Source organism: Lytechinus pictus, chromosome 3 (genome assembly GCF_037042905.1).
Source record: "Lytechinus pictus isolate F3 Inbred chromosome 3, Lp3.0, whole genome shotgun sequence".
Lineage (NCBI taxonomy): Eukaryota > Metazoa > Echinodermata > Echinoidea > Temnopleuroida > Toxopneustidae > Lytechinus > Lytechinus pictus.
The window spans coordinates 19,141,030-19,213,118 of NC_087247.1; the positions used below are offsets into that span (position 1 = coordinate 19,141,030).

Genomic DNA, 72,089 nt, shown 5'->3' on the forward strand with positions numbered 1-72,089 from the left:
AATAAAATATGATGCTGCTATCATATAGCAATCTCTTGTCACGTAATAGAGTGATAATGACGTAAACACAATGTTATGATGACGTTTAAATGTTGCATTGAGCGGCGTCGTCAGTATACCGCTTGGGACTTCCTAATCAGTCTGCAATATAGAGGGAGCAAACGTTTTTACATGATTATAAGGTTCGCGTAATCTCTAAACCTCAGGATCGTTTTGGATTAGCAGGGTTTTGATAAGTTATAATACTATCAAGATTTTGATGTGTTATAACACTAATGGAAAGAGGACAGAATGTGACACAGCGTGAACACAATCTCACTATGCATGAAAATTATCCAATTTAACACTGTCACTGTTAAATTGGAGCTTCTTCACAAAGTGATGTGTTCACACAGTCATCATTATGTTCTTCCGAGTAGAGAAGAAAGAAAGAAGGTGGGGAAGGGAGACAGGGTGCTCTTTGGGAAGTGAGTGGAAAAAGTAATAAAGGATAGGCAGGGCGATGGTACCAGACGATGCGATGGCAACGAGGGATATCGGTGATATAAAATATGAAAAGAAAAGACTCGAATCAAATTCATAATAAAAAAAATGTTCAGAAAGGATTATTCAACAATGCTATGCAGGAAATCTTAGAAAAGCTTAAAGGATTTAACACTTCAGGAACCTCAAAATCACCGAATTGAATTTTCGCTCACGCCTCGGGAACTTTATCTTGAAGTTGATTTAGGTTAGATAAGACAAACCGATTGTGGCGCTCCATTCGTTTGTCGAACTGTGCTTTCTTCGAATGTTTCAAGAACAACAATGTGATTTGGAGGGACTACGTGAGAAAATGAATAAAACATCGGAGTTATATTCAGGAATAAGGGAAGAAATTTCACAATAGTACTTTTGGCAAACTTAAAGCAATCAAATGATTCAATTTGTGGATTTTTTTGTTCATTGACGGTAAAGTGTAACTTTCTTTCATACTTAAAGGGGAATGAAACCTTTGGTCAAGTAGGCTTGTGTTAAAACAGAAAAATCAAAGAATAAGACAAAATGAAGTTTGAGAAAAATCGGACAAATAATGAGAAAGTTATGAGCATTTGAATATTGCAATCACTAATGCTATGGAGATCCTCACATTGGCAATGCGACAAAGATGTGTGATGTCACATGTGAACAACTTTCCCTTTCATGGACTATAAAATACCCCCAAAATGTCTCTTTTTGCTTTTTCTTATGGTGATACAAACTCTTTATCCATGATGTATTCGTTAAAAATCTGTATTACATGCCCTCCTATAGAAAGAACACATGATCTACTGATAGATATGATAAAAAAAGCAGTTTAAGTGAAATATATACTAAAGTAATGGGGAGAGTTGTTCACAAGTGACATCACACATTTTTGTCGCATTGCCAATATGAGGATCTCCATAGCATTAGTGATCGCAATATTCAAATGCTCATAACTTTCTCATCATTTGTACGATTTTTCTCAAACTTTCGTTGATCTGTTTCTTTGATTTTCCGTTTTCACACAAGCTATCTTGTTCCAAAGGTTTCATTCTCCTTTAAGAGTATATTTCTTACACGATTTTTCTATAATTTCAGTAGTAAAGAAAACGAATGTGTTTTCAATAAAGTCCTAAACCGTCGTACAGTGAGAATGATAAAGTCATAGTTTCAACCTTAGCTACTGCATGGCCAGTGCATCGTCTTTTTATCGAGGAAATTACAAATGAATGAGTGAATACATAGATACATGGATACAAACATAAATAGATATATAATAAGCATGCACTATAGCATGAAATCGAGGTAATTTTAATTGGTACGATTTGAATTTACTCTTATAAAGAAGTAATCAATTTTACGATATACTTCTATATTCTGAACCTTATAACCCCTTCTTTCTCACCCCTTAACACCAGGGTTGGGGGAGCACCCATCCCCCCCAAAAAAAATAGTATGATACTTTTGTGTTGTCCTTATCACAATCATAAATAGGGAACAGAAGTATTAGACTGGGCATAGCAATTAATTGATTTGGTCGAAGTGAAAATGTTATTTCTGGAAATATTTTCCCGTCAAAAATATTGTTTTAATTATGACAAGCGAAAAAAGGGAGTCGGCATATTTTTTTCAGAGGGATGAGGCATGTGAGGGGAAATCTCCAAACCTGGTACGCTCGTGCCTGGTTGCAAACGGATGAATCATCTGACGGAGAGTCGCCTCAATTACATAACAGGTAAGGGTGCATGAAATAAAAGGCAAATGGGGAGAAACGCAATCACAAAATAGACGGATAAAGTCATCGTCGTAGCCTACCCCTGCGAAAAACAGTTATGATATCTAGCCGTGTGCTGCCAAAGGCACGACATTCCCATTAATAAAAAAATATATAATTAATGCTGTATCGATAAGTAAAAAAAAAGAATTAACTAAATTAACCATAATAAATTATTCACAATGATCATTTAAGGCGCTTTATAGACAAACATTAAGATGGGACGTGGTCGGTGGAGGGGGGGGGGGGGGCAAACGATGGTTTAACAAAAATGTATTCAGTTGCTTTCGGTTGCAAACATGTCAGGAAGCGATGCAACTGAAGCAGTTCCGGAAAATATCTAATATCCATCATTATATATTGCATTGCGGAATCTCCAGGCGTGAATGTCTAGACCTAATGACAGGTTCGAAGCCCTGGACAATTAAATTTTACCCTATTTGTAACGAGAATCCCACCTCCACGAAGGTTCTATTTCCCTCCATCCTGTCACCCCCTATTGAATCGCGGAGATTGCATTGAAGTCTAATAACTTCCCACTATTGCATTTCAAATGCATTTAGAGGGCCGAGATACTCCAAATATAGAAAACAAGGGGAGAAAAACACCACGTGAATAAGGACGTGTTGTGGTGGTTATGTTTCCACCATTTCCTCATCGTGTCACAAAATATATAGTTCTTTCTCCAAACTTACAGAGACCACACAATAACCCACCCGTTATGTCCATAATGTTATTTACTTTAAGTCAATTGTTGATGCACATGCCATGAAGGAAGTGCTGTTTGGAGAGTGTAGTATCCATACAACATGCTTATTTAAAGTATAAAAGAGGGTTACCAGGTCAAAAGACATCGAAATTTTGAAACAATTGACACGGTCACTTTAATATTCCTCAAACTCAGTGACTTGAAGTACCACACTCAAGGAATATTCATAGCGTTTAAACGCATGGTAGATGGCACCTATCGTCTGTATTTTGTGTGCCTGTATTATATTGGGAAATCGAATATATTGAAGGCATGAGTAAAAGTAAAAATAACAAGCTCTCAAGCATGTCAGTGTGGGGAAATGGCGACGACACCCTTATATTAATTGCCAAAGCCTACTTACCCCTACCTTGGAGGTAACAAGAATGGAGTGACAACGATATGCAAATAGCTTCCAATTTCTAAAGAAGTACAACAGAAATACATAGGTGCAATGTAGCTTTTGGTGGCGACCTGGGATGCCGTCGGTTTCATGGGAAAACTGAAAATGATTTGTAGTGAAAAAAGATGACTGGGATATTTTTATTTGAGCACAAACATAGATATTGAACACATAACGAAATATAACACCAAAGGCGTATTATGCCCTGATATTGGGCAATTTTTTTTTTTTTAATTAACATGTTAAAAAATCGCACGCACTTCCACACTATAAAAATATTATGATTAGTTTGTTTGAATGTATCAATTTGTGGTGCTATGTGTCAGAACCGCGGCCAAATGCGGCCAGTCGTGTAATTTCAAATCATATTTTAAGAAATATTGCAACATTTATTTTTGCTGTCCCCTGTCAAAGCAAGGAGGTTTCAAATGGGATGGAGTAACAACAAATAAAATCACTTTGAACAAGGTTAAAAACCGCCAGCAGAAAGTATGTCAGGCATGCACTTTGCTCAACATCTCTTGCAATTGTGTAGACAAATGATTCCCGCATTACTCTGCAGCTATAGGTCATATATAAATGGAAATATGATATTGTGATGATAATTACCTTTTCGCCGCATCTGGTCTGGTTATATGTGTAGTACATAATTCGGAGGCATGCGAAAATAAACTATGCAATATGTCCTGAAATATGACTCAAATTTACTCAACTGGGCATGTGCGGGCACTCATCTGGCATATAAAATAATGAATAGCAATATTCTACCGACCACATTTGAAAATTTCATTGGCCGCAAACGATCGGAAAAGTGTGAAAATCTAATTTCAGTAAAAGGTCAAATTCTTACTTTTTTCACTAATTAAAGGTAAATTGATATAATCTGGGCAAATATCTCAGTGTAATCCTGTGCTTTGTTATTGATGTCTTGTCATGCGTTCAAATTTCAGTTTGTTTATTAATATAAAAGATGGAAAATTGATACAAATGGATATTTGTAAAATTTCACTGCTCGGTTTTCTTCCCTGAAACTGGTGGCTTCGAAGGCGGACATCAAAAAGGTCTTTACTGCCGTTCTTTCTTTTGTGCTTCTTTAGAAATGAACAGCTGCTTGAAAAAAGTGTTGCCTGATGGAACTCCAGTCATAGAATATTCTTGGTCAAAGTGAGCAATGTGTCTGCTCATATTATCCGACCAGAAGCAGCGTAAAGTAATTATCATTACTAAAGCATGTTTCATTTTGTAATTCTCCTGTAAGTCTGTAGTTAGGAAGGAATCTTTTGTCTATAATCTGCAAGAGAATATGCAATGAAACACATGTCTAACATATTTTATCATCGCAGCATCAAAGTGGCTATAAAGGGAAAGTGTTAGATGGTTCTCCATGCCTTTAATCCCCTTGCCCCTACTTCTTGTGCTAATAGGAGTAAAATATCGGGGTGGCTATTATTAATTTGATGTAAAGGGTACCATCGTCGAAGTGATGTAGTCGAACCATATCCACGTGAAAGGGCATAATTATCTATATTGAGAATTAATGAATAGATTCATGTTGACTGTTAACATTTTATTCACATACATGTAACTCAGAGAAGCTGAAATGCTTAATTTTATTCAAAAAACTAATGCCTCATGACTGTCCGAGATCGGGAACGAATATGCCTACTTGCAACCATGGACCTATCAATGGACTCTCATCAATAGACACTCGTCAATACTTAATGAATTCACTAATATGTGACCGTCATTGTGCTATGAATAACATTTACTTCATATTTCTTTTCCAATCCTATACCGTGTTCCGCCGTCAATTAAGCAATAAGTTGAGGGAAGCAGATCGTGATTAGACATTAATTGATTTTGCACAAACTGTATGCGCAGAAGATGATGAATCACTTAAATCTTTGAAAATCTGTGTACAGTTCTGGTTTGTCTTTGGCAATCTTAGTTCAATGTGTTTTATTTGGGAAAAGGTATGCATATTTTAAGATAGAGGCAATATTGTGATTGTCTATTATTTATAATACAATTTTTTCCCATTTTCCTCCTATTATTCCAGAGATACATTGCTCATATCGTGTAGAGAACGTTGATCTCTTAATGTTATTGAGGTCATTATGTGCGTGCGGAAGTGTGCGGATCAAAATAATAACATATTTTATGGCACATAAGATACTCTGCCTCTTAATTTTGCTGCTTCAAATCTAAAGCATGTTGATTGAAAAGCATTTTATAAAACAGGGCATCCGCCGACAAAACCAAAACCAGGAAAGCTGTGCATTTAGCCCCTTTCACAATGACGTACGACCAGTTTACGACCGCCTGCAACAGTTTTGTCTTGATGTTGCACGATCGATCTCTTGGTGTCTTGCGAACACTCGCAGTCGTTGTAGACGATCGCACGAATTCGAGGTGCTCGTGACTGGTCGCGATAATATATAGGCCATAAGACTGTTGCAAGACTGATCGCAACACGGCTTACAACATTGCACAACCGTTACATTCGCATGTATGCGACCGTTCATCGGTGTTAAAAAAGGGGGGTTAAGAATAGATAAAAGAGAGGGCAGAAAATATAAGAAAAAATGTAATATAAACTGCACGAAATTAAAGGGCAAGATAAGTTTATATTTTGTCTTTTAAAACACAAATCAAACTTTTCCGAAATACAACCTAGATAAAAATAGGGTAAAGGGCGTTCCTCCCTCAAGAAATAGGCCCGTATACTGAATTCGGGCTTAAATTAAACTCTTGTAAGGTTGTGGTTTAATTATGGATAGCTAATTGTAACATAAATCTGTAATTGTGCAGGTTTAATTTATTAGCTCATTCGGATATGTACATACGCGCACCTAGCTCATCACATGCGAACACTAGCACTGATTTCATTCAAACGTATGAGCAATCGCATTGTCTCACGTCGACTCTCACGACTATGCAATACATCGTGCAACTATTGAGACTGATATGAAACCACTCGCAATCCCTCGTGCAACACTCGCTTGTGATCGCACGACCACTCACACGAGCACAATACGAGCATGTGCGACTTACTCGTGCACGGGGTTTACTGGTTGCTTTTGTAGTACGACAGCTGTTGCAACTGTGAAAGCCTCTGTGCGATCTTATGAGATAAATAGCGATTGATGCCTGTTGCAGCCTGTTGCGCGACCAAAATGTCGCAAATGGTCGTACGTCAATTGTGAAAGGGGCTTTAGTAAAACCAGATACGCCTTGGCAGTCGCTATTGTCAAAACACCTGTACGTTCTCATTAAGATGCACATAATCACTAGGCGGCGGAACTCGTTCGATCAAAGAAAAGTAGCGTTGAATGTCCATCTCTAACCGCTCTTTCACACGGTAAAAAAAATCGTAATTTGAATGATGATTCCGGTGAAAAACAAAGATAATGACGAATATTTAGTACGCGTGAAACCAAACTAGAACATGATTACAATCACGAACGCTAATCACAATTACGAATTCAAATTCTACTCCGGAGGTGAATTCCAGTTAAGTATCACTCAAATTATGGTACGAATTTTGCGTGTGTATTGCTCGACCTCCAAAACATATTTCTGGGGCGGAACTCACGTGAACTTTCCAGCATTTCCGTAGATAATACAATTGTCATGCACTCATCATAGTTCGTATTTGGGATGCAGTGCTTTGATTGACAAGTCACCAAGGACATATACCGCCTTTGCTCGGGAATTCGAATTCAAATCACAGTTTTCGAGTGAGCGTGTGAAGGGTCCGATGATTCTAAAGACGAATTGCAATCATTATTACAATGATGATTCAAGACTCACGTGTGAAAAGGCCCTTTTAGGTCCATATTGCATCCAAATATCCTTTGAGACTTTGGGACAAATATAACACAAAATCTTCCCCTAGAAAGAAGGGAAAGTTACGAATTGATGGAGAGGTTCGAGATTCGAGCCCTGGTCACGTTTTTCGGGGGGATGGTGTCGTTAAAGATCGGTCTCCTACGTATTTCATAATATCTGCTCCATACAGGTCTGTTTCTCAATGCCACAGAACGCAATGTTTTAATTTGAGCTCTTCTATTTTCATTATTTGTGAAATCTGGATTGTATAAACACCCAAGACTTGTATAACGGGAAGAGGTAACAAAATAACAAGTTGAAGTGGAGAAAGACGGTTCGGGGGGGGGGGTACGTTGTTGTTAAAGTGTTCAATATCATACCAGCACATTCTAATCAGCAGAATAATAAAGCGCAAGTAGAAAATTAAAGTCAAATTACAATAACATGTCAATTAATATACCTCCATAAAGGACTACCCAGCCACTCTCGATTACATTTCTGGTTGTATATAACGGCACTCTTTACATTGCAAATTTTAATTGTGCCTCTCAAAGGGGGGGGGGGGGGGCACGGTCCGGCTGTGACCCCCTCCCCCTAGATCTGCCAGTGCTTATGAATTGAATTGAATTGAATTTATTTATTACCAAATATCACTGTCAGGTACAATTACAAGGAATAGTACATCACATATAAACAAAACATTTGGTAATTGGAGCTAACATAATATCTTAAGTATTTACAAAATCTTTATATAGAATTATTTGTTTTCAGGCAGTATTTTACCATACCAAAGTAATTATAATCTCCCAGTAGCATTAATTTTAACGATTTGCTAAATATCTTGCGACTGTGGGTGTTTCTAATATTACTTGGCAGATGATTCCATAAAGTAGGACCAGAAAATGAAATTGATTGTTTTCCCAAATTGGTATTATTTTTGTCAAAATTAACATTTCGCTTTTCTCTATTTCTTGTATTGTAAGGATGGTCTATAAATGAAAAAATAATCAATAAAACTATGCGGCAACCGATTATTAATTAAATCGTGCATAAATACTCCTATCAAATATTGGTATTGTTTGAAAATATCGAGAATATTTAGATCATAAAATAAAGGAGCAGAGTGATAAGTATGATGGTTGAACGTCATTATTCTAGCTATTCTTTTTTAAAGTAATAATATAGGGTTCAGGGTTGTTTTGCACGTCCCACCCCAAACTTCCAGACCATACGTTATATGTGGTAAAATAAATGGGCTGTATAACATAACTAAAATTCTCTTTGTTACATAATTCCTCAATCTATAAAGTATTCCAATTTTTTTGCTAAGCACATTGCATACAATGTCAACCTGTTTCTTCCATGTAAGGTTTTTGTCGATACATATACCAAGAAATAATGTTGATTCCACACACTCTAATAAAGTTCCTTTCAGTGACAATTGTCCTGATATTAAAATATTTTTTCGTTTATTTTTAAACAACATATATTTAGTTTTCGTAACATTGATTGTCAATTTGTTGGCATTGCACCATGCTATTATATTGTTTAAATTGAGACTAATTTCTGATAAATCAATATGTTGTTCATCACCATTGAAAGTATGAAATACATTTGAGTCATCCGCAAAAAGACGGAAATTGAAATAATTTGATAAGTTTGCCAGATCGTTTATATACAACAAGAACAAAGTTGGACCCTAAACTGATCCTTGTGGAATATCGCATGAAATCGACCTGTATTCGGAATTTACACCATCATAATTAACAAATTGCTTTCTGTTTCGTAAATAATCATTAACCATTCTACTGCCTTACCACGAATGCCATAGTGTTCTAGTTTCTTAATGAGAATAGAATGATTAATCGTACCAAAAGCTTTAGCAAAATCTATGAATACTCCTATACTGTCACCTTTCCTTCATCAGTATATCTTGTAATTTGATTGATCAGATTTATCAGTGAAAGTTTCGTACTGTATCCATTTCTAAAACCATAATGGTGTTTAAATACAATATTTCATTCTTTTCTATGAATTTCATCAATCGTGCATTCACTAGTTTTTCAAATATTTTGCAAATGGCGGGTAAAATCGATATTGGTCTATAATTTCCAGGTAACTCTTTATCTCCCTTTTTGAAAACTGAGAAATGACTCAGCGTTTTAAAGTAATAATGTGAAGATGATCGTGAATGAAAAATCGGTAAAACACACCTGGGTATAGATATGTGAAGAGATATGAATACTCCTTACTAACCATGCTAACTCTTGTTTTAATATAATTATTGCTGGTCTGTCCGTCATGTGTTGTAGCTTTATACAATACAATGTTACTTATGTATATGTTATATCGTACATGGTACTTTATATGATTAATATGATTTGAACTGAATTAATTTAATAAGTATTATTAGAAAATAGTTTTAAAACAAACCGGATCGGTAGCCTATTCAATTTTAACTTTGTGCGTACCGTAGTCCTGTATAGATTGGATAAAATCGATGACCATTGATTGAACTAAGATCATCATAAGGGGGCAAAACAAGGCATATAGTCTATTCTTCTTTGTGTGTGCTAAGTGGATACTAAAATAGTAAATGAATACCCATACAGATATCAGTAAGGAGATAGCCAATAGGAAGGAAATTATTATTAGAAAGGCAGTATGACAGAGGGTAGTGAACTCATCTCAGGGTATGAGGAGATCAGTTAGTGTCGTACTTTCTGTTTTCAAAATGTATCATTACATCATAAGTCGATGTTTATGAAAATTGATCATGATTATACTAATAGGCCATTGCGTATATAAACGTAGTTGTGAGCTCGTGATTCGCGCTACATAAGCGGGCCCAAAAAATGAAACTGTCAAGTTTGATTGACGAAAGTTAAATTATTAAACGTCTTATCGAGAATGGCAGTTTGCTTTGGAATAATATTCTTCCAACCGTTCAGCGTATGATCAACTCGCAATCAGGGCAAGGAGATATGATCAGGATGAACGAAGAGAAACCATTTCGCTTCGGTGCTCCAGCAACCAAGTTTCCCAAATTGCACATCCACCCCCTTTACTTTCCAAATTGATTTTAGTAAACGTTTTATTCAAGATTCAGATATGCGATGGGGAATCCATTGGGAAGAGTATGAAGGTGTGTGGGTGTAAGTCTGTACTCTGAACTTATACATACTTAATAAGAGGTCAGTCTCCTTTTAGCATATATGAACAACGTGCATGCTGGTACATTAAAATCTGATTAGGTTTTAGCTTGATGTGACAAAGTGATTTCGCAATATATTGAGTATACACAGATTCACCCTATGGCTGTTATTGAAGCATTATTTCGATTAGCTAATGGACAGTATGGATGTTGGAATAACTTGTTTTGTCAGCTAATTTGAACGATAAATCACTGACAACTAATATCATGTCTGTTACGGGAAAATTTCCCACATTTTTTCTTTATAGATATGTTTTCCTCCCTTTTTGTGTTGAATTCATATCCCCAATATATTTAAATCCATCAACTCATATATCAAGCTTCTAATTACGACTGCATGACACTTATCTGCATTACAGCAAAACTCGGAAAATTAAAAAGGCACAAAACTATCCTAAAATAATAGGAGGGACAGCGAGGTCAATCAATACGGTCTTGGTATAGTTTTGAATTAATTTATGCCCTGTTATTTCGTGTTTCACGTTCTCCTAATTTTGTTCATGATTGTGATCATCCTTTGCAAAAAACGCATTCATTTTTCTTGTTTTTCATGTTTAAAATTTGAATAACATTCATGATATATTTTTCTTAATTCATCTTTAGTTTCTAAGGCCATATTATGTTTGTTACTTCTGAAGACAAAAACAAATTCACATCATATAGGCCAGTGGATACGATTGGTAGCATTTATTGAATCGCAATTCTACACATGCACCCTTCAATTTTTCTAAGGAGAATTGTTGTGTCATTTATAGAGGGAAAAAATATGTCAGATGATAAAACTTAGCGGTTTAGCAAGCTGGACATGTCTTGACCGCCATGCATCGGTAACAAACACTGTGAGCAACAGGGCAAGTTGAAACGAAAGTAACTAGACATGTAATGCTAGACCTCTCCGCTTGTTATTAAGAGATGGATCCGATGCAAGAAATTATCTATAAAGACACGGACACTGAAAAAAATAATAGGGGGGGGGGGCCTAATAATCACAAGGCATGGGGGTGATTTGTATCAAATTAGTACAGCAAATTAGATAAGATCTAATGGGGTTACCAGAAGACTGTGTCAGAGTGAGAAATTATGGAGATGTATTTTAATAAGGAACACCAAGGGCAAGCATGACGATAATTTGCACTTCGGCAATCATAGAGTTGGCATGCTGGGTGCACAGTTAACGTAATGTTTTAAGTTGATTCACATCTATATATTGTATTCCAATATCAAACATGCATTTATTTTAGTCCCCGTGAGCACTGTTTTTACTCGGACATCATACTCGTAAATGAACTTTTAAAATGGACCCAATTTGTCATCCTTAATCATCCGTAAACAAGTATTTTGACACATTTTCCCTGACCTTGATAATGCATCAAATATATATTTCCCTGATAGGGCTAAACATTTCTCTCCTGATTTTGGCAATTTCGATACCCTTAAGATAACGTTCCGTTGTGGGGTGTCCACAATTTTAATGTCATGTTTGCCCAGGCCTTCTAACGAATTCAGTTTTAATATTTATTCGAATTCTTAAATTTTGATATTGTGTACAGTGGCATGAATCTGGTCCGAACAATAGGGGGTACCGAACATGTACAATAGGCCCCATTAATATATTGGGTTAAAATTTCATAGTTCTGAAATTTTGAAACACTCATAATCAAGCGCAATTCAACAAAGATGTACCTTCCTTCATATTAATTAAGTATCATACTACGATCTCTCATTATTTGATGACAATTTAGATACATGTGTTTCTTGATTGATCTTTTGCTGTGGCAGTATATAATGACGCTTCAAATTTTACAATGGGGTTCGATGACACAATCTTAGGAAAGACAGTCAGAGCAAATTTTGAGTAGATTTCTGATTGCCCGGTGTCTAATCGGTGTCTTTTCAAAGGAGGTAAATATGAGACATTGAAAAAAAAACCAGTATTACTGCGAGGGAGTAAGAAGTTGCATTCCGTCGTTGAAAATTAGACCGGGGTAAAAATGTCCAAAAAAATGAACAGGGACAATTATACAGAACATAGATGATACTTGAATACTTCACCTTTGATGTTAATGAACAAGACTACAAAATAATATACAACAACGAAATTGCTGCGTTCCTATGTACCCCATTTTATGTTAGGCTTTACAAATTACTGTCAATAACCATGATACAATATAATAACTTACCTATTTTCCTCACACGAATCAGAAGTTAGCGATATAAGTTCATTTATGCGTATTTAGCGTCAACGTTTTGAATATGTAGAACAGAATGATAAAATAACAGCGTCTAATTTCATTTTGCTTTTGCAGTGACCATGATTGCAACAATTTGTCATTGAAATCGAGAATTGAGAAACATCACTCTTTAACTTACTACTTTACAGTTGGAGTGTAGGACGGCAAGGTCGACGGTGAAAACGATGATTCCTATCACAAAATCTAGGTAAGTCATCACTGATGATCGAAGCTCTGTAAACCAATGCTTTGTGATGTCTCCTTGATGTTAAACGCCGTTAGGAATACCATCCAAGAGGGTCGTATCACTTTCTAACGAAATTGTCAATATGAGGGTCTAACCAGATCTGCCACCTGCACCAGGTGTAAGGTTGTCCATCCAAACCAAAATATAGATTCATATCAGTTCTAGATTTCAAGATTGCGAAAGGGCTTGGCCTATATTGTTGTTCACCAGTTCGTGCATTTTCGGCTTTGATTTCATGGCAAAAAATTGTTTAAATCGGCGATAACACAATGATTAGGAAAATAATCGAACTGAGAAGGAACAAGGTTCTAGACGCATTTGTAGTTGCAAAGAGTCTAGCCTTTCATGTTACAGTTTTCAATTAGCGTGTTACGGCGTAAGCGTCGTGTAAGTAAACAGTGCCTGAAGCTGTGAAGGTATATTTTGCATACTGGCAAGAGGCCTTTGTCGTCTTATTTCAACCTCTCTACCCCACCCCCTCTAGTTTCTTCTCCTCTTTTTCTTATCCCCACACATTTATCTCTTCTATTTTAAAGGACAGTGAGATGTGTGCAGAGATTTGGGTCATGCAGGCTCGCTTGGCCTGGGTCTAGTTTTGTTTTTGAATCAAAGCGACAGCCCCGGCAGCAAGTTCCTGATGAGAAGGCTCGAATGACAGGTAGGCGTGAAGTATGCCACTGCTCAGGTTATGACCTATATGCATACAGGTTTGTCAGACATTTCCAAAAGGCTGAATGGTTTAAAAATTGCATGTCAATTTCCAGGGGGTGATCCTAGGCCAGGTTATAATAAAAAGAAGATCAATTAATAATGTTAACATAGTAAATTGCCGATTTCGAATAAAAAAGTGGGACATTTTTTTTTATTGATGAAACCAGTACATTCCCTGTAAATCTTAAGAAATAATTAAATGTCAACTTTCTTGATAACGACCCGGCGGTTTAGACAGGTCATTCTCATTCTTTCTTGTTTAGATCCATAATTTGCAAGAATAACAACAACAAACAACATCAACCAAATCACCAAATCCACTAAATCACATCATCCACCAAATCGGCCTATACGATAAAATTCTTTAAAGATATCATGCGTTCAATCTGAGTAGTACCATGGACCTACAACATGTACTGGCCGTGTTTTGCTATTCCTGCATCGTGATCTCAGCCTACATAACAACGAGAATTACTGGCCTCTAAATTTTTAAAACTGTTTAAAGGACAAGTCCACCCCAACAATAAGTTGGTTTGAATAAAAAAGGAAAAATCAAACAAGCATAACACTGAAAAATCATCAGAATTGGATGTCAAATAAGAAAGTTATAACGTTTTAAAGTTTTGCTTAATTTCACATAATAGTTATATTTACATCCTGGTCGGTATGCAAATGAGGGGACTGGTGACATCATCCGCTCACTATTTCTTTTGTATTTTCATTACGTGGAATGTGAAATATTGTAATTTTCTCCTCGTACTCATGTAAAAAAGAGTTTTATTTCTCCCTGAACATGTGTAATTATCATTGTTTTTTGTTTCATTTTTTTTCATTTTGTGGTTTTAACAAGAGGGTCCTATATTGTCAAATCAGTAAAAAAAGTAATATTGTATAATTCAAACAATAACAAACAAAATAAATAGTGAGTGAGGGACATCAGCGACTCTCTTATCTGCATGTCACCGAATTATGCATATCAACTGTTTTGTGAAAAATAAGCGAAATCTTAAATTGTCATAACTTTCTTACTTTACATCCGATTTTGAAGAAATTTTCAGTGTTATGTTTTTTTTTCCTCTCTTTTTCTTCTAATCAACTTTCTTCTGGGATGTATTTGACCTTTAAGTATATTATTTCCATTTTTACATGATTATGATCCGTACATCAGGGATTTCTCCTTTTGCATTTTATCTGTCGTTCACGAATTCTCAGAAGTCGGAACGTATACAGGTAAGAGACACCGAAAAGCAAGACAAATATTGTGCTTCACTAGCTTACATTCGAGACTCAACTCCACGTCAAAAAAAATAATGAATACATTGTCGGACAAGCCGAACATGCCAAAAATAATTTCAAAATGTGATTGAATTTTCCCCCATGCATGTAAATCGTAAGTGCAGGGCAAAAAACATGGTTGCCTGTGGCTCTAGAATGATCGAGATTGACATTGTTTGCTTTCCAGATGCCACAGACCTGTCTAACTCCACGATAGATTAAGTTTGTTGTAATGAGGAAGCAATACATCTGCAGAGGGGCTGACGTGACGAGGTTTTCACCATCGGGGGGGGGGGTACACTCTTTGTTGCATTAGTTGATCAAGAAGATAAAGTAACGTCCACTGGACGCGATAAAAGCAGCTATATATTTACTAATCATCATTAGCTACAGTTTACTGTAACAGTATTGATAACCATGGTTTCAGTGACGTACTAGTTGTGATTTTGGGGCCGGATCCCACTGGCCGACGGATACCAAACGTATTCATGAACGACACAGCGGATGAGCAAAATTTCGGGGTGGCTCCATCCGTTTACATCCACTCCAGAAATTGACAAAATTAGCGAAAAAATTGCGAAAACATAACGGAAAAGAACGAACGTGGGTAGTTTTAGCGCGGATGTTAAAAGGGTGTTCATCGGAAATCTAGCACATGAAAACGAATGAAAGTGGATGACAGCTCCGAAGTGGTTACCGGGGGTTTAAATACTTTATGCATACGCTTACATCCTTTCTATTTCCGTGCTACTAACAATGTATAGACGTTCCATGTACCTTATCTTTCCTCCCTCTTTCCGTGTTCAGCTTCAGTGATGGTGAGTTGCGAGGAAGCAGAGAGGATACAGCGGACGTTTAACAGAGGATAACGGACATGGAACGTTTGTTGCTCGTATATGTTGCGGCTTTAAATCGTATATCGGTGGAAAATTAATCCGTTCTTAACGTTTTGTGCAGCTCAAAACTGTATTGCGGATGAAATCACAGAGCACGAATGATCGATGGATAGAGCATAAAAGCGCGTATGCAATGAGTACACAACGGATGCATAGCGTTTTCCAACGGATGGCACGATTCCCCCCCCCCCCCCCCCCCCGTTTTACATCCTATTTGCATCCGTAAGTGCATTGGGACCGGGCATTTAACTGTTTAAGGCCTGGTCCCACATCCCGATGGACACAAAACGTATGAATAAAGGATACAGCCGATTAGCAAAATTTCGAAGGTGGCTCTTTCCATTTTCATCCGCTCCAGAAATAGACAAAAGTGGCGAAAATTTGCGAAAACACAACGGAAAAACCTAACGTGGGTAGTAATAGCGGAGATGTTAAATATGTTTATCGGAAGCCTAGAGAATGAAAGCGGATAGAAGTGGGGTTACCGGGGGGTTTAGTAGACTTGTTAAGAGGTTGAACGCTGCATTTTTTAGTACAAATGTCCAACTTGGCACAAATGTTCCTTGAGTCAAAAGAAAAAGATTCATCCAAAGAGACACGCTGTATCTATGCAAATAAGCAAGTAATTTGCATAAATTTGCATATTATGTCGATATAGTAAAAACAAGTATTTCAGAATAAATATTTAACCAGAACTGCCCTAAAATTGGAAATAAAGACTTAGGGTAAAAAAGGGAAGAAAATTGTCATAAAATAATTGGGATATCCTTGTTTATTATTACCTAATTTACATAAATTATGCAAATTATAATTTAAAACAGAGCCTAGCTTAGCCGGGTAATATAGGAGCGCCTTGAGCACCTAACAAGGTGGATATGTGCGCAATATAAATACCCTATATTATTATTATTATTATTATTATTATTTTTTCATGAATCCTGAACTGCTCTTAAAAAACAGCAACTAATACACAATGTCAACATTCTACATGAAAGAGAATATATTAGCGAAAACATCGATATGCTTCATGACAGTATTAGTGTCTTAATTTGCTTAGAAAGAGGGCAAATATGTCAAAATGTATGACGTGATATTGCGCTTAAACGAGACCAAAACAATCTCTATGTCACAGTCACACTCACGAATAGGACAATAAAGCGACCAATGGTATGTCATTCGAGATAACACAATCTCAACACAATAGCTTCCATCGGCTTCTCGTATCGCTTTTGTTGGTGTGTCTGCCACACCGTAATCTATGATACATACGGACAAAATGCATTTCGGTATCGGTAAAACACTATTAATTTTGTTTTATTTGTTTCTAATTTACAGGAGACATTGCTTTGCAGGTTACTGCTTTAATGAAACTCTGGCACATGAATCATGACGAATGTATACTACCTCAATCCATATTTTAACTTTATTAAAATATATATCTTTTTGGAGACCCCGAGGTGGCAAAACTGCATCCCCCTGCATTCCCGCCACAAAACCAGTTTGACTTGTATAATCGACTTGGAAAAGACAGATGTATGAGACATCAGTCAACATGTTTCCTGAAGAAAGTTTTTTTTGTTTATTTAAGCCTACGCCCACGGGAGCCCTCCGAATTTACCCCATCCCCTCTCCGTATTTCGACTTTAAATAAAAGAATATCGTGTTTTAAAACCATCGGCGTTGCGTTTGCGTTTTTTGGTATAATAAAGCAACTTTTATATCTGTATTTTTATATTCTTTGCATTCTCCTCTTGAAAAAAAAAAAACATAGAAGGCATTGTTTTATATCTCATAAAATAAGTTCGTGTCGAAGTTGCCCAACCGTTTATTTTGTTTCGACAATATATATTTAGAATATCGTCTAAATGAAACCCTCATCTGGAAAAGGGCACTTATTAAAGGCAGCATCTACATTATATAGAGGAGGCCCTGGCACTGGGAAGAGGGGGCTGAAGCTTGTTAAATTTCTTCGGACCAAAATTTTACATTGAAACTTTTTTGCTTTTCAAATTAACATTAAGAAATTTAACAAGCAAATAAACAAAATGGATTGCACTACAAAATGAAGGTTTTTTTTTGGTAACGTTTCTTTTTTTCGTTTTGTCACATCTGCCGGAATTCCAGGGGGTGCTGTCTATGGAGAATAACACACGCAGCCCCCCCCCCCCTTCAGAAAAATCTTGCGGGTGCTTCAGCCCCCGCTTCCAAGTATCAGGGCCTCCTCTATATAATGTAGATGCTGCCTTTAATAAGTGCCCTTTTCCACGAACTTATTTTATGCGATATAAAACAATGCCTTCTATGTTTTTTTTTTCAAGAGGAGAAAGTAAAGAGGCTTTACTGTGTGTAGTAGAAATGTATCTTTCTTCCGAATGGACTCTAAAAATATTTAAATTTAACATAGAGTGGAATCAATAAAGGGGTATTTTAGAGCTTATACGTGTGGCTTTTCTTCAATGTACCACAGCTCTTCTACATGTCAATTGTAGAGTATTTTCACCTCAATCTATTCCAAGATATGAGTTCTAAAGACAATAAACTATTTTTGAATACATAAAACCAAAATGGAAAGGGTATCCTAGTCATGCTCCTGTTGGGTTATAGCCTTTACTGTGCTAGAGCATTATTACAAACTGCAAAACAACAACAACAATAATAATAATAACAATAATAATAATAATAATATTAATGATAACAATAATATTAATATAGATAAATATGAAATATAGATATAAAAGTTGATTTATTATACCAAAAACGCAATTTGCCTTGCCGGTGGCTTTAAAACACGATATTTTTTTTTATTTAGTGTCGAAATACAGAGAGGGGATGGGGTAAATTCGGAGGGCTCCCATGGACGTAGGCTTAAATAAAAAAAAAACTATCTTCTGGAAACATGTTAACTGATGTCTCATACATCTGTCTTTTCCAAGTCGATAATACAAGTCAAACTGGTTTTGTAAAGTAGCGGGAATGCCGCGGGGAATGCAGTTTTGCCACTTTGGGGTCTCCAAAAGATATATATTTTAACAAAGTTAAAATATGGATTGAGGTGGGGTACATTCGTCATGATTCATGTGCCAGAGCTTCATTAAAGCAGTAACCTGCAAAGCAATGTCTCCTGTAAATTTTCCAAGAGAAACAAATTAGAAACAAATAAAACAAAATTAATAGTGTTTTACCGATACCGAAATGCATTTTGCCCGTATATACCATAGATTACGGTGTGGCAGACACACCAACAAAAGCGATACGAGAAGCCGATGGAAGCTATTGTGTTGAGATTGTGTTATCTCGAATGTCATACTATTGATCGCTTTATTGTCCGATTCGTGAGTGTGACTGTGACATAGAGGTTGTTTTGGTCTCGTTTTAGCGCAATATCACGTCATACATTTTGACATATTTGCCCTCTTTCTAAGCAAATTAAGACACTAATACTGTCATGAAGCATATCGATGTTTTCGCTAATATATTCTCTTTCATGTAGAATGTTGACATTGTGTATTAACTGCTGTTATTTATAAAACAGTTCAGGATTCATGAAAAAATACTTTGTTTTAAATTATAATTTGCATAATTTATGTAAATTAGGTAATAATAAACAAGGATATCCCAATTATTTTATGACAATTTTCTTCTCTTTCTTACCCTAAGTCTTTATTTCCAATTTTAGGGCAGTTCTGGTTTAAAATATATTCTGAAATACTTGTTTTTACTATATCGACATAATATGCAAATTTATGCAAATTACTTTCTTATTTGCATAGATACAGCGTGTCTCTTTGGATGAATCCTTTTCTTTTGACTCAAGGAACATTTGTGCCAAGTGGGACATTTGTACTAAAAAATGCAGCGTTCACCTCTTTTTTTGCAGTTAACAAGTCTACTAGTTGAATACTTTATATACGAGATGCATACGCTTTCATCCTTTCTATTTCCGTGCTAAAAACGTTCCATGTACCTTATCTTTCTTCCCTCTTTTCGTTTTCAGCTGCAGTGGATGTGAGTTGCGAGGGTGGGATAATAAAATATGTCTAGAGGAAACAAAGAAGATAAAGCGGACGTTTAACTGATGATAACGGACATAGAACGTTTGTTGCTCGTATGTCGCGGATTTACAACGTACATGGCGGAAAGATCATCCTTCATGTCCTTTCTGAAAGTTTTGTGCAGCTGAAAACATATAGTGGGCGGATGCTCGATGGACAGAGCATTATGAAAGACGTATGCAATGAGTATACACAACGGATGGATAGCGTTTTCCAACGGATGGCAAGATTTTGTTACGTTTTACATCCTCTTTGCATCCGTAAGTGCAGTGGGACCGGGCCTTTATTGAAATTTATCGAATCTTTCCCTATTGATTTTTATACTTTCCTTTTTTTCTTAAAAAAGTTATCATTTCAAAATGCATTCGCGTATAGGTCCATGATGTAATCAGACACTTTAACATTAGGAGTCATCAGACCAACCTCGGGAAAGGGGGCGATTAACATGATTAATACGCGCTTGTTTCGATTAAAGGTTTACAATGGCACATGCTTCTCCATACATGGAAAAATAAATCTTAGTAAGATTTACACAATATTACATGTCACCGGATGCCTAACTAACTCGTAGAAGGAATTATTTGCAGTATAATGAATCGGGGGGGGGGGGGTGGGTTCGTCGTAATATCACAAACCGCATGTAGTTAAAATGCTCTAAAGAGCACAATGTCATATATACACAGCAAAAAGTAGAGGTGGTGGTTATTTGTACAGAGAGGACCAATCATTATTAATTTCCGGTGTTAAATCATTTGGTGTAAGTTATAAACACCTATTATTACAATACATTTGGATGTTACTTCTACAATTTTTTGTTCTGTGTTCAATCTGTAGCTTGTAGGGTGTAGATCTGTCGGGATATCAACTGGTGTTAGTATCATCCGTGTAAAAAAAAATTAAATGATGAAAGGGAAAGAAGGTTACAACGCAGTAATAATATTTTCCTAATTTTAGGTAATAAGACTTAAGTATGAATATTGTATTAAGAAATTACCCACTTTAATCGTCACAAGATGCTTATTTCAGTTTAGCACTTTGCAACTCAGATCCAGACGGAACACAGAAGAAGAAAAATAAAGAATGTTGGGGTTGTTTCATATTCTGCTGCTGATGGCGCTCTATAGACTTCATTTTCCTTTCACATTCAGTTAATTTTTTATAAGAAATGTTCTCAACTGTTTCACGTTCTAAAATCCGATACCAGAAGGGAATCTGGGAGAGACATATATAGACTGAGGGAGGGAGAGAGAGAGTGAGTGGAGGCAGGGAAAATTAGACGGGGGCTGCGCGGGCGACTAGAGCCCCCCCCCCCCTGAATTCCTAAAATGAGCCCTGGAAATAAAAAAATAAGTCCTTGGAAATTCTCTCCATCGAATGTTGCAGATCATTATTATCATTATCATCATCATCATCATCACCACCATCATCATTATTATTATCATCATCATTATTACCATTATCTACGCAAGGTACTAAATTAAATCCAGTTCTCGACGTTTGGGTATTGACATTAATCCTATCAACGTTTGGGTATGCAGAATTTGATCACTCACACAAGCATGCGAGGTTAGCTATATACAAATTTTGATAGTCAATCTATAATATTTGTTACATTAAGGAATCGGGCTCGTGTTATTGGGTGAAATTATTATGGGGATACATATTCGACCAAGAGATATCGCAGGAAATTACGACTTTTAGGACAAATTCACAGAGTGAAGACGCATAGGAGTTGAGTCCCAACCCCCCCCCCCATCCGTCCCACCCTATTCCACGGTAGTAGGGATCATGACAAATTTACTTGAATGGGGGACTCTGCATGAGATAGAAAGATGATACTTTTAAGGGTCCATTTGGATAATCCATCTCCGTGCATGATGTCTACCAGGGGAACGTTTCATCAATATTTTCATCCGACAAGTTGTCAGATCTGACATCTTTCCATGATTTTGATTGGCTGAGAGGCACTGTTCCTATGGCGACTGTCGGATAAAATTGGACTTGTCGGATAAAACGTCCGACAAGTCCTTTCATGAAACGCCCCCCTGGTAAAGACACTGCCCCACCCCTAATATACCCCCCCCCCCCCCGATCTTAATGCCAGAGCCCCCAAATTTTAACTCGAGGGCATGTGTCGTCTGCTAGTGTATAATGTTTGCTGGCTGGAACGCCGCTGCTGTCGCCCTTCGCTGGCGCTGGCGATCCCGATCACCGGAGCGTCGCGGGGCGGGGCTTCTTGCATTCTCTGGCAATGCTGGCAGGAGTCCTCTTTCGAAATGGCGAGCACGGGGCCCATCGTTTTAAGTTATCACAACTGCCTTCTTCGACGTAGTGATCTAGCGTTACTTGAAAAGCCAAGATGGCTAAACGACCAAGTGATTTCCTTTGCATTTGAGTAAGTTTTCTGTAACGTTAGATGGTAGATCGTAGATTTGCCTGTATCTGTTATTCAAGCTGTGTTGGATTTTGCGGCTCAACATTTACCTCGGTCCCATATATAGCGAATTTTATTTGTAGGATTTAGTGGAAGAAGAGATTTTTTAACCACTCACACATTTCCACTTGCTCACTGCAACCATCCTGCCTGTGGTGTGGGGACACGTATGTTCACGGCCTCAACTCAGTGGAGCGCGCCATTGAAAGGCCTTTTCGCCTAGCAATATTGTTAGCGACGTTTGTTAGCATCACTTTGCTCACTCTCCAAAATGTCTGCGACATTAAAATTCTAAAAACAATGGATTTGTTCAATTTTAGTGAGGCTATGAATGTTTATCATTTACATTGACTATCATATCAGTGTACCAACATATACCGAATTTACAAGCAAGTGTGGGTAAGACTTTGAATTATCAGTCATTTCGATGCAATCCCAAAATTGATGAAAATATAACAGAAATTTGATATAGCATTGCAAAATCCTTATTTTCATATCCCCTTAATTTTTAATCATTTGCAAAAGCATCTTAGTACGTTTCCTAGAATTTTTCACAACTGATAACGGTGGTGGCTTATTGATTCTAGTTTTTTTTAAGAAATGGCAGGCATTTGAAATCAGGTAAATTGTTGTTATATTTTTAAAAGAAAATCGTTAGATTCGAACAACTTACTAATAGTTCTCCAAAAGAAGGGTTATATTCAATTATCTGTGTGTAAATGATACATGACGACAAATTTTTTACGAGTATATCATTGCATGTTGGATAACCTTTTCCACGATGAGTTTCGTAATTGAGAGAAAAATCAAGTTCATTCCTAGCACGCGAGCCGCAGAATGATAAATTTTAGCGTGCGCACACGGGCTGATCGCCGTGTCTGCGGGGACGGATATCTAGTCCCATACTGGTGTAAGGTGGTATTTTCCACGTACCTTTTCCCCTTGTAATGACCACTTCGCACTTTAATACTTAATTTTGACACTTAATCTGTGAAATTAATGGTTTAACGATTTTGGAAAATGTTCGGAATATACCTAACACATAAATGATTTCATTTTCTAGAATTATTATTTCTTTCCTGAATTACCAAAAGGCAAATTTAGGTCAAGATTGCATATACTCACATTGACTGTTTAGCATAGCGCATATCTATTACAATTTCTATTATGTTTGTCTATATTAGATAAATTGTCCTGATGTAAATATATGTTATAGAATCATATTGGATACAAAAATCATGACGGGTGTCATGGTCTGAGTTTTCTTTGTGTATAACAAACAAAATACTGCATGATTCCAATTTTATTTGAACATGTCATCGTATGCAACGGCAATTTCAATCAGTTTATAATTTTCTTTTGCTTAGTCAGCGTTTATTTTTCAATGTGCAGAATTGGTTCGCAAGCGGTTTTTACACCAAAGAGCTTGCCAAAGAGCTCATTCCTGGCACTTCGACTAAAGATGGATACGATTATTTTGTTTCTCATGGTTATCCATTTTTAAAAACAATATTTATTTACTGCAGCCAACGAGTTCCTGACACAATTTATTTTTTGACTAAAAACTACATTATGAATGTCCCCCGAGCGGTCTTAAAATAAAAAAGAAATACCCTTTTTCGCAAATGAATCATAGTTGTAGCTGTAAAATTACTTTGTCTTAATTCCTTTCCTCTTAATTTAATATTTTAGTATTTCATTTACATAACCTAAATGAAGGAGGATTCGGAACGATTATTGTTTGATGATTATGGGTGTGAAAGGACCCCTCCCCAAAAATAATAATGAGTAAGAATAAATAAATAAATAAATGAATAAATAAATTAAATTAAATTAAAATAAAAGTCAGTAATCTTTAACAGGATAGTTCGAAAGCTTATTTTCAGTGGGGTCCTCAACACGTATAGAATTGTAATTATAAAAGGTAAAATCTGTTTACACTATAAATATGAATATGAACTACTATTAAAAATAAATAAGATCTTGAGATGGTATGTACAAGAAATATATAAAAAAGAGAACGAAGAAGAAAGTTGAAGGTACTAATGTACCCTTTTTACACACGCTAAAATTTCCTTAACCCCGTACTATAGGTGGGGCTAAATGGCAATTTAGCCCCACCTATAGTACGGGGTTAAGCTTAGCCCACTTTCTTTTTACACAGCATTTTTGCAAAGTGGGCTAACCCCACCTTTAGTACGGGATTATTTGGCCCTGCAAAAAAGCAGGGTTATCCCAGCAATTGCGGTGCTAAGAGCGATAGTACGGGGTTAAGATCGCTAGTGTAAAACGAAAGTGGGCTAAGCTTAACCCCGTACTATAGGTGGGGCTAAATGGCAATTTGGCCCCACCTATAGTACGGGGTTAAGGAAATTGTAGCGTGTGTAAAAAGGTACGAGTGAAGTACTTGTACTACGAATGATCGACAAAAACCACTAGTCCGGGGTTAGCGAGTTTCGTGTGTGAAAAGCAAGGATTCCTTATCCGGGGTTAGCAATAACAATTTGGCATGTGTAAAAAGGAAAAAAAATAGTACGGGGTTAAGGATAGTACGGGGTTAGCGATAGTCCGGGGCTAAGAAAATCCTGTGTAAAAAGGGTAATGTTGTCTCAAGCGGATCGGGAGAAGGGGGTGCTCCTTTCCCTCTCTTTTCCAATACACCGGGTGAGTTATGTATATATCAATATTGATTTTATAACAAACTACTTAAAATCCCCATTTCATGACAGATTAAAATAAAAAAATTCGGCTTACGATTTGTGCTCGCATTGATTGTTGAAAATATATTAAATCGTGCATCATAATTACAAAAGTGCTTTAAATGTCAATTTTTCAAGCCATAATATTAACAGATTACGCGCTCTCATTAGGCTTATTAGACTAATAAATAAGATATTAATTTAGTAATCACTATGTCCTTGTTTTCAGAATGGAATATCGACAAGTTCTATTTCGTGCTTAGGAAGAGAAATAGGAAGACAGTCATCATTTTCATTTGATGACATAATGTTCTTAGGATGTCCCGGTCCTAGGTCAAAACTCAAAGGAATAATATTGAAACATATCGGATTTTTTAAAACTGTGATCCAAATCCACCTCACAATTGTCCTACAAAGTGCTTGCAATACAGAGATTAAATTGTCCCTTTTTCAGATCGGAATATCTATTACTTTAAGCTCGCGCTTTTTGCGCTCGCTTTATTGATTTTCATGATGTAAAATGTATTTAGAATGCCCAGATTCTAGGTCGCGCATGTTTATTCAGATACGCAGCTTGTTCACTATTTAAATCATCCAAATATAAAACATTTTGTGCTCGCATTATAAGAGTGGACGACTGAGTGTCCCATTTTTGGGTGTAAATCTCGATTTTTTTTCCGCACGCGCTTCGCGCTCGCAACAATTGTTTAGTCATTTACTTATTATTATCACGATTACAAAAAGTGCTTAGAATTTCCGTACTTCGTCTAGAAATGTCAAAATTTTCAGCCTATGCTTTTCGCTCGCATTATTTGATTGTTGAAAAATGTAAGGTAGTTGCGGTGGATACACATCTGTCTTAGGATCACAAACATTGCCCAGAATATTTAGATTTTAGGACAAAATACTTTGCACTCGCACTAATCAAATAAGGCTTATGAGATTATTATATATTTATGTTGATTTATAAGAATAAAGCTTAGACTATTATAATAAAAGACTACCCCTTCAAAGATACAAACAAAAATCAACTTCGAGTGGCCGATCGGGAAAATGTGGCTAAAAAAATTCGGCTCCCCCCCCCATATTGGCAAAGGCTGGATCCGCCCCTGTCTACTGATAGCTCTTGAAGGGGGGGGGGGGATGAGTTACCCTTGAATATTATTGTTGAATATTCAGCTCAATATATTGCTTTGACCCCCCATCCCTTCACACACGTTTTGTATATCCCCGTCTACTAACAGCTCTGGGGGGGGGGGGACCATTTTTTTTTTAACTCAACATAATTATTGCTCTCACATCCCCCCCCCCGATCAGATGAATTACGCCACTTGACGTGCGTGATTTCAATTGCAATATAGCCCCAAGATCCACTGACTATTTATTTAGCTTACACATTAAAAAAAACTGGAGAGTTGTCAAACTCAACACAAATATACAATAAAATAACAACAAAATAACATACTATAGAAAGAAAGTATTAAAAAAATTGAAAACTTAGTACAATAAAGATAATAACATGTTGAAATTTTTTACCCCCGTCTCCCACACTCGATCTATTACGTATTAGACAATAATATGAAATTATGCTGATCTGCCTTTATTTGCGCACGATATTCTTAACTAAAGTCATGATATGACCATTGATATAATGGATTATAAATTTTCATAGTTTGATCACACCATATCCACTTTAAATCCCTGGAAATTCCAGCAACAATACATGTTGTCATGGTACGACACACATTTTCTTTATTGAAAAGTATCACGACACCAACGTTGAAACTGTGCAAAGGCCTTTAATGGCGAACTCCACTGGGTTGATACATAGCCTATGGGTGATGAACATACGTGGGGAATCTACAGGTAGGACTATGGTATGCCAATGCTGTACATAGTCATAGCACACACTTTTAAAAATCATTAAAATATCACTTATGTGACCAAAATTACTAATTTCCATACAGTTGCAATTTATTTTTCATTAGTAACTTGGGAATAATTTTTGTATTCACCAGGGGCCCGTTTCTCAACACCTTGACAAGTTAGTCATATATTTATCCACCAACCACGGAGTTAGTTCCAATCTTACTAAACCTGTTTCACGAAAGGCTTCCTCACTAGAATACCTTGATATCGAAACTATCGGTAAAAAGAGCAGACGAGACGTAGCCTTAGTCACAAAATAGCATAATTTTCAAAATGAAAAATTATGACAAAATTGCAAATATTGTGATGAATTGGGAAATACATCTTTTCAAAATAATAGCACAGGTGAACTATGCATCATACACACTTAGTCCATGAAGACTGGAGCATTTAATTGCTGAGAAAATTAAATTATGAATAGTTCTTTTCATGACTAAAAAATCACTTGTGGACGTTGAGATGGGTACCCCCGGGATATCCAATTTTAATAGTTTATGAAAGTAAACTATATAACAGTTTTCTTTGTAAAATGATGATAATTATACGGTCTTTTACGATTCCAAACGTCATCAAAATGTAGTTTAACGAAACATTTTTAAGTCTCTGATACAGAAACATACGATATTTGACAAATTATATGCATAAATTAGAGATAGAATTTATCCAACTGTTAATAGGGGTCTGAAAACAACAAATACGAGTCCAGTTATAGATGGCCTGACGTGGTAGAATCTTTATCGATTAAATTATTTTACTATTTCAAAATAAATGGTTTTGTGGCGTTTTACCAAGAGTTTTTGTAGTTTCTATGTATCACAATTATCATTGAATGCATTATTCCACTTGTTTTTGTGATGTAATTTCAACCTCTATGATTGATTACGTAAGATTATAATTTTAAAATTTCTAGGCACTTTTACATGTCATAGTCTACCCACGTGATGCCACTACGTCATTAAGAAAGAAGTTATGACAGGTTCGGAGGTGTCATAAATATTTAGTGAGGTTGTTGTACCCGAGAGGGTTTCGTGAAACGGTTAGCGGACAAGTAGCTCACTATCTCGGATTTAGTAAAGAAGTTAGACTTATGATGGTGTTGAGAAACCGTCCCCTGAGCGCTCAAAAACTTGAATTTTGGGCATATTTTTGTGTACGCCCTCTATTGGTGGAAAGTAATATGGCAAGAACATTTTCATTTTCAATCACTATTTTTAATTAAGAAAAAATAATTTAAAGAATCGAATTTACATAAGAGCCAAGTTGTATGATGAATAACTGTAATGGAAACTGACAGTGTAAGAAAATTAAGTATTTGTCTTATAGTAAAAGATAAATTAAGCCAAACACTGCCACCCTTATTTTGCCACACATGGAGATGTAACCGAGAACAAGGTTATATCATAACCTTGTTCATTAAATGAGTGCACATTTCAAGGTTAGTAAGCTACTGTATACTAACCTTGTACAACACATGTCGTTTGACAATGGATTTTGATGTTTTCCTTCATCCCACAAATCATTAAGGGGGAATAAAATGCACCAAAACTTTTTACTATTATTATTAAAGTGCGTATAAGATATTTGATAACTTTATGAAAATATAATAAAATCTAATTGTCTTTGAAAATGATTTTTTTTTACGCTTACCTCAAAATCTCGGTCAAGAACCAGTCAAACAATCGAAATGTGAATTTTTCTGATCTAACTGTCTCGATTCATGTCGTTGGCGCATAATAGGAAATAATGCAAATAAATCAACTGGTTACATTGCATCTCATGTAAAACTATTATAGGCAAAGTATGCCATCTTTTGACAGTGGAAAAAAAAAGAGGAAAAAAAATGCTGAGCGCCTAGAATGCAACCAGCAATACAAGCTTCCGATGTAAAAAAGCAACATATTTATCGCGCGCCCTCTCACAGCTCTCTATAATATAAAATCTGGATGTGTTTTTCAACCTTCTTCGGCATCAACAATCAAATATAGTACTGGTACTATTTTTATAGAAAGACAAACAAGAGGAAAAGTGTGGCTTCATATCGTTTAGTAAGGGTTATAGCAAAAAATGATTTCACTAGGAATATCAAATCTAATGTCGAGATAATAATAAATGCCATGGAACTTTTGCGGGTGTTGTGCCTTGCACTTTCCTGTGCACGACGCCCGAGTTGGAACCTTGAGTGTTTTTTACGGCACATCAATTCATGACTCATTGATTATATTTAATAAACTTGAATATTATGTAGAAATGTAGGACAAAGATGGATTTTTGTAACAAAAATGTCAACATTTTTGCCTGCTCATTTCGTTTGATTGCATCTTTTTATAAATTTTGCCAGAATATTTGTGCCCCCCTCAAAATATTTTGCCCATTGCATCACTGCTCTTAAGGATTGTTCTCAGTTGCTGTGACACTAGATATACTAACACAAATGTAACATTTTTTTATAGACTTAATATACATTCTATGCCAAAAGATAATAGGATATTTAATCCTTTATTTTGAACTTATTTATGCTTTTGGGCTCCTTTTCTCAACGTGATAAAAAATTGTATCATTATCATTCAAGGCAGATTTATTATCAGCTTTTGTAAATTCCTGATGATTGTGTATACATGGATGTGCCCTGTTAATTGAGAGGGGGATGTATTTAACTCTTGATGTTGAATTTATATAGGTACTATGAATATGACCTCTTCAAGGATTTTTCAGATGATGTCGCTTTCATTGGTCCTGATATAGCACAGTTTATCAAGTTATCTCAAGGTATGAAATTAAAAGCATTTAAATATTTAGAATATAGCTTCTGGGGTGGTATTCTGAGACCCATTTCATCTCAGATAAAATGAAATATTTTACATGCATATAACTGATAAAATTGAATATTTATCTCAATTAAAATCAATGAGATAAAACACCCTTAAAATCTCTCCAAATTGGTATTCTGAGAACCATTTTATCTCTGTAAGACACACCTATTTTTCAAGCAATATCCAATGAGAAATGCGCTTTTATAGCTCTCTCATCTCACTCAACCAATGGAAATCCATTCCGGCAGGAGGTGTGGCAAAGGAGTGAGATTGCCAGATTGGGTCAATTTATTGACTTCAAATACGCTTGCACTACATGCTAGCGCATGTTTATAGGGATTTTTTTAAATGACAAATTGACAATACTCTTATCTTTTTTTTTATGTCTATAATCATTTCAAGCATCGTTTCAAAGACAATATTAGTCAAGAAAATTCATATGAAATTATTTGATTGTACAGGAATAACGTTAAGGTGATATTCTTCATTTTCATGTCAACAATTGGATTTAGTTCACCTAGAAACAACGATGAAATCAACGTCGTGGAGATAAAATAGCCCCGACCCTCTTTTAAGTTAATTTTATTTTTTTTCTAAGTAACATGGACGCAAGCACATGATCCCCGTTGCAATGGTAAGATACGCAATTGGTATGTCTACGCAGGCACTGCTCTGTCGCGTATCATCTATAGATACACAAGATAATATTTATGCAAAAGATGAAATTTTAAATTTTATCTAAGAGATAAAATGTCATCTCAGAATACCAATCTCATTTTAAGAGATAAAATATTTTAAAGATAAAAAGTGACCTTGAAATACTGCCCCTGGGCTTTATTGATTATATAGATTTTAATCTCCCAGCTTATTTTGGTCACATGCATGTAACTGAAAATGGAATTATTTCAGTTGGTCGAGCTTGTGATATGTAAAATGCAATTTTGTATGTCAGAGAGAAGAATGCAGGAGAAGTAGCTACCCTTGGGGGATATCATGCTGTGTTGTACGGGACACTTTGACAACATTCTAAATCATTTTGATGAGAAAATAAAAGAGAATTTTTTTGATTGATAAAATTGAAAGAAAATATTTTATTGTATGTTATCAAGGATTTATATACAAGAAAGTTTTTATTTTTTTAATCCTTTCACTGTTATAGGTGCAGAGGTTGGGATGTTCCTAGAATCTCTTAATCTAGCCTACAAGCAGCTTGTATTTTTAGCCATAAATGACAGTGAATCTGACACATCTGTTGGTGGTTCGCATTGGTGAGTAGATGTTTCATTCCTTTGCCAAGTTGAGCTTTTTACATTGGGTATCTTTGCTTGCATGTAGTTGGCAGCAGGAGTAAACTAATGAATTCAGACTTCATGAATTATTCTAAGAATTTATTTCTTCTGTATTCTTGCCAAAATTTATCTTCAAGATTTTGTTCCATTGGCATTGTAATGTAGGCCTATTTTTGTAACTTTAACCGTTTTATGCAATTTTGTATTCTTCTGCCCACCATTCATGTAGGCGGTTGCTGAAGGCATTATGCTCTGGGGTCATCAGTCTATCCTTTCTTCCTGTTTTTTTTCACTATAACTGATATTAACTTCAAGCATCAATCATGATGCATATACTTTTTTAGGGTATAAATGTCAAAGATCCTTGAGACATGCAGGTCTGAAGATATCCTGTTTTCATGATAATTGAAAATCATAAGCTTTGAAGGTTTAGGGTACTCCTGGTATAGGACTGTTTTGTTAATCTTTTGGTAAAAGTCCTAGGAAGAACTGTGTTCTCGCACATTTCAGAGCAATGTAAACTGTTCTTCATCAGTTCATTCTTTTCAGGATAATCATATCTACATATTGCATCTACAATCCTCTTCACCTAATTGTAGATTACTTTAAGTTTAAGGTATCAACTTCAAACATTGATTTGATTAGATTTAGGGGTAATGTGTCAAATTATCTTTTATGGATCATGAAAGTTAATTGTCTTCTAGCTTGTGATAAATGGAGAGATGTTTTATGGACCAATTTCAAACCTGGCTCATGTTTGCATGCATATAATGAGATTGAGAATGATGATGATCATATTAGATTTTTAATGAAAGTTTTGAATATTCATAATTCAAGTGTGTTATATATTTTCAGATCTGGCTATAGTGGAGGCATAGCTTTGAATACACGCAGTTGAGAATCCATCTAGATTATGATTGTTTTTCAGTGATCAGACATGATGAAACAAATAGCCTTATTTATTAATGATAATATCTCATATTTATCAAGGGTAGCCAGTAGCCACTTATTCAGGACAAAGATTCAATTGCAACAAAATCATAGTGTGTGCACCAAACTACAGCGCGCTGCAACTGCGGCCTGCAGTAGGATCGCAGTCAAAATCTCAGACACTTGACCTGTCTCAATCTTTTTGCAATTTTCAGCTATTTTGCGAATTTCAGCCAGTCAGATTTGTCTTAGACGATGACGTCTGCGTTGCTGCAGAGCTGTTGCAATGTGTGCGCTGGCATGCAATGCGATTGCACTGATTGGCAATCGGCAACTTTGTTCCAGTCGGATCCTGTGCAATTGCATTACATTGTGAAATCACCTGTAGGATATATCTCTACTCTAGACAAGTCCCTTTAGGCATAGATACAGCTTATCTAAACTCCATTCTCTATGACCATTACAGGAGCTTGCTGGTGTGTTGTAGACGAGACAGTACCTTCAGACACTATGACTCCGCAAGTTCCTATAATGAGCATGCAGCAAGGCAGATAGCAGAGAAAATGCAGCCTCATGTTGGTCTGGAGAAGTCCCATGTCATGTTTGTACAAGAACAGTGTACTCAGCAGGAAAATGGTAATTTACTGTTGTTGGATTTATTATTATTAAAGAACTAAACAGAATGCAGAGCTGCCAACTGTTAGCAAAAAGTAATATCTAGTATAAAAGTATTACATACAGGAATACAGAAGTATGAAAGAGCAAAAAAAGGAAAATGAATGAATAAAATGAATAGAAATAGGGTCGATTGAAAAGATACTAGTTTTGCTGGAACAATACAAATTCTGGACGTACAGACTACTAATTTGCTTTTCTACAAGTTTGGCAGCTCTGAAAATGTAGGAAAATTGTAAATGTATCAACTCTCTTGGGACATATTCCGGACCTTTTGCAGTCCTCGGGGACACGACATTAGGGTCCCGTAACACAAAGGTTAACGATTAATCATTCACTTGATTTTACAATTGATTGTACATTATATTTGATGTATTCAATCGTAGAAAACTGTTCTACAATCATTGCTAAGCTTTGTGTTACGGGCTCTAGATCTGCGTTTCGTGTGCAAAATTCTTTCATGCAACACCATGCATACCAAAGTCAGAGTAGCCATCCATGATTCATGTTTTCCAGTGTTTCCTCACTTTCTCAGAGAGGCAGGGACATGGCATTTTTATCACTCCAGTTATAAGATTTCTGCCCTTTTAGAATGCTCATGGATCTCTAAATAGCCACGCTAAGGCACCTTGTAAAAATTCGGAGTCTAATGTTTCCCACAAGAATCCTGCAAGCAGCTTCTTATTACCGATCCCCAGACAAAGTGATGGGATATATGGAAAGGCCACAATGATTAGTCACAAAGAGCCTGTATAGCGGGATTCCCACTAAAAAAAGTGGCTCAGACTTTTGAGAAGTTGCCATAAACTGTACCATTGAAAGTTGTCTTTGTTTTCCATGAGTAAGCATTTACATCGAATTTTGCCTTGCGATGACAGGCTATGACTGTGGCCTGTTTGTGATCTGCAACGCTGAACATATCTGCAAAGATCACTTTCAAGGGACTGCTGGTGCTGTCACCCAGGCTGGTGTAACCAAGAAGAGAGATGATCTGAAGAATCTAATCCTCCAGCTTGCTGCAGCTCAAGATGGTGTCAAATGAATCCAACCCCTCAGCAGATAATGAAGGGGGAAACAATGCTGATGCAAGGTAAGCTTATAAAACAAATAGGGATTGTTACTGACTATTTTGAGGGTTCGTGACATCGGCTCCTGCGACAATTGCTCCAAAAGAATATTTGCCCATTAAGCCAAACGTAAAATCTAACCTCACAAATTAAATAAACAACCCTAATCCTTTTCTTTGCATTATTCTGAGCCAAAAACTCTGTTACAATCCTTACTCTAACCTTATGGCCACTTTAATTTTGTTAAGACTGGAGCAAATGTTGTGTCACCATTGTTAGAATCCTTTGATCTGATTGGTAGATTAGTCAGCGATAATCACTATTGGTTTCATCAATCACTCCTTAAGTTCTTGTTTAGCACTTGTTACTACAATGGCATGTGCAATATTTTTTTTCCTTACTGAATAAAACTCTTCAAAATTATTACATCTACCTCACTCCACCCTGATACGTTTCTGAAAAATCTCAGGAGTAAATTGCTTCCCTCATTCAGCAGAACTGTATTTTCAAAACCTTTGGAGAGGCTTGCAAGAAATAGCAAAACAAGTATAATGTATGGAAACTGGATTCCAAGCATTGTAGTTTCTATATTACCAACAGGATAAAGGAATACCATGTTACAAGGTTCCTGGGTTAGAAACATCCATTAATTTGAATTTAGTAAACAGGCTGACTGAATTTCCATGGCTGTCCTGTGGGCATACAATATCTCTGAGGTACAATTTAAAGGACAAGTCCACCTCAACAAAAAGTTGATTTGAAAAAGAGGAGAAAAATCCAACAAGCAAAACACTGAAAATTTCATCAAAATCGGATGTAAAATAAGAAAGTTATGACATTTTAAAGTTTTGCTTAATTTCACAAAACTGTTATATGCACATCCTGGTCGGTATGCAAATTGGCAGACTGATGACGTTACCCACTCACTATTTCTTTTGTATTTTATTATATGAAATATTCTAATTTTCTCCTCCTTTTCAAGTGAAACAAAGTTTTATTTCTCCCTGAACATGTGGAATTACCATTATTTCAACACTCTATGGTTAAGTTAAGTTGGTGCTTATTGTCAAATCTGTAAAAATTGAACAATTGTATTATTCCAACAATAAAAAACAAAAGAAATAGTGAGTGATGGACATCATCGACTCTCTCATTCGCATATCGCTGAGTTGTGCATTTAACTGTTTTGTGAAAAATAAGCGAAACTTAAAAAATGTCATAACTTTCCTATTTTACATCTGATTTCGATGATATTTGCAGCGTTATGTTTGTTTGATTTTTCTCTATCGATTCAAATCAACAATTTTCTTGGGTAGACTTGACCTTTAAGAAAGGCAATGGCGGCTGGCAATTTTATACCATCCAATTGTAGTGATATTGCTGACTGGAAGATGTGCATTTTTTTTCAAAGTTTATAGCCACTTCACCTACAGCATGTCTTATGAAAATGAAAGTGTTCGCTGCATGGGATCTGTTATCTTTTTTAATTGATTATTTGATATTTGCTACATAAGTTTATAAGTGCAATGGACAGAATACTGCATGAGGTGAAATATGAAATGATCCATTCACCTTGGCGTAGCAGAGTTGAATGGATCATTCATTTTATCTTTCACCGAATGAAGTATTCTGTCCATTGCACAAATGAAAAGAACATTCATTATTTGTTTTATATTATATTAAATTAATCCTTGTGATCTGAATAAAAATGCATTCAGTCTGAACGCGGTCTGTTGATTGTTGCATACATTCAACACGCGCACTGCAAACACACCTATAGCGCAGGTCACTGGTGTCGATCTGTGACATCATACATTTAAGTGGGGGGATGAAACAATAGATCATCCCCCTTAAACAATAGATTCACAACACAACTCGACACCCATGGCGCAGGTGGTCTAGGCGTGCGTGCAATGGTCAAATTGTATGGATTCAAAATTGCACGATGAATGGATCAAAAACTGCACTGATGATGACGTTATTGTAAAATGGGCTGAATGATTGACCTCAAACAATCAATCAAATGACAAGGATCTATCTTGGTGTCATATAATTTGTAATTACATCTATATTCTTTATAAAGAAGCACAGAGAAATCAAGCCATGAGGCAAATGCATTGTGGGTATGATGTTTTTTCCAAGTCTAGACATCAATAAAAAGTATATTAAGGTAGACTTTTGAATGTATAAGAGCTGACTTTATATATTTTTTTCAAACCCTATTTATTTTTGTTACCTTTACTTTATTTTGTATTTCCTTTCCTATTGTTTCATTTTTCCTTCTTTTAGTGTTCCAGATTATCCTATTGATGGGAGAAGTGTTGAAGGGTACATGTATTTCATCAAACTTTGAGACAATTGAGGTATGTTTTACACCCACTTGTCTTTTTGCAGGAAACTGATACCATCAGAGGTTTACAGGATTATTCTTATCGTGTCTTCCAAGCTGCTGTCGTAATATTTCTGTAATTGATATATCTTGATACTTTAAGTGAATACTAATACTTTTTTCATCTAATTGGTTGTTTTCCAGTAAGTTCTCAAGCCATACTTCAAACTATTGTTGAATGAATTTTGTTCAATTAATAGCACATAAACATTTAAAAGTTATATAATATGATGATTAAAATTACCTTAAAATCCAATCAGATACATGAAAATTATTTCAGTTCACAGTTCGCAAACATCTGTGGACATCAATGTGCTCATTGCTTCTCTGTATGGCATGTTTTTAAGTCCATTTAGGGGCATTCATTTAACCCACTAATGTTAATCTTGCCAAAATTTGACTATAAGATAAAGCAATTTTCTAAATAGAGATGAGTTAGCCCCTAGCTATGATTGGTGCATGGGGCGTTGTCTCAGGGAGTATTCCATGAAGCATTCTGTGTTAGTAGTTTTACTTTTAGCCAATCAGATGCAAACTTTTCAGAAGCTTATAACACCTGTCTCTGAAAATTCTTTAGAAATCACTTTGAGAAATTGTCACTCAAATTTTTCTGGTCCTTTTGGCTTGTGTGATAATTAATATGTGACCAGATAGGGTGAACGTCGTTTAAATTATGATCAGCATCATTTTCAAAAAGAATTTGATATCTACAGTGCGTGTTTGTTCATAAACAGTTAAAAACAAAGGTTTTATCACTAATAGATATAATGCAGTACTTCTTCTTGCCTTATAATTATGGTAAAAACATTTCCCTATCCATGGTTCAAATTTGCGAAATGCAGCAACGGAATGCATAGCCCCATATATTATGAAGGTGTTATTACTGGGGTTCCTTTTGCTTTTCATTGAGTCTGATGCCATAAAATCTTATTATATTTCTCATGAAAGATCAAAACAGACTGACTTTAAATGGTATGCGCTGCAAGAACATGATACAGTGATACAATTTATCATAGTGCTTGGTTTGTCCAAGTTCTTGATATTTGCTTTTGTTTGAAATGAAATTGAATTGAATTGCATACATAAAGACAGTATGCATGTACTCTTTTTCTTGTAACCCCATGATAATATAACTTGGATTTCATTCAAGCCATTTATTAATGGAGTGCTATGTTTCATCTCCCTTTAATTCAATGTTCAAGAAATAAGAATTAAATTAATGATGTTTTAGATTGTTGTGGAAAGCATATAGAAAAGAAATATAGCTTTTATAATATGAATTATTTTGTTTAACATTATATGCAAACGGCAAGGGATAATTGGTTTTGTGAAAATGATAATGAGATTATTTGCACTCTTTTCAAATTATTATGATTATTATTATTTCCCTTTAATTTTTTGTTTTTCTAGTTTTGTTCTTTTATTCAAAGCCATATGAAGATAAAATTTATGTTTTTAGAATGAAATTATTTTGGTTGTTTGATTCTACACTTTTCAAATAAGTCAACTTAGATTTGCAAGGTAAACCTGTTTTCCCCGCTTATCAATGGTATGTTGTAATGATCATTGATCAGTTGTGGAAAAGCTGAAGCCAAAAAGAATGATAAAACATAATCTTATTCATAAGGGATTCAGATAACTGTATTTATTAGATTCATTATGCATTCTTCTTTAAGTCTATTACAAACCAATTACTTGATATTAGTTGACAAACCTAACTTGTTTATATTTATCAATATGATAAGCACAATAATCACTTGATAATAAAATATAATATAAACATCACAAATTGATTGCAAATGGGAATATTGAATTTGGCAGAAACAAAAACAATTTCATAATATATGCAAAGGCAATTACTAGTACACTCATTTTTTTGTTGGCCCAGTTGATGTTTTGATTATGACTTAGCTATTCAATGGTAACTTACGTTATAAGAGCTCTTTAGACAATGGAAATGCAAGATTCCATGGAAGTTACCATTGAAAGGCAAAGTGAAAGGAAGAGAAAATTTTGTGCAACCGGGACCTGGGTCCCCTTCATAAAGATTTACAACTAGCTATTTTTGTCATTATGACAACTGCCATAATAACAGGACTCTCCAGCCAATCACACAAGCACAATCGAAAGTTTCCATGTTAGTTACCATATAAATAGCAAAGTTACCTCAGTTGTAATTTTTTATGAAATGGGCTCCTGTTCTATTATTTCCAACTATTATACATTTTTTCAACAAGATTTGTTTGTTTCATCAGGTGACATTCAAATGATGTATTTATCTTGCTAAGTATAAAACAGTATAAATGATATAAATAAACAATATTCTTTTTATATATACTTTAATCTCGTCTTTGCCTTGGTTGCTATCATAATCATAGTTTTCTTTTTAAACCTTACTGTAATTATTAACTGATCAGCAATTAAACGCATCTCATCTGCATAATAGTGTATATATGTCAAAAAAGTATCTACACACATTCCAATAATACATAATATGTTGCATACATCCATAATTATTCTAATCACTCTTATCAAACCAGAAAATACAAGTACTGACTATAATCATTCATGTGTTCATTGTAATTATTAATTGCACATGTTCTCATAAATCACTTCTATGTGTGGATATGACTCATATATTGTATTTATTTCATATCAGATTAAATTTTGTTTATAGAAAAATACATATTTTTGGAGTAGCTTTCCCTTCCATTTTACATGACCAATAATTCCGCAGCAAAGCATTGTGAATATGAAGTGCATGAAAGCCAGTAATGCACTTTATTTCTTTCCCATAACCCAATATAATATATTCTATTTAGAAGCAAATAACAATCTCATAACATGAGTCGTTTTGTAATTGCTTCTAAATAGAATCTCTTTCTTAAAGATTTTAAATTCTGTAAAAAAATTGAAACCATATTCTAAACAGAAGGTTATATCCATACACAATATATTTTTGTCATAATAATGTTAATTTCCATCATTATCACAAACATGATAATAGTCTTTCAAACTTACTTTCCTGCTCAAACACCTTCAGTATTATGTTATTTTTGCGTATCAAAAGTCTATTGCTTTGAGAATGTACGCAGTTGGAATGGTCTATATGCACACCCAGGACTCATAGGCCTCTGCTTTCCATGGCAGCAAAAAGAAAATACAGCGCGACTTATTCTATTTTATCATCCAGTTCATAATTACGATGAATTTGCTGTATGAAAAATGTTGATAAGAAACGTTAGGCACCAGCGATTTAGCACCCTTCACATCACCAACGCAACATAAATTCATATAGTATTATTAGAAGATGGAAATCTTCTAAATGCATTGATATAGTCGAGGAAATTTGTTCTAGGCAATAGAAAAGGCATATTCTAATTTCTAAGCAGTATACTTGTCAAGATCTTTTAGCTTAAATATAGGAATAGTAGTTAAAGTAACAAGTATATTCATCAAATAAATATATTTCTTCTTCACAAAGCACTGTGCAGTTGATTTTTCTTGCTCTAGCAAGCTATTTTGTGTATTAATATTAATTCACAAATCATAATGCCTTTCTATTTGTAGTGTAAAAGAATGATCAGAACGATAGCAAGATCGCAAAAATAGAAGAAATGAATTAGCAAACGAGTTTGGGCGTCGAGACTGAGTTGTGCAGTAATCATCTGTGGTTTTCATTATTGTGCATCAGAGAGATGTCATACATCAGTACATGGTAATCCGTCTGTATCCTCCCAGCTGAGATTAAACTTGCATTTGCTTGCCAGGCCCTTATCCACAACCACAAAATTCACATTTTTCTTGAGTGGAGTCCTTTCTGTCACCTCTTCATCCTCATCATCGTCCAGTTCATCCTCTGCTTCGAGCTCCCCGTTTAGTATTGGGGCAGCAGGGGTTTCAAAATGCACTTCACACGTGACCAACTGCTTTGGCAAAGTTTTATTATTCCCCATTGGTATCGACGCATCAGCTCCTGCGCCTGCGCAGTTGCTGGTGTCTTCTGGCTCGTCCATTTTAAACCGAGTTCGTTTATGCTTTCTGGAGTCTGAGGTCTTGAGTGCAGAGACTAATTTAATCTGTTTCTTTGGCGACGAATACCCGTGATTCAGGTGATCGCCCATGGAGTTCATTTCTATCGTTGTGGGATCGTCGCGCATCTTGCGACCTCGGGAGAACCGTAGTATACTAGGTGGCGACTTGTTTGCATTAAAATTACTTGGTTTCTTGAGTATTGACGGCGACCTACCGCCAGCTAATGTTCGTTTAGGGTGAGCTGGTGGTGAGGTAGAGGTAAAGCGGTTAGAACGCACCTCACCAGGGGAACCCAATCCTGTCTTCGCCACAGGCCGCCACTGACCAAACTTCTCGGGTGTGCCCTCCTGTTAAAATGAAAATATTGAAATTATGTTTGTGTAAATTTCTGCCTGAATGGTTCTCCCGCTCAGTAAATCTTTATATGTATACTGTAGTGTAAAAATAACCACAATTCCAATAATTGACTTTGTACCAGTATCTGCAAGGGATTTTTTCTTTCTTTTTTGAAGTAGGCCTTCTGCAATCTCTTTGCCTTTACTAAAATCCATGACCTCTTATTGAAATTTATTATTTGAATAATAATTTCTTACATTTTCCTCCCGATTATAGTGGTGCTTAAAGGTTTGTGAACCCCACCAGAAAATGAACATATCAAAAATTTTCAAGTTCTGCAATATTTTAGAAAGTTAATTGTGAAGTCAGGTGATACAATGACATTCAATAAAGTTTGTTTCTCTGGGCTCGCCAAACGTTAATTGTAGTCTTGTCTACATTCAGTAGTCAGCATGAAGGAGTCCTTTTTGTGGTGGGGTTCACTACCTTTTGAGCACAACTACGTAGTCTGTCTCGGTTGTATGAGATATATGAATCAATAGAAAACAATTCCCCACTGCAGAAGAATTGGCAATCTATTAACGCAACTGCATTTTTCAAGCAATGCGAAGGGTACATTAATTTTTGATGGTTTTTATGCCTTCGCCCATCGCTGGCGGTTGCCGGAGACATTACATTTTCGTGTCGTCTGTCCATTTGTCCGTCCCGTTTTTATTCCTTTGATAACCGTATGTGAGATCAACTTCAAACTTGGTCTAAGTGTCAGTGATCTTTTTGGGGCCATCAAGGTCATCGGTGAAAGGTCACAAAGGTCATTATGTCAACTTTCTGAGTCATTTGTTGACGAGAGAAATAACTGATGGCCATCGTGCCGTGCGTATATACGATTATCAATCCTACCAAGTACAATTATCATGATCATCATCTTCTATACCCTCCGTATTATCATATGATTCGTCATATTTATCATTATGTTCTACCGTATATTATTGGGGATGATAACACAGGTCATCACCTCACCCCATTCTCCCCTGGGGATTGACACCCATGCTTACACTGTACCTTGGGAACATCCAGATGTACCTTTGGATCGGCAAACGTCGTTTTCTTCTTCGTCTCCTTCTTACGCAGCGTATCCTCCGACGAAGATGAATCGGCACCGGTCGGTTGGTCGGATGACGAAATATTCGTGGAGCTGTTCTGTTCGTCACCTTCGCTTTCTAGTCGATTTCGACCTCGTGAGCCTGTTGATTGTCCCGACCCGCTTTCTGATACATCTTCATCTGATTGAGCTACCCGTATCATTGGCATGTCGTAAATCTCCTGCGCACGGGAAGAATAATCATGCATGTTTTTGATAATCGGATGGGTATATCTCGAGAAAATTTAATGTCTCTTGCCAGACTGATTAAAATAACCCACCAAAACGATGATGGAATATTAATTCGACGGCTGCAATTTTGAATAGGTCCGTGTTTAAAGCACAAACTTCGTATATAAATTTTGTAATACAAATGTGGATAGTTGGTTCATATTATTATCAATTAATAACATAGAAAGACTTACGTGATTCTCTAAAATGAACAAATTATTTTTGATAACGCGCTGGTAGACTAAGGAGTGGTTTTTCATTCATTGTTTAAAGCTTGCGATAAAACAAAGAATTTATTCTAAATATTTGGGTGTTGCACTTTCGTCTCATTTTGAAATCGTCCTCAGCATGTTTAAATGGCCAATAAGCTAATTTAAGCTTCGGTTGATCATGAGTGGCAGTAATATGACTTCGGCTTTGCCTTTGCCAAGTATATAAGGCACCGTCTCTTTGGTTTTCGATAGTAGTAGATTGCATCATATCTTACCATGAGTGTTTTTCTTACTGTAGCTACTTCATGTGGATATTGTCTGGTCTGTGATACATTCTGTTTATCGGATCCTCGTTTCCTGTAGGTCATGGACACCAATACAACAAAGAGAAAATAGCAAGGACTCTGTGACCGCTGTATAATGCCTGGAATATGTGTTGAATTTTAAACTGGATTTTGAAACCTGTTCCTGTAAGTTTTCAAGACACCCCTTTAACACCTGCCGATTTTACTTCAATAGATGCTCCGCCGCTGAAATCATCATGACTTTTTTTTCGTTTGCTTGTCAGATTTTCTGGAAGGAAAATGTAAAGCCATGTTCGACTATGTTCTTTAGGGGGCCTCTGTCATTGCCCCATGCAAATTCCTGGATATATGACGCTGTTCATTATGATACATATTCCGTCAGTGATATTGCATTACTCATTTCCACTTGACAATTTATATACTTTTAATTATGTTGAAGCAAGTGTGTTGACGCTTGCTTCGAAATCCCACCTCTCGGCGACTTCCCATCATGCCGTTGGAGACGTGTTTATGTTAAGTGTTTATTATTTATTTAACATCAATATTTCTCTTAATCAGAAAGAGAGAAGGGGGGGGGTATTGGGATCATTTCAAAACCAGCTGAATACTTACATATATTTTGACTGAGATCGTTTCTCTATCAGAAAGCAGGCTAACCAGAATGCGAGTAGGATAGCAACACCAACACAAAGCCCTGTCACGATCACTTCTAGACGCTCTTCATATGCCGACATTGCATCTGATATAAAGTGGAAAACAGAAACAAAAGCAGTAATGTGTACGCATAACTCCAGAGTATGATAAGAAAAAAGGAGAAAATGAAAGAGAAATTATAATTTTTCTTAATAATATATGGAAATTTATCGCAAATTTTTTGCTAGTCCGCATCTCTTACGTGAATTTGTCCCGTATGTCATTGGCTCATTATGCCGCTGTTATAATTTTTTTTTCTTTGAAAAATATCGGTAAATTAACATATTTAATATAAATGTATATATTTGTTTACTTTGAATAGGAAATAAAGAGGTACTTGGAATGATGTTAAGTGATCTTTAGTCTAAGAGTGAAATGGAATTTAACTCATTAAGTTATGTTTTTATGTAATGTAAAGTATCTTTATCTGACGTGAGAGACTGAATTTGAAGTCAGCAACGTGACTTAATTGGAGTTGGCAGGCTCTTCATTTCTCCCCCCCCCCCCTTCTCTCCTTCTTTTTCCCTCTTTATAACCTCGATCTGTTACGGATACTGATGTAAGCTTTGCGTACTTAAAGGTTCAGGAAATAAATAGGTACATGGATTAAAAACGTTTCGCGAATTACGAACATATACATTTTCAGTCTACGAGTAAAGTGGAAGTCATAAAATCATGTTTTTATGTGAAGTATCTTTAACTGACGTGAGAGACTGACTTTGAAGTCAGCATGTAGCTCCTTTGCAACATGACTTATTTGAGTAGCCAGTCTATTCCTTTCTTTCTTTCTCTCTCTCTCTGTTCTGTATGTCTCTCTTTATTTCAACTATCCTGCCCCTATGCATTCGCCCATTTTGACGATTCTGAATCCTCCTCCCTCATCTTGAGTCTTCCCACTCGCTGCCTATCCTGTCGTCAGGGTTGTAATTAAATAAAATAAATTTATTGTTTTAAAAACCTTTTTTCCAACGAATTATGCAATTTTCTATAAATCAAGTTCTATACAGTATGATTTAACCTCTTGAGGTTTTAAATACAGTAAGTAAGAGCTGACTGCATTTTTTTACTGAATTTCCAATAGAAAAGTTAATATTTCCCTAAATGATTCAATCATGGAAATTGAATGCTTAAAAAACCCCTCTAAAATAGCGTGACATTTCATAAGTTTAATCCTCATAAATATACATGTTGTCCCGGGGTATTTTTATTCTTGGCATTTTGTCAATCTGGGGGGGGGGGCGACGAGAATTTGCACAATGGTAAAAGATGACATGGTCTATCATGTCTATGGGGTTTCAAATCTTAATTTCATGAAATCAATATGCTTTCATTTGAATCAATTACACCAATTTTAGTGCATGAAAAATACAAATTTAAGTTTAAATCTATAAGTAGTGCCTTTGATCTGCTTATTCTTTAATTGAGGAATTCTGATCAAATGTATATTAGCAAAAAATTGGTATAAAAATGTTTTTTAATGTTTATTAGCTGTTTATTTTATATTTCTTATGTACGTTTTTTATTATTATTATCTTTTGATGAAACTATTGTCAATAATTTTCCAAATGAATCATTAACAAAAAGTACACATAATGATACAGATACACATTTTGAAGAGAATTTACATTTGATTTATACATGAAAAAACGTTTTTTGAGTAATTCAGGGTCTGTATTGCACTTGTGTTATATCATGACCGCATACCCAGCATTCATGCATCCCCAAAATAGTCTTGAGCGATATGACGTGGCCCTGTCGTGTTATGGATTTATCATAGAAGTTTTTGAGGGGGCATTAAGGTCGCCTGGGACTGTCAGGGTTAAGGTTTGTTAGGTGATTATACTGTTAAAAGTTTTTTTGTTTTTTTTACATTTTTACGAAGCGCAAAGTTTCACCTGCTTTTATGTGTACCTCAAGATTACGATGTCAGTTTTGGCTGTTTGTAAAATATTTTGATGCCTGTGCAACACTTCCATTTCATTCAAGTACTACTATTACATGTATTTGAGCTAATTTTGAATAGTGTTTCTTTCCATGCCCAAAAAGTGAGCAGAAAACTCAGAATATGCTTTTTAAAATGAGAATATTCTTATGGATTGATTTGCTCAATGGACAAAGCAATGTAGAAAAGAATAAAGGGGAGACAAAGAGGAAAAAAGAGTGGTGTTGAGAAAGAGTTTTAGTTAGTTAAAAGAAAGTAATATACTACTGAATTGATAAAAGTAGAAAAAAAAGAACATTCATATAAAGTCACATCCATGCATATTTACAACAAACAAGTCTATGCGGAGTTTTAAAACGTGTTTTTTGGGTCAAAAAATCAGGTGTTTTACGTGTTTTCAAACATGTTTTGAAACACACCGTTTAAAACGTGCCAACCCTGCCTGTCGCCTCGGCATCTTTCTTTTATTCTCATCCCTCATAGGATGGAGTAATACTCACCCGTCGTCGACGAATTGGTGATATTACTCGTCACAAATTCGACTGGTCCTCCGGGCGTCACCGAGGTATTGAAAATTGACGTCATGCTATCGCCAGAACCACTGATCGCTCCTAACCTATTCCCTGCCGTAGATGGCGTTGATTTTGATTGCCTGAGAACATCGGTTGCTACAGAATCTGACAAAAAAAAAGTATAAAAATAAAATGCCATTTCATTAATAATGAATTTTGAATGAATAGATTTTCATCCTCTTCCTCCTCCTCTCCCGCCTCTTCTTCTTCTTCTGTTATGTGCTTAATTCTATTAGAAAAGTAACATCGCTTCTTGCAACTGCCTATCTCCCCTAAGCCTATCTTTCATATCCAAGCCTTTGCACCAATTAGGTCTATATATTCTTATGTTTCCCATTTTTACACGCATCCTATTTTCCATCTTCAGATATTCACACCTGCACAGTGTTATTTTGATTCCCTTCTTGTATCGAGAGTCAGTATTGAATTGGAAGTGCAGACAACACCTTTTCAATATCTTGGCACATCGAAATCGATCCGTCTCCATTTTTTTAAATTCTTCTCACGTTTATTTCCGATATTAACGAAGAAAGGAAGGAAATTGTAAAATTTTACATCTCTGCTCTGATCAAAACAGAGAACGGCGCCAAGGTGTTATGATATATGCAGGGTGGGGGGGGGGGGGCAAGAGACGATCTAATGGTAACATATATAATATATATATATATATATATATATATATATATATTTATTCATTCAATGTCATGGGTAGTATAAAAATACATTACTCAAATCTCTAATTTGTTTTCCTTCTTATTTTCCTTTAATCTCCTTTTTTCTCCACTCTTCCCATCTTGATCACCTCCCATCACCCATATATTTGTTTAGTTCCCCTAGCTACCTTTGACATGAAAAATAGTTGGTAGGATTGGAGTGAAATTTGCACACCCCTCCCCCACCCCCCCCCCAAAAAAAAAAGGGGGGAGAAGATAGTCATAATGGCGATGGTAATATTAATGATGATGATGATAATGAAAAGGAAAGAATTAAATCCATAAATAGGAAAATATTGGAAAGAGAGGCCAACGAAGAGATAACAGAGGACAAGTCCAGGGTAAAAACAAGACAAGAGAGAAGGGGAATATTATTGCAAAGATGAATGAAGTTATATCGAAACAGCTGCAGGCATCTTAATATTGAATGATGCCGTATGTAATGGTTATTATTCCGAACTAAGCTCCGGCTCATAATTATGTCGTTGCAAAGGAGGAATTCGTGTTGTTTATCGCCCATAGAAGTGTTTTGTTATCAATTGCATGGAGCTTTTTTTTTCTTGTGTAGATCTAGGCCTATTGTGACAAATTAGATAAAATGTACAGGGTCTTGTTTGGTTATAAAATCAATTCAGAAAATATGAAATGTATAATCTAATTTTTATTATAACCGTTTTGTCGGAGCAAAATTGCATGCATGGTGACTTAGATTGTAATTGATCAATGTCCTACATACTCGCGACCTAAGGGAATGATTCATTTTCTCCTCCCCATCATTAATGATATAATGCGCGAGTTAGCTCATATCACTCATCCCAATGATGCAATATATAAATCCCAGGTTCTTATATTGCAATTCCACCAGTCAGCGGATATACGAAGAATGGCAAAACCAGGTATGATTTGCGTAGATGATATCATCATAAGATTTTTGATGAAAGGTACTTGATTTGGTACCTGGGGTGTCGTCGGCAACCGGGCAGCTCAGAGAGGATGAATGGGTTATTTATTAATCACTTCGATACAATATACACCCAGACATTTTGCAGGGGGAATGAGGAGAAATCAAGTAAGAATTGCCTTAGGTTGTATCGGGTTTATAACGTGCATGCTCGGTTGTTGCGATTGTTCAAGAATGCCAGCGCTTCTCCACTCTACAGGAATTTCGAATTGGATTTTGCCAGTTTGATAAAAAAAGATGATTTAATGTTAATTTCATAGCAACTCATAGCAATCAATTCATAAAATGGTTATTACCATCGTTCAGAAATGATAAACAGAATGTACAGGAACTAATGTAATTATTGAATCCACACATTGCCCGGTAAATAATTGAGCAGGAGAGGACTACCCCCCCCCCCCCGATGCATAGTTCACCTTTCCAAAATGACCCCCCCCCCTTCCGTCATCTTATTCCCAGAAATATATCTAAGAGAACCTTTATCGAGTTAAATTGGCGGCATGAATTAGAAGATGAAAGTTAATGTAGAATTCATTATTTTTCAAGTTTGAGAAACAAATCGAACTGTTTGACGAAAAATCATAAAAGAATTTGGAATCACCTTTTTTGCAACAAACTAGTAATAAGGGTTTTTTTTTTTTTTTTTTAATTAAACCATATATTTTCAGAAATATATTGTTATACTCACAATATCTTGATCCAGCGATCTTGAAAACAAGACACGGCGGCAGTAGAACACCATGGAAGCAACAACTGTAATTTATCTGGACGATCGATCCTTTTAACCTCCCGGCTCCAGTTGTATCGGTCCACTGCAAGTTGAGACATTGGAATTAAAGAAAAACATCGATAATGATAATCGTAACACTGATCACGATTGTATTCGGGAAATAATTAAGCACGGGGGACTACGAAAACGAATAAAAGTAGTTTGAAATAATATTAAAAATCATCTGGTTAGACTTAAGAGAACGCCATCTTGAAAGAGGAGATATAACCTGAGGAAAGAGGATAAAAAGTTCAAATTATGCATGAATCGATTATATTTTTCTTTCCGAATCTTGTATTCCCAAACTTTTGAATACAATCATGATATCCGTTTACACATTCAATTACATCAACTTTCAATTATTTTGTCATATAAGTTTTTTTCCTTTGTTAATTCTGAAAGGTGGGGCCAAAGTAAATTCCATTGCCTACTCTATATTGCATGAAGAGACAGAGAACAGCATACATCTTCCATAACATATTTATGTTCGAAATTGCATAACGGAGGAACAAAGATGCATTCAATTCATGAATTGACGCTAAAGTACTCTTAACAAAACATTTATTTCGGCCTACGCAAGAAGAAGCAATAAATGCATGTGCTAGCCTCTTCAATGTGTTAAGACATACCATCAATCTACTTATCTCGGGCCATGAACGTATTACAGACCTACTCAAGTGAACTCAATTCGAAATAATAAAGTGAAAAATAAGTATATGGTGGCGTATAAACACAAATACAAAAGTAGTAAAACCATAGTGGCGAGATGATGAATAATCCTCCGGGCCAATTACCTAAAATTGTATTTTGACATTTACATTCTCCTCAACATATTGATTGAAAAAAACGTTGAGGTTTTTTTCTGAATTAATTTAATTTGATGTTTAAGTAAATCTCAAAAGTCGGTATTTACTTAAGCTATAAGTGGATTGTACTTTATGAGATCTTCCATCACACACTCCCCCTCTCTCGAACACTATTTCACACACCATCACGCGCACCCCCCCCCCATTCATTTATCCATCCCTCTCCTATCTTAAACCTTTTTTCCGTCTCATAATTTCACCTACCATTCCTTCATTTAACATTTCGTGTATCCCCTTAAACATTTCTTGCCTTCCTTTTCATTCGTTACCTGGATTCACTATACTGAAGAAGTACCCCGTCTTCAATCTAATGCTCATGAACCAGGTAGAATGACAAACTTGATTCCGTGCTGCATAATTTCTTTCTCTGGCATAAGCAATATGAAACATGTACTCATCAAAATCACATATCTGCCCAGGAAATTACCTGTCGCTTGCAATGTATGTTAGTAGAATGGTTATTGTACACGCGGGCTATTGTTAGAATGAGCCAGTGTGTATGTACGGTATTAAAGTAATACCGTCCTTGCATTGAGTCTATTTTTATTCAATCTCATTTCCTATCGTCTTCCGTTGTTTGTTCTTATGATGCTCCTTTTCCCCTGTATTTTTGTTAGTATCAACTATCTTTATTTATCTAAATTTGGATCATTCTTTCTTGAATAGTTTCATTTATTTTTGTTTAAAATATCTATCGATTATTACCACCTTTATGTAAAAATGATTCCAGTCATATATAAACTCCTCAAAAAAAGTTTGGAAATCTGAATTTGATCGATAATCCCTCCTCGGTTTTAATAATTATCAATGTGTAATTAATCTTAATGAAAAGAGCATTTAATTATCTTTAAAATGATACCCTACATGATATCATTATGGTTCACATGGAGGTGCAGTACCTTGAAATGTGGGGCAAGGTCAAAATTCAAAAGTTGCAAAATGACACAATATTGAAAGTCACTGTTCTTTTTTCCGTGGTGATGAGTGAGTTTCTCAGCGGTTTATTTTGACTTTGATCGATAATTCCTCATCGGTTTTAGTAAATATCAATGAGTAATTAATATTAATGAGTAGATCATTTATTTTTCTTTAAAATGATACCCTACATGATGTGATTATCGTTCACATGGAGGTGCAGTGCCTCGAAATGTGGGGCAAGGTCAAAATTCAAAAGTTGCAAAATGACACAATATTGAAAGTCACTTTTCTTTTTTCCGTGGTGATGAGTGAGTTTCTCAGCGGTTTCTTTTGACTTTGATCGATAATTCCTCATCGGTTTTAGTAAATATCAATGAGTAATTAATATTAATGAATAAATCATTTATTTTTCTTTAAAATGATACCCTACATGATGTGATTATCGTTCACATGGAGGTGCAGTGCCTCGAAATGTGGGGCAAGGTCAAAATTCAAAAGTTGCAAAATGACACAATATTGAAAGTCACTGTTCTTTTTTCAGTGGTGATGAGTGGGTTTCTCAGCGGTTTTTTAATTATTTTCATGCACCTTAACATCAACATTAACATGGAATCAAATACACCTCTGCACAAGCAAACAAACAAACAATGCATGGGTATTTCAAACCACGACTCAAACCATGTTATCTCACAGAACCATCACTACAGAAGCAGGGGCTTGATTTGAATGGTTTTTCATCTCTATTGACACAGACAAAGGATCATGTTCTTGATTCATGGTATTGACCATTCACGACTATTTCTGCTCGTTTTGCAGCTTTTCAATTCAGACCTCATCCAAGACTTTCGAATCCTGCTCTTTTCGTGATGGCATGATCATATCAAGCATGGTATCATTGTAAAGAGAATTAAATGATCTTTTAAATGATGTCAAATATGCATTGTGTAAAATTGGGAATTGGGAGAAATTAATGTCCAAACACAGATTTCCAAACTTTTTTTTAGGGGTTTATATTGCGTTAAAAAAGAACATGCAATATATGTTTTATACTAGTCTATACCCATGAAACCTTATTACCTAATCATGCTAACATAATTTTTATTCAACATTGTGTTCAATCCATTTTACCCAATGCAAAGGATGCATGGGTTACGATGGCACATGCAAGTTCTTTGGGTAATAAAAGTCAGACGCCATCCATGGAACCTTAATACCTAATACCTAGCCTACATACATAATGTTGATACCCCCCTCCACCCTTTACACAGTTCAGATGTTCGTATATTGGTTACTGTATTATTTACCACATTCTGTCCTCATCGTTGAAAAATGTCTCTTTTCCTCCTGCTATTCCGTTTTCTTTGACTACACAAGAAGCTGTAATGGTGTAATAACCGTTACTGTAGAGCAATCAACTTTAGCAGCTTAGGCTTATGTCACAGAAGATTTGCCAATGCATTTTATATATACAAACGTGTTTTTATTTAAATCCCCATCCACTTGAATGCGAAGAAACAATGCCTCTGAGATGACGACATTGCGCTTTCCAATTAGTCAAAGTGTCGGGCTGCGCTTTTATTTAAACAGATATAAATATTGGTACAAATTAAAGGTTGGATTGATCTCTTGGAGAAGCAGAAAAAGTCGTTGAGTTAAAGGGAGTAGGGGGAGAAAGAAAGAGAAGGAGTAAGTAAGAGCGAGAGAGAGGAAGTGAAAAAGGAAATAAATTAGAAGGGGTAGATATGGTGGTATAAACGAGGGGGAAATGGTTCTTGATTGATCAATAAATCATTAGTATTATGACAATAAATGGAAGAATGGCGAGAGAAATAGAGATAAACATGATAGAACAATGGATAGATAATTATGTGATTTATGCCATGTTTATGTCAAGAAAACAATATATATATTTTAACAAATTTAAATGATATCGAATTCCAATGATATATGTAGTGTAGTGAAAATTATTTTCAAAAAATATGAATTAAGATATAATTTTTAACACCATGTCTGCTCTTATAATGGTTTATAGTCTTTTTTAAATGTATTTGTTAATAATGATTACCATGATTATGACTGGCGTACATTCTGAAACGAACTGAGAACCATGATAAATAAAAGGATTATATCCGGGTAAAATTTATTTCTAAAAAAAAACACTTGTGCAGATCAATTAAGCCATAATTGACTAAAAATTGCCATGATCGTACTTGATTGGATACAGAAACATAGCCCACAATCAATAATAATTGGCTCTGAAAATTTTTATTCTATAATTATCACCCATCGTACAAGTTGCTTCCAGAGAGAGGATAGAAACCAATATCAGAGGAATAGGTCCATGCATACTTTTTGACGCTGTATGGTACAGCCAGCGGCAGGTGAATGTTCTCCCAATCAATAATCTAGCGACTTTCAATTAATGATAGATCAATACATGTTAATTGGGTGTATGGGTTTAAGTGATATTGAATGGACATGCGTTCCGAAAAGCATGCATATGATTATTGAATTTTAAAGTGAAAATTATGAACCACTTGAATGGAATAACAAAAGATAGCAATATTTATATTTATCGAATACTAATATGAATAAATCTGAAACAGCTTTTTTTTTTGGTTTCATTTCGGTGTATACGCAAGTACACTGTACACTTTGTGTATTAGAAAAAAAAGGGAAATCCAACTTATTTAAATCAGTGGCAATAACGGGTATCATCTAAACTACAAACTTCAGAATAAGGGTCGCACGGGCCTAATCACAACTGGCAGGCCATAGATATTCATTCGAGCCAACCCATTGCTCAATTTTTAAATTTGATATTGCTGATTGACAAAAATGAATGAATATGACTGACAATCTAACACTGATTCTAGGGAGGGTACCTACTGAACTTACTTTTTCCAAAGTGGAAAGATATATCACCATTATGGAACTATATTTTTACTGGCGGAAGAATTAGGGTCATTTTACTCTCTCAAGTGATGAATTTGGTCCCGGCAGGTGTAGTCTTCATAAATGCGGATTTATTTTTAAAATGAGCCGGTCGAGGTACCCTTTTCTGGTCAGATATGGAATGTCAGACATTTATCATATCCACTGGTAGTAAACATTCAACCCTCGAATTTCCTCCTTATTTTTTATGAATTCTTTTTAAGTGCCACTTTAACACACGAGTCTATGGGAAATGAATTAGGCCTGTGAGCCCTAATAATAAATCCGCATTTATGAAGACTACACCTGCCGGGACCAAATTCATCACTTGAGAGAGTAAAATGACCCTAATTCTTCCGCCAGTAAAAATATAGTTCCATAATGGTGATATATCTTTCCAATTTGGAAAAAGTAAGTTCAGTAGGTACCCTCCCTAGAATCAGTGTTAGATTGTCAGTCATATTCATTCATTTTTGTCAATCAGCAATATCAAATTTAAAAATTGAGCAACGGGTTGGCTCGAATGAATATCTATGGCCTGCCAGTTGTGATTAGTCCCGTGCGACCTGTATTATATGGCACATTAAGTTATTTTTTTAATTTACCTTCCTGGCTTTTCTTTAACATCTGAACACTCACTTTATCACAAAGAAATGCATGAAATATACAGATGTGTTATGTAATGACCAATTTTAATGTTACTTCTAATGTCTAGTGCCCTATGGATTTACACACATCCTACCTGCCTATATGTAGCTCAACAATGGATGCAATGTAGGGCCCAACATCCTATAATGCATAATTGTATGCATATAGTGTGCATAGCTGGATGCAAGAACTGCCCACAATTATAAATACCAGATTCACATGAGTTAAATGAGATAACAATAAAAAGAAATGATAATTAGCATACAAGCATACTATACATTCACATCTTCCTATGACAAGGGATGTAAGAGGGAGAGAGGGGTGTTAGATGGCCTGTATTCTAAAGGAATGGGGGTTAGTCTGGCTAGAAATAAGTAAAAGTTAGAACAAGATAGCAGTAGCACTCATTATCAGCCACCGCCCCCCCCCCCCCCGACATACTTACCATGCTTTTCTCTACCCCCCCCCTCCCTCTTGAATCCACCACTATTCAGTCAAATTCTAAAGTTCTCTGTTCTCCATCCCTTTCCCATGAACCAATTTCACAATTGCAATTGATCAAAGCCTATCTAATGTTTAGTATCCTGTGATGGGTGCTATACACGAATACAGCAGTGCTCGTTGGTATACAAAAACACACAAAAACATGCAACGCAGAGACTAACGTTAGCCTACAAAAGAGCCTAGCCTCGGTATACAAACACAGATAATCTACTATTCACAATTTGTTACCTGATATACCCCCTCTGTAGCCTTGCACATAACCATTAAGTTGAGTTTTTGGACCTCTTGATGGCTGAAACATGCATACTATTGAAATTAATTTGCTACTGAAGAGTTTGGGCTGGTGTTTCATCCACTAGGGAATTCCCCTTGTAATAGGCCTATAGCCTTGCTATAGCATACATTCAAACCAAATACCAAAGGTTTGCTCACAGTTAACCCAGTCACTGGACTGCAGTGGACACAATTGCTCGTTCAGATATAATTGATAAGTCTAGTGGTATAGCGCCGGCTTCAGGAAAGGGAGGTCGTGGATTCAATCCTCTGCCGAGTCATACCAAAGACTTAGTTATGGGCAGGATCCCAGACCTACCAGTTTTACCGTGGGTAAATACGAATCATTATTATTATTGTATCATTATAAAACAAATTGTCAACTTTTTGTGTAGATGTCTTATTTTACTGATAGGCCCCTGATAAGCGTATCATTCAAATGTTAAGAAGTTATAAATATATGTAATTTAAACATGTTAGATTATACAAAAATTTCACCAATTCAATATTTTCCATGAATCTATATGAAATTGATGGCTTTCTTTATAATTATATGCATTGGAATTTCTTTATGTTGATCATGTTCAACTTGGATTTCCTCTTGAGTGTAAGTTTTGTTATTAACTCAATATGGTAGAGCAAGATTATCACAGAATTCGAACGATTACATCCTTGATATTATATGCTGTATATTATGACCTAATGTCAAGAGTGCCATGTATAATTTCTTTTGATCAATTCCACTCTGTTACCTTGAAAAGTACGAAGAATTTCTTACCTTAATACTCAATGAATGGTTGGCCTTTGTGATGATGAGTTGCCATGGCAATACAGTGATGTTCATTTCGATATCATCTTTCTGATTCGTTCTTCCTGAGGGATGATACGCATGCGTAATATTGCACAAATGGCTCTCTGATCTTTCGCGATCGACTCCGTTTTCATCGATTGGTAAAGAGTCTCTTTCCACACTTTTAATTGGCGATTCGGTCGTTGTCCTCGCTGATGGAGACGATGACGACGGGTTATTTGAATGTAAAGTTGGTGATATCGTTGATGGTAGTGATGATGTGGATGCTAAGGGCGATGATGGTGAGGAGATTGGTCGATCTAAAAACATAACATCGAACGAACTCTTCCTTGGTTCACTGTCGAGGAAGCGGTTACATTCTGAAAATAAACGAAGGAGGAATTAAACGTACAGATCAATAAAAGTAATCACACATGACTTTACTGAAATATTTGAAAGAAAAGGCAGTGTTTTTTTTGTTAATTAAATATAGGATTTTGTCTAAAACTAAATCTCCGATTCTTTTTAAAATCCTCCTCCTCTTTCTCCTTTATCTTCTTATATATATTTCTTATTTTCTTCTTCTTGCTGCCTTCTTTTTTCGTCTCCTTATACATAGTAATATTCCTATTTCCATTCCTTACTTTTATACCTTTTTTTTTTGCTCCTCTCTATTTCCCTCATCTCACACCTCCTCTCCTCCCCCTCTATCTCTCTCTCTCCCTCTCCCAACTTTCGGCAAAGCCTTGTCTTTGTATCGACATTAAGATGCAGTGAAAACTTTACAGTTATTGGAATCATATTTTTTATACAGAATGTGAGTTCTTGGTTCCTTTGACCATACTTTCCAACTATTTTCAGATGAATATTATACAGTCGTGTCCGTGTGGGGTAATTTGTGATCCTGTAGATGTATATTGTTGTTGTTGCTATTGTTATGTTTTGCCTTTTCTATGAAGTATTGAAGTAACATTTTATTATTTTTTAATTGCATTATGATGAACGAGAATCAATATTTTGTCCATGATTGACATTGACGTCACATTGTCACTAACATAAAACAATTTTCATCATTCAGGTTAAATTGATTGATGAAAGTCTTGCGAATTTTATTATTACGTCAATGAAATTTTATCACAAAGAAAAATCTACCGTCCAAATGATGTCATCTTTGGTGCAAAGATTATATGATCATTAATAATTGATATCTTGATAGGGACATAATTATGAGTAATCAGAATGATTGCGTAGATAGATTGTTGATTGACGAAATATGCAGTGTATGCCACAAAGAACAGAAAATCAGTAGTTTTATATTGTCGTAGTATCAAAATTATATCGGATGGTTCCTAGTAGACGCGCTGCCTGTAACAAACAGCGATGAACAAGAATTAACGAATAAATATTTTGTCTATGACTGACGTCAGATTGTTACTAACAAAAAAATATTTTATCGTTCAGGTCAACTTAAGTGACGAAAGTCTTGCGAATTATATTATTACGTCAATGACATTTTATCACAATGAAAAATCTACCGTCCTAATGATGCAATCTGTACTGCAAAGATTATCAACTAACTTAATATGATAATTAATCATTGATATTTTGATCTAACTATGTGTTTCAATAATGTACGCGTTGAAAGATAGGAACATAATATTCAGAATGATTGCGTAGATATATTGTTGATTGACGACATATAACAGTGTAGGCCACAAAGAACAGAAATCAGATTGAAAATCCATTCAATAGTTTATATTGTCGCAATATGATGCTTATTATTCAAAATCATATCCACTGGTTCGTATACTCGCTGCTGGTAACAAACCCCCTTTCATACTAATTTCCCCTTTTCCTTGTTTTTTTTTCTCTGTTTTATTATGTTCAAACTTTTATCGTGATTAAGTGATAATCCAAGCTCTCTGTACAACTGTTCTTGATTCATTTTATTTAGTTAGTTGTTCAAGTGGAAGTCACATTGACCTGAAGTTGGTTCATATTAAAGCAGAACAAATGAGCAAAACAAGTTTGACGAAGATCCATCAACAGGTATGGAGTTTCCCTCTTTTTTGGGGGGGATGTATTCGATGCTCAAGATCTAAAATGAAATTCCTCTGATATTTAATATATTTATTACACGTACATGTCTAGCTTTTCCAAGTGACGTCGTGACTTTGAAAGCAAAACTTTAATATTAACTTTTTTTAAATAATTTTTTTTATGTTGGGTTTTGTCGAACATTCATTGATGTTTCTCTCGTTTTGTTTGAAAAATTGGTTCGAAAGGTCTACTTTCCCTTTAAAACTTTCTCTTCTGGAGGGCCAACAAACATCAAAGCTGCATCCATCAAGCTCGATCGACATTAGGTCTGCCCGGCATCGCTGCCCGACAGCAGTCCTGTCGACGTCGACCTCAATATCTTAGCGGGTCAGAACGCCAGCAGTCTTTCACGATCCGAAGATTCCTTAACCTGCGGCGCCTTCGACTTTGATTTACCTTGTCAATAAATTGGCTTATACTGATCTCTCATTCGGAGAGAAGGGGGAAAGAAAAAATACCTATAGGTTCCTTAATTAAGACAGAAGACTTTGCTGGAGAACTCTTGGGGAAACGTGCGGCACACATTAATAACCTCAAGTATTCCCCAGTCAAAACGGTAATTTAAAGAAAGCGAACGAATTAATAGAAATCGCTTCCTAATTCAGAGACTGGTCATAGCGTTGAAGCAAGTAATTGACTCCGTTGAACTACATGTACTAAAAGAGAAATCATTAATGAAAGATCAAGAAATTACACATACACACACCTCATTCACTAGACACAATTTTCACTGAAACACCATTAGGCAATGGGGAGAGGGAGAGGGTACTCAGTCATCAGTTATGGTTGTAAACCCAACTTCCATGTTTTTCGTTCCGAAACGATCTAGAAAAGGGTCAGGTAATTCATTAGTGTTTCTCTTTTTAACGTACCTGGGCCCCGTTGCATAAAAGTAATCTTTCCATCCAATGGTAACTTGCATGGAATCCTTGATTCTGATTGGCTGTTGATCGGTATAACCATGGTAGTTACCACTGAATGGCAAAGTTACCATAATAGTAACTTTTATGCAACGGGCCCCGTACTAAGACAAAGGTCAACATACTTATAGGCTTATGTTGTGCAGTTTTGGTAGGACTATTAAAATACTCTAACACGCTTTAGCTTCTCAGTACTAAGCCAAAATAACGTTATTAGCTACGTCATCGGAGAGGACCTTAAGCCGTTGATCCCCTGGTTGCTTGCTCACAAGCATTCGTGCTTTCTTAGCAGTCAGGTAAAAACCTCGGTATAACATAATATAGAGGCGAACATATTAATGATCGATTATGTCCTCATCATTATGACAAAAATCGTTTAATTTGATTGTACATCCCAGAGAAAAGCAAACGATACATTTCATTGCGAAACACTCGGCGAATTGCTATTGTGATCACACAGGTGGAAGGCAGTGGTCAGTTGACCAAGTCTGGGCGGGCGAAAAGTGACCATTATAATTGAGCACATTCACTGGAAATCCATTTAGTTAAATATATGACACGATCTCGACCACGTATATCATAGAATCATTCATAACTTCACTTTGGTTTAAGAACATGCTAAATAAGCTGGAAATATTAGTGTTAATGTTGCTTGTAAAATTGCTTTTCCGTGTCATAGCTCTTTTTTAATTTTTCTTTCTTTCACTACAATTCTGACCGATTGTCATGTATTGAACACTGACGGAAACAATCATTAGTAGACAAATTAACGATCTATGATAAACATAGCAATTATAATAAGATGTGTATTTTCAACAGCATTAGCCCAATTATCTCAAAATTACGTCCATAATCATAATCCATCTGAAAGGAAGGTAACTTAACATACTTCAATAATTTCGTTACTTACCATTTTTTGTAAGAAACAAATTGGTATGTTAAAGTTGAACGCTGGTATTGGTCTTAATTATTACGCCTAGTCACAGTCAAATGACATTGTTCGGAATCCGTACTAATTCAAAAAATCGTCTTCACAAAAGCAACGAGACGGTAAACTGCAGTTCTGGAAAGATTTCATGAAATTGAGTTAATGTCAAGTGTCTCATGGTTAACTCGTTGAAATATATAGAGGGTATAAATATTATCCGACTACAGAGGACGCTCACTAAGGGTGTGAAAATAATGATAATGATCCTTAATACCACAATGACACCGTTGAAATTGAGTCCACTTCGGCGAGATTATTAACCAGGCGCTGTTATTATCTTAGTCCAGCCCCCCCCCCAAAAAAAAAAAAAAAAAAAATTAATGAATAAATATTATTACCGATACCATCGTTCGATTGAGAGCCTGTTTAGTTGGTGTGAATGTAACATAAACGTTGACACTCTTTCAGAAGGAAAATAGAAAAAAAAGAATCAGTGTAGTGGACGTATTAAAGGGGGTATTTCGGATGTTAATTGCTTTATGTGAACTTTTTCATTTTACTCCCGTTTTCGTTTCTTCATCTTATGTTGAAATCGAGATACCCAGAAAATGTAGAGTCCCATTTTCACTCGTTTTCTAAAACGGTAATATAGACATTTAATCATAATTATAAAAGGCTGATTTAAGCTATTTAACCGAAAAATACACAAATGGCCCGTATTCTGAACTCGGGTTTAAATTAAACCCAGGTTTAAAGTTGCGGTTTAACTATGGAGAGCCAATTGGAGCACAAAAATACTTCACAATACACATTCAATTTATTAACTCATATGGCACCAAAATTGTTCATAATTGTCTGGGAATGCTAACTGAAGTATTTTCTTCGTTGTGAAAGCAAAATGAAACAAAATAGTAAACATAAGAAATAAACAATATAAACAGAACTTTTTAATTTTTGGCTTCCCATAATTTTAACACAAGAGTTAGACCGTGGTCTAAGTTAAACCTGACTTCAGAATACGGGCCAATGAGCTTAGGTGACACGACATTTGCTCCTGCGACAATTGATCCGGGCTTTATTTCGTCTATAAGATATAGGGTTAGGGTTGCAATATATAGATTTTTTGTTAGGTTTAGGTTTAGTTGTAGGATAGGGTATAGTGTTAAATCCTGGGTTGAAATTGTTTTTTTTTAATTAGGTTGTGGAATTCAGCGGAGCAATTGTTGCCAGATTATTTTTGAAACCCCTTGTTTACATTTCTTTATGAGAGAATGTTTCTTTGAATTACTTGAATAAGATTCCAATATTTTATTTGAATGATAAGGACACCCATTAATTATGATACCCCTAACCCGCGAGATCTGTAAGTATTCGTGCAAAATCTTTCATGGTAAAATCCTTGAAATTAAAGAAAATATTAATCCGTGCATAATTCATTCTTTATCTGCCTATAAAGCTTATAATTTACGCAGACCTTAGGACGTATCACGTGATCTCATTGAGTTTGCACTGACCTTTCACAGCAAATGCACGAGTGTAATCTTCGTGTAAAGAAAGGCAGAAAACTTGACCGAAAATGAAGAGAAAGGACCACATAATAGAGAACGGAAGCAAATGAAAAACAACTTGCGTCACCAATGACGTCAGCATCTCTTTCGCAAAATTGTAACTGACGTATCTTTAATGTAATAGTGTGACCATTTACTTCTCTTTTAAACTTTTTTTTTCTGTAGAATGTAGAACAAAATCCACCGGCAGTTGAAGAATTAAATAGACTGACAATAATGCAACGAAGATTAAACAGTTACTACAAAGGACGTGAAGGGGTGAAAGTATATATATGGCACAAATCAAAATGAATATCAAATTCAGAATTCAGGGTGGAAATGACATTTTAAGTACTTTGGGGAGCTTATGAAATCAAGCATAATGGGAGCCTTGGAATACGGTCTTTCTGGGTGGTTAGATGTAAACAGGGGCGGATGCGGAATAGATATAGTGATAGGAGGGCACTGGCGTACAAAAAATGCTCTACCATGCAAAGAAAAGGGACTAAACGTCATCATGAAATAAATAATATCCCAACAAATTACAAGCAAAGCAAAAAAATAATGTCACAGTCGCTAAGGCAATTACCCCCCCCCCCTCCTCCAAAAAAAAATAATTAACTTGATATAAAATGATACATGTTAAAAAGATGAAATGAATTAAAAAGTTGTGTTATTTGTTTTTAATGGCAAGTAAACAAAATTATACTAGTAGCCCCCACCTCCTCTCCCTCCTTGATCCACCGCTGCGTGGTATAGAAATTGAAGAGATTAACAAGGCATTACTAGGGATGAATGTGGTAGTGTTACTCTGTGCATGAATCATGATTATGATATGTAATTTCGGTAATTAATCCTTGCCCCAATTATTTTGTTTCAATTTTCATCAAGGTTTTATTTTGGACGTATTTGCACACAAACATATTTTCATGTGGTCTTTGATAAATTCCTGAATGTAGCCCATTTAACCTTAAACAACGCTTATACGAAATGCAACTCATAGTATAACCATGCTAAATGTTTAGTGTTTATTATGTTAATATGATGTAGGCTCATATAAATATAAGTTATATAGGCCTACGGCCTTCGATAATATTGTCCCCAAGTATCTTAACTACACCGTAATGAAACACCAATTAGCTAAAAACAATAGCTATCATATAATTATAACTATAACAGTGGATCGTGGCATCGATTAATTATACTGACTTGACGAACAAGATGCCATTTAATGATACATATAATAAACCGTACCAGAGACCGCAGATCTGTTTTGAAAGTTAGGGGGTGACATACACAAAAACATTCACAAAATCGCAACCAAATTGTCATTTTTTATACTGTTTTGCTAATGTTTATTGAAATCCGGTCCCGAGGACCCTGCGTATTCCTTTGTCTAATAAAACCATGCATTCTCTGAAAATGTCAGTGAACACGTTTGATGGCTGTCAGCCTTTTTATTATATAATGAAATTATGTTTGGCATTCCTGAAAAGAAACATGTATAAACCTCCTGAAAATGTCGTTCGATATGATATGACAGTCATTTTCTTTAATTTCATCATTCCTCTGATAATGAACGACCTTCATATTATTTTCGCACTTATTCATTTTCTCACATCCACGACAGCTTTTTTTATGATGGACGTAGTGAGCAATGAAAGCATTTTCATTTCCAATTCGGAAAATTGATGAAAATACTTTAAAAAACACACAAAAAAGAGAGAAAATGTTAGATGGATGGAAATGTCATGGCCCTTTATCACGTTATAAAGGGCAAGGCTTCTATTGCTTTTATTTGAATGCGCTTTTAGAACGTCGGCATTGAAAGCATGATCGTGCTACGTATTATAAAGGCTGTTCCATAATATTCATAAAGGGACCTTTAATATAAGAATACATCTGAGAAGTCAATAAATGATGGGGGTATAGAGAGAAAGGGAGAGTTAATACGGAAAAGAAATGACATCTCCAATGTTATACTAATACTACTAATACTTTTATTATTATCATTCTACCATGACTACTATTTCTACTACTACTACTACTACTACTACTACTACTACTACTACTACTACTACGACTTCTACTACTACTACTACTACTTCTACTACTACTACTACTACTACTACTACTACTACTACTACTACTACTACTACTACTACTACTACTACTAATTCTACTTCTACTACCATGATTACTACTACCACCACTATAAGTACTATTATTTTCATTAAGATTATTATTGTTGTTGTTATTATAATTATTATCATTATTGTTGTTGTTGTTATCATTATTAATATTATTATTTGTTTGGCGTCACCTGTGCCTAAGAGACAAAAAACCAACTGAATCACTTTGACCCGTAGGTCTCCGATACGCAGGTGGACCACTTCACCAGGGTTTCCCCCTACTCTTAACGAATAATGCAGTAGGTTCTTAACGTGCAAAGGTTACTACTACTTCTTCTACTACTACTGATGCTGCTACTATATACTTTTACTAACTCCTATTACACTCACTATCCCATTACTATACTGTAAACTGCAAATGTTTCTGAAGCTGACACTTCTATGGCCTTCACCATGATATTTCCTTTCCCGATCAGCCCCTTCTCTTTCTCTTGTCTTCTGGTATAAGTCAATCATTGTATGTAATAGCTGCTGGCATGACATGAGTACACGTCTCAATGACACCCAGTAGTGTTAAACTATAACTTGATATGTATCCGGGTTAAATTTGAGAGATGCCCATAGCCAATCGATAATGTGTCGATAATCGCCTTCGGACTCGAATTTTGAAGAGCTATTTCCTTCAGGCAAACACCATCTTCAAAATACTGATAGATGTCGCTACCGATGGATCAAAAGAAAAGTGATCTGATGCCCCAATCATGTTCATCACCTTTACTCTAATAGTCCCGGGGTATTTTTGAGTCTTGTCAATCCAGGGGAGATTATGGATCCTATTCTAGTAGCAACCATGGTTTGAGGAATAATTTCCTTTGTAATAAAGAGAAATAGTTTATGATATATTCTTTTATGAAAAAAAGAAAGATCAATCTAGAAATCTGTACGACAAAATAATCAGGGGAGTGTTTCATGAAAGTACTTGGCGGACAAAACATCCGACAAGTCCAGCTTTATCCGACAGTTACCATAGTAGTGGTGGTTCATAGCCAATCAAAATCAAGGAAAGTTGTCAGATCTGACAACTTGTCGGACAAAATGTTGATGAAACGCTCTCCTGGTGTCAATTGATAAAGTTTTCCTATGAATATTTCGATAAATTATACATTAGACCTACCGGTTCATTTTCTATTTCTGGCCCTCTCAACTCCCTATTAAGCTGGGCCCTTCGTTTAACATGTGATGTTTTAGTATACATTGCGTACAAAATGAGATTTGTATACATAAGGCTATTGTTTGACACAACTTTAAGTTTCAGGTGAACCAGCTGCCCCTCATTAACGCGCATCTGAATTCCTCACGACTCGAGACAGAGCACTTCAAATTATTTCATATCTAAACAAGATGAACCATAATCAACAAACATTTCGATTCGCTTTGTCCTTTAGTGTGACATAATTTCCGAAAGCCATCTCGCCTCTTCGTGTTACAGTCTTCAGATTGACACGAGGGCGGAGATCCAGAGGATTTGGGATATACCTCCCAAGCTTAAACCATTTATGGAGAGGGGTGTTGCCTGTACAAACATCACTCCCTCATTTTTCAAGAAAGAATACCATAACCCCCCCCCCCAAAAAAAAAAAAAAAAAAAAAAAAAAAAAAAAATGAGAGGGAGAGAGAGAGATATACTATTATTTACACGTTTTAAGTGACACACCCCTTTGATGTAAATTGATATATTGCTACCACGCATACTGCTCATACCGGATTACAACACTGCAAGAGAAAGGCAATATGAAAATGTGTAACAAGACAACGGAATGTAATAAAATGCTAAGTGACAAATCGAGACCAGCTGTTTCTGAGTAAACGTAGACATGTTGGCTTTGGAGATGGACAAGGAAACAACAGTCTTTGGCGTACTTGGACGGTAATCGATATCGTCAAACTGACACTAGCAGTGTACTGTCTTTCAGTATCATACGTCAGGAGAATAACGAGCAACCACTAAAAACAATCGAATAAATTATTTGTATTTGTATTAGCAACATTAATGAAGTTCATGATGTGATGTTTTTCTCGATTTCTGATTCAAGTACAATAAAATAATTTGATGAAGTGATATTTTGTCTCCGTCAAAGAGCAATAATAATATATATTTTTAATGAAAATGCTTGTGAAAATAAAATGTATCAGATGATGATTAAAACATTTTTTTTTTACTAATACACCATTCTTCTTTACAGGGGTGGTGTCCCTTGGTGCAGGGCGGCCGACTTCTATGAATGTTCATGAAAGTGGAAAAAGAAGAGAACAAAAAGAACGAATGGGAAAATATTGAGAAGGAAGAATAAATATTAATGAGAGGTGTACGTGTCTTCAATGCGCCTATTGGGAGATGACGTCCGCTCTAGGTCATCTCCCACCCCCATCCCCTCTATAAAATACCCTGTGCTCGTATATAAGGGATAGCATGGACAATTTCACTACTGATTTGAGAAAAGGATAAACAACAATGAAGATATATATATATATATATATATATCTATATATTTATACATATATATATATATTTATACATATATATATATATATTTATACATATATATATATATTTATACATAAATAAATATATACATATATATATATATATATATATATATATATATATATATATATATATATATAGATATATATAATACACGGAGGAATCACTGCTTTCTAATAACGCCTTTTTTATATCCTGTTCATTGATTTTGCCTCTAAATATCTGCTCGCGTGCGTGTAAATTGTCAATACATCCACAAGTAATATTTGCCTCGGATATACTATTTTTATAAATGAATAAATCTATTTTAATTTAGATCAACTCATACACGTACAACTCAATCATATCAAAGTTTAGTAGCGTGAACACTGTACGATCAAGAAAGAAACATATAAAGACACGAGATGCAATGTATAAATCACATTTTCTGGTAATAACAGATATTGATTTGTAGTTTCTAAATAAGGTTCAAATTATCTCAGTGAAGCAAACACCAAACCAAGAGTTTATTTATAATCGATTTACATAGACGGCAAAATAAATGGATACATTGGCGTCCAATGCAAGTTTAACCATTATTTAGAAAGACTTCAGACTTATTTTAAGCTCTTATCAAAACTATGCGTGAATATTGCTAAAAGGCATCGGATATAATACGGACAATATTACCCTCCCTTTTATACAAATTAACTCTTGATTACAATTCAACTAATTATAGAACAAATTGAGACATAATTTTCTTTTTCATTTGCCTTCTAACAGTAAATTTCACGATGTTCCAAAGCATATACTTGGGGGAAGTATGTTCGAATAACTAAGGAAAGAGTCGTATAATAAAAAATGATGTGAGAAACTTTTCATATTTAGTACCTACCCCCTGGAATAGATAACACCCCGCAAAAATAGAATTTAATATGAAACCGATTTTCGGTGATATTTGTAGGTCAAAATGATTATGATTAAAATGCAATATATGATATTCATCAGCTGAATATGATAATAGAGACACGACATGGATGTAAAACAGTAAAATAGTCAATTATGTTTTGTATAGGTCAGGCAATGGGGCACAGTAAACGAAGTGACCGAGGTTCGTGACTATGCCCGCAAACATGAGTTAATAATACATCATGCTCCTCCTCTTCATGCCATTAAATCACATTCTGAGCTTTGAGTGAATAACGGTAATGGACAATTACTATGTTATTTCAGACTTGCATGTTCTGGGGATATGACGTCATAAGGGGGTAAGGGAAAGGCCAACAAGAAAAAGAGATGAAAACGGAAAGATGATGGAAAATGCCAGTGGAAGAGAGAGAGAGGGGGGAGGGGGTGGAAGACATGCATCAAGAATGACGGTATAGAGGGATATAGAGGGGTGTATAAACAAATGGGACGTGGAAGAGTTGAAATTAAGTAATTAACAAAACATTATGCTATGATATTAACACCAACGACACCGACTGAAATGAAAAGAAACCCTCCGAAACTTTGCAAAAGTTTTGATTGGTCCAGAGTCGGCATCTTTAGGCATGACTTAAAACGAAGAGAGGGGAGGGGGGATACAGAAATAGAACGTGTATAGTGATACGTGGGGGTACAGTCGTGGGCCATTCACTCTTTTCTGTCTACCCGATATCTCTATCAATGCTGTCATTATTTGAGAACTGTCAAGGATCGCAAGGGATGAACTCCTATGTTCTCATGGCAACCCACGAAACGGAAGAATGTTCTCAACAAGACTAATAAATCGAGAGCATCGTTAGGCTATAGCTTTTTACCCGTCGATAATTCCCTTCAACGTGTTTTTAAAGAATCCTACTAAACTGTAAAGCATGCGCTCATACTGCATGAATGATTTATTGAAGTCGAAGTACATTTCGTTCTTGTGAAGTTTTAATAGCTGCATGTGGCACTTATCGCAATACCGAATCATGCTCACAATCAAACTTATGGGGGATCTTCTCTGCTTTGTTCTAACCACGTACTTAACAAGCGCTCTCTTTAACATCAACCCGACAACCTTTAGGGAAATGGATGATCTTAAAAACTCCTTTTTCAGCTTCAATTCTAAATACCCGTCTCGGTTTAGCTCATTAAATACAGCATTTCTCTGGGCACTTATTCCCATCGGTCAGCTACTCACACACACTGTTCATTAGTGTCTTCCTCTTGCATGATAAATTAGTCCTTGTCAACAGGTAGACACACACATTTATCAATTTAGTTTCTTCCATCCCTTGATTTAAATATCTCTTTGATTATTTGTTCCAGTAATTTGGAACAAAGGACATGAAGGAAAGGATATCCATCTCTCTTCTTTTCTCCATGTCAAGAGTCCAGGGCTTACAAGCCTTGGCAACTGACCATAAGATTGATTGTTACCACTGATTGCATTGATGGTTGTTTGCAATCGTTCTTAAAAATCATTATACGATCAATTACACAGCTATGTTTCACGGGTCTCAAGCTCGAGACGTCTGCAGGTATTGAGAATTTTGGGTGTACTTTGTTCCTTTACTTTGAAACTGAGAGCATACCACAAAACTTCACTATTTCTTTGATAAAGGTCCTTTGCACCTCTGATGATAGAAAAATCTGTGCTATTTCCTTTTTCATTCTCTTGTAATAAGAATAGGAGCTACTGGGTTGGAATTGAATTTTTATTTCCCAATCTTTGCGCCTGCACCTAAAGTCAAAATGATCTTGTAAAAATGTGTTTTTAGAATATTCCAAAAATCCGATTCTGTGTAAAAATGAACAGGAACTGGGTTCAAATGACCGTAAATGCTATCATTACGACTTGTTTCCGGGTTTGTTATTTGGTGACCCGGAACTAAATTGGGTCTAAAGACACACCTTTCCTGCAAGGTCAGTCATACTTAAAATGATGTTGCATCACTTTGCTTGTATGAAGGATGGCAGCCGAGAGTGGGGGGTAAATGTAATTCTTGCCATCGGCTTATCAGCATTAACTTTGTTAAGTCGATAACATTCCATCAGGCACCCAGAGCAGTCTGGGGTTTAGAGTATATACCTGTACATTAGTTACTCATCTACGTAATATCCAATTATCAATCTTGAATGTTTTCTGAGTGCCCATTCAAGCACTCTCGTCCTTTGGAATTGCACATAATGTGCCTTGTACGAAATATTAGGAAATGGTAATCCAAACTGTATGCGAATGACTTAAGAGTTTCACATCTACTTTAGATGTGTATGTTGTAACATGAAATTGGAGTGCATAATTCATACGCATATTAAAAATGATCATCTAAAATTAAATTTCCTTCGGTCAGTGAGCCCCCTCCCCCCCCCCCCCTTTCTCTCTCTCCCTCGCTGTGGATTATGTTCTTCCAACGTGAAGAAAGTCACTTATTGTATTTATTGAAGTTTTTAATAAACAAGCAGCTTTAGGAGTTAACTATCCTTGTCGACACGGATTTTTTTCAAATTATTGTTGACCCCACCCCTCCACAATCTCCCCCATCTCTCTCTTCCATCTTGTGCATTTCAAGTTTATCTAAAGAGGCGGTGAATCTAACACTGATATGGAATGGGATTAAATGTTGTATATTCCTTACCCCTCGCTTTTTGTATACCCTTTGCTACCCGCAACCACTGAAAACGATAACTTCCCCCAGAATCAAATCTTATATACTCACCCTCGGAAATCATCAATCGACAGGAGCCAACCCCATGATGATTCTATTCAATGCATCTATATTTTGTTCATTTATACTAGGGAGGCATCCAATGCATTTACGACCCGTATCTGTGGTATTGGATTTCCTCGCTTGTGGGTAGGATTTTCGTATGGAGTGTCACGTGGCGGGAATCGCGTTTTCTCCTAAAATATGAGTGTTCATGGTATGGGTTTATCAATCTGCCAACGTAGGTAGATTGTCTAATGGGGAATCTGTCAACATGCTTCCGCTCTGCCCCCCCCCCCCCCCGGAATCAATCCTTAACTCACATAAAAACAAATACACACTTAAAACAAATCATATCTGTAATATTTTAACTAAAAAACAACTTGGAAATTTCTTTGAAAGTTGAATTTAGGAGAAATTACGAAATGTTAAGATGTGAATCAGCGAAATGCCATTGGCCAATGGGCAATTACCGGAATCCTAGAAAGTAATGTGTAATTATTGCCCTTTAACTTCTTAACTTCAGTAATTTCCATAATTATGCTTTGTACAGCTAGGGCAGGTAACGGAGTATACTAGTAGACACAAAATTAAAAATATCCACAATACGATAATTTTACCCAAAGTTAACAGATTGCACGCTCCCACAACCATGAAGAAACATGTATAACATGTAGGCCTATGTAATGCATAAGAATAGACCACTGTGGCAATTCAACATGTTTGACCCAACATGAAGCAGTTTCCAGGAATGAGCCAATTATTTTCAGCCTTCGGGCAGATCTTCAATTTCTCTTTAAAACAAGCGGATTCACCTTATTAGGTGAGTGTCGTTGCCCGCCTTTAGAAAATGAGCGTGACATTGAAGTGGCACTCTTGCCATCTCAATCCATTCTTTTGAGTGCGGAAAGGGGTAAGAGGGCGGGGTAATGATGAGGTTCTGATGGGGGCACATGCGAGTTGAAGGTTCGGGCATGTGTTGCTTCGTACAATAATGGGTATGTTCCACGCTCGTATACTCCGCCGTTACTTTTAGCATCATACCAGGTTGCTTTTTCATATAATTTTTCCTATATATAACGACGGGTGACCCTTTATGGTGCTAGATCCGATTCAATAGTAATGTTTATTTCCATCAGCTTAGTAATGTGTTTGTTATTTAAAATACGAACAGCTTTATGGAATGGCCTCCATGTACAACATTTTTACATTAAGACTAAAAGTCGACCATGTCTTTAAGGAGAGTTCTGGCGCTATGTTCCAGCCACGCATTGCCATTTCAAGCTTCACTGGTAGACCAAACAATAATCCTTCTTAATTTGGTCTTAATTAAATCTTGCCGAGAACCCCCGCATCACACGTGACAGTGAAATCTTACTCCAAGATACCAGGCGAATCGAAAGAGTTTATTAAACTGGTGCGGTCTCACATGGGGAAATAGCACACCTTTTTTTTAGTTTTCAAATTAGAGCTTTTTTCATGTCATCGAATGACCTCCCGTGGTTTCGTCGTTCTCAGGTGTTGTGATGATGTCACCATTAACCAGCAATTTGAACATTATTGTTTTGTTTTTTAATTAATCGACCGATAATAGGCCTAAAGGATTACCGGGAAAGGGGAGAGGGTATCACATAATGAGCTATGATACTTCATCCTTCCCGATTGATAATGAATATGATTTTTTTAACTGTCAGTTGCAGGTGGCATAAAAATTAAGTTGACTAATATTAATAAAATAAACCCCCCCCCCCCCATTCAAGAATGTTTTTCGTTAGGAAGAGGGTGCATATGGGGAAGGACGGAGGGGGGAGATTCGATAGATTAACTTTTACGCTGATATAATGTATATTTATATCTTTCTTCAGCATAAATGCCAATGCATTTATTCTCTATTCTTGTTGGTGTTACTGCGACTACTATGCTACTAAGCAAATTTATATCATTAACTGTAATTAATATTACGGTATCCACTTTAATCGAAAAGTCAACCCGAACAACAAATTGCCTTTGGAAAATAAAGGAAAAGCATAGCAAAGAAAATTTCATCAAAATCAGATGGAAACCAAATTGAATTATTGAATTTGTAAGTTCTGCATGCACATTAAATGCCGATAATGTCATGGAATAACTGCATTTTTTTGTCTTAATAGATCTGTAGGTCAAAGAATATTCACCTCATCTTAATAATGAAAGTGATAATTATTTTAACCATTAGAATCAAACCAGGTTTTTCACTGTTGGAGGGGAACGATCAACTATTTCATATTTCATAGCATAAAATACGAATTAAAATTAATATGTTACCTTATTAATTTCTCTCACTCGGATATACAGCCCACAATGTGCATAATTTATGTTTTGTTCAAAAGATAAACATTAATAATGTCTCGTTTTACAGCCACTTCCGATGGGTTTTGAATGTTATGCTTGTTTGTTTTTTCTTTATTCATTCAAGTCAAGTTTTATTGGATGGACTTTACATTGAAAAAATAAATGAAAAAAAATAATTCTTTCGATACATGAAAATATTAATTGATGTTATAAAAATAATTGTAAAACATAAAATGATAAAATATTGATTTATTCATTATAAAATATGAAACCATGTCACTTAACGCAAAATGATTTGCTTTTTTTTTATTCCTGCTCTCAATCCCATTTCTATCAAATTATTCTCTCTTAAATCTTGAACAACACCATTGGGGTCCATCACTGTCTTGTAAATCTAAACGAAAGCTCTAGTTATTCCTTGAGGACCAGTTGAAAGGCATTTGAGGATGAAAAATTAAGAGCGACAACACCCTCTGAGGGGACAGTGAAAGTGCATTACCGGGTCATTGCACTTCATCAATTATGCAAGGGTGAAACTCTTAGAGGAAAAAGGACGAAGTCGCAATTTCAGTTTTTTTCTTAAAGACATATCACTCTGCATGTCTCCTGTTTGTTCCTTTGCTTTGTTTGGCTAGCTCCGTGAGCACCCCCGCCCCTCCCCCTCTTCCCCCAATATTGTTTTGACTCGATCTATTTCTATGGATGATTCCACGCATCCGATTTTTTCTCTGATTTTTTTATTATTTTTGTGTTTCGACATTAATAGGCTACATGGCTCGGCACTTATATACATATGCCATTACTCTCAAACCCAGGTGTCATAAATGGGGGTATGTTGGGATGCGGAAGTAATGTTGCATTTCAAACAACAACAACCCACGTCATAAGATATACAAATTTGTTAAGGCGATGTTATAAGAACATGCATAATTAGACTATGTATCTTTAAGGCAAGTTAATCAAACCTGAGCTAGAACATACA

General features: G+C 35.7%; 2 protein-coding genes across 4 annotated transcripts; one reads left to right on the plus strand and one right to left on the minus strand.

Moving 5' to 3' along the window:
- The first annotated feature begins 22,025 nt into the window (after positions 1-22,025).
- On the plus strand, positions 22,026-38,670 carry LOC129257685 (sentrin-specific protease 8-like). 2 transcript variants are annotated; one of them, XM_054896065.2, is made up of 6 exons: positions 22,026-22,281; positions 29,626-29,714; positions 30,918-31,026; positions 32,444-32,613; positions 33,531-33,742; positions 36,009-38,670. In XM_054896065.2, the coding sequence occupies exons 1-5, from the start codon at positions 22,163-22,165 to the stop codon at positions 33,692-33,694; spliced, it is 651 nt and encodes a 216-aa protein (XP_054752040.2). In that variant the 5' UTR covers positions 22,026-22,162; the 3' UTR covers positions 33,695-33,742; positions 36,009-38,670. The 2 variants fall into 2 exon arrangements, with proteins under 2 accessions (XP_054752040.2, XP_063952643.1); XM_064096573.1 differs by lacking the exon at positions 22,026-22,281 and adding an exon at positions 22,561-22,719.
- On the minus strand, positions 37,997-59,073 carry LOC129257684 (uncharacterized). Of its 2 annotated transcripts, none has more exons than XM_064096572.1 (8): positions 58,882-59,073; positions 54,940-55,331; positions 47,938-48,061; positions 45,504-45,680; positions 42,981-43,107; positions 42,339-42,420; positions 41,542-41,802; positions 37,997-40,490 (listed from the first exon to the last, which is right to left on the minus strand). In XM_064096572.1, the coding sequence occupies exons 2-8, from the start codon at positions 55,279-55,281 to the stop codon at positions 39,810-39,812; spliced, it is 1,794 nt and encodes a 597-aa protein (XP_063952642.1). In that variant the 5' UTR covers positions 55,282-55,331; positions 58,882-59,073; the 3' UTR covers positions 37,997-39,809. The 2 variants fall into 2 exon arrangements, with proteins under 2 accessions (XP_063952642.1, XP_063952641.1); XM_064096571.1 differs by having other exon boundaries at positions 41,563-41,802; positions 58,882-58,964.
- Positions 59,074-72,089: the final 13,016 nt, after the last annotated feature.

What these genes read in the sequence shown, in the direction of transcription:
- LOC129257685 (XM_054896065.2), top strand. Translation starts at nt 22,163, where the DNA reads ATGGCGAGCACGGGGCCCATCGTTTTAAGTTATCACAACTGCCTTCTT. An exon ending in GTGATTTCCTTTGCATTTGA is followed by an intron (nt 22,282 to 29,625) that starts GTAAGTTTTCTG and finishes GAATTTATATAG; the next exon opens with GTACTATGAATATGACCTCT. An exon ending in TCTGTTGGTGGTTCGCATTG is followed by an intron (nt 31,027 to 32,443) that starts GTGAGTAGATGT and finishes TGACCATTACAG; the next exon opens with GAGCTTGCTGGTGTGTTGTA.
- LOC129257684 (XM_064096572.1), bottom strand. Translation starts at nt 55,281, where the DNA reads ATGTTTTTAGATCGACCAATCTCCTCACCATCATCGCCCTTAGCATCC. An exon ending in CACCAATTCGTCGACGACGG is followed by an intron (nt 43,108 to 45,503) that starts GTGAGTATTACT and finishes ACTTTATATCAG; the next exon opens with ATGCAATGTCGGCATATGAA. An exon ending in TACATCTGGATGTTCCCAAG is followed by an intron (nt 40,491 to 41,541) that starts GTACAGTGTAAG and finishes TCATTTTAACAG; the next exon opens with GAGGGCACACCCGAGAAGTT.